General features: G+C 41.4%; 2 protein-coding genes and 1 non-coding gene across 3 annotated transcripts; all 3 read left to right on the top strand.

Annotated features, from left to right (window-relative positions):
• The first annotated feature begins 12629 nt into the window (after positions 1-12629).
• On the top strand, positions 12630-36125 carry cavin2b (caveolae associated protein 2b). Its single transcript, XM_052129730.1, has 2 exons — positions 12630-13463; positions 30977-36125. Exons 1-2 carry the CDS (start codon positions 12912-12914, stop codon positions 31850-31852), a joined length of 1428 nt encoding a protein of 475 aa, XP_051985690.1. The 5' UTR covers positions 12630-12911; the 3' UTR covers positions 31853-36125.
• A 4838-nt stretch (positions 36126-40963) lies between these two features.
• trnas-cga (transfer RNA serine (anticodon CGA)) lies at positions 40964-41045 on the top strand. The gene has a single exon. It is a non-coding gene; the product is annotated as a tRNA-Ser (tRNA).
• Positions 41046-41049: 4 nt separating this feature from the next.
• Positions 41050-43208, top strand: nabp1b (nucleic acid binding protein 1b). The gene is made up of 5 exons (XM_052129733.1): positions 41050-41845; positions 42112-42183; positions 42266-42353; positions 42443-42509; positions 42661-43208. The coding sequence occupies exons 1-5, from the start codon at positions 41655-41657 to the stop codon at positions 42849-42851; spliced, it is 609 nt and encodes a 202-aa protein (XP_051985693.1). The 5' UTR covers positions 41050-41654; the 3' UTR covers positions 42852-43208.
• The last annotated feature ends 16684 nt before the right edge of the window (positions 43209-59892 follow it).

The raw sequence follows: 59892 nt of genomic DNA, 5'->3' as shown, positions 1-59892 counted from the left end.
TCAGACTTATGTCCACCGCATTTGCAGGTGGCGTAAAGTCAGGGCAGCAATTCTTCCCTGGAAGCCGTGACCGGGTGGCGGTCACCTCCTGGCAGACTATGTCACTTTGGGTGAGGGACATTACTGCCCGGGCCTACGAGGCACGCGGTCAAGCTTCGCCAGTAGGTAATAGGGCTCACTCTACCAGAGGGCTCGCCTCCTCTAAAGCCTTGGCTAGAGGTCTCCCTCTGCAGCAAGAGTGTGATGCGGCTGGTTATCCCCTCCGCACACATTCATTACATTTTATACTCTGAGGTTTTCGCCACTCCGGGCTCAGTGCCACAGTGCGGCAGCGTGGGTATTCTCGTTCCCATAGCGCTTCTCAGTGCAGCATCCTAGTAAAGCTTTTTGTAAAGGGAACGTCTCGGGTTACGTATGTAACCCTTGTTCCCTGAAAAAAGCGGAATGAGATGCTGCGCTTCTTTGCCGCACTGGGATGCCCCAGGACTGCTCTTCAAAAAAGAAGTATCTGACGACACTCTGGTGACGCATCCATTTATAGCCTGGCTACAGGTGCATCTATCAGGTTTCATCAGCCGAGGCTATAAATTCTGGTCAATGTTCATTGACGTGTTACACACATATTCACAGCTCGGTCACAATAGGATTGTTCCCATAGCGCTTCTCAGCGCAGCATCTCGTTCCACTTTTTCAGGGAACAAGGGTTACATACGTAATCCGAGACGTTTTGTGGTCATGGTTTTACTACAAAAACATGTCCTATTAAGTGGCTCTATATGTTCCAATCCTGTATGTTATTATTTTGTAAAACACAATAGAAGATATTTCTATATTTTATTTCAGTCAACCACTCACTTTTATAGATAAGAAAGATGCAATGAAAGAAAATAGTGACTGGGAATGTCAGTCCCTAATGTTCTACCTTGTCTCCAAATAATCTCCAAACAACATTAGCAACATGGGTGTGTGTATGATGACACCATTAAAATTTTATGGATGAGCTAACTTTTAAAATCTGTCAAATTGACATTATAAATTAGCCTGTAATTTGTTATTATACATCCATTTGTGAATGCAACAGTGAGAAGGAAATTTTCTATAATTGGCTGGTAAGTATTAAGATGTATATAGCTACTGTAGAAAAAAAGTATTATGTATTTGTAAATGTATATATATATATATATATATATATATATATATATATATATATATATATATAATGATAATAAAAATAATAATAAAACAATGAGTAACTGAATGTGCTGTGTGCTTAATAAAGAGTACATACATAGGCTGACAAATTCATTTTTAGGTAATTGGGATTTGAAAAACAAAAGTAGAAAATATGTTGATTGTATAACGCTCTTTCACCCAACTGAAATCAACGTCGTTTTAATGTGAGGTAAGCAAACAAATTAGATTGATTATAAGCCTACATTGAAACTGTGTTGATTTTATGACATGGTTTCACCCAACTGAAATCATATTTTAAGGTTAGGTGAGCAAACCAGTAAGACGGATTTTATGTTAGTTTTACTCAAGTTACTTATGTTAGTGAACAACATAGATTCAACGTGACTTTGATGAGCAAAAAGATCGGAGAACCGTTTCGATGCCGCAATCTACATTGGTTTTCTGTTTGAACTCTGGGGACTCAGTGTTGCCAACTATTTTCAATGGAAAGTAGCTAAAGCCTGCTCGAAAAGTAGCTAAATGTCGCCAGATGACGTCATGCGTCATTAGCATATTAATGACGTCATCGCGTCGTATTTGCATTCTGCCTAATTTGTCGGTACTGTAGCCTACTTCAGTTTAAAATAACGGTTATCTCCCCTAAACCATGCTCATACTGTTTTTTATAAGTATATAGCCGAATGTCCAGTAAAACGGTTCTCAATTACATATTTTCTGTTAGACAACGGAACGGAACGGAACTTAGCTAACGTTACATGTTTATGAGTTTGAAGAAGGTTTATTGTTGTGTTTGGATAAGTAAAATGTATAGAGTCTGTAAATATACGATCTGAAGTCGGAGAGTTCAGAAACCGAACCAGAATGAACTGATTAGTAGTGAATATAAGCGCATGCCAAGAAAAAACGGTCAAATTAAATGTTTTGAATTAAAACAAAGGAGAAGGCAGCTGCTATGTGATTACTGATTGGTTCCTGCTAACACAGCGTGCACATGCGCAGCTCATTCATATCTATGTCCGCTGGCGTGCAGTCAACGGAATGTGCTGCTCCTCTCAGCCGCTCACTGAACAGAGCAGACGCAGCGGGGAAGTAAGACCTCACGCTTGCAGTACTGGCGATATTTGGAATTTGGAAAGTTGCTAAAGTTTGTCCAAAAAGTCGCTAGATTTGTCGCTAGTCGCTTTTTTTAAAAAATGTCGCTAAAGGGGTCTGAAAAGTCGCTAAAAATAGCGACAAAGTCGCTAAGTTGGCAACAATGTGGGGACTTGTCATTTTATCTTTAAATACTGGACGATCCCATATTTTATGGGATGGGTGGTAACCCTAAACAGATTCGTGAAATATGAGACGGTCACATTGGGTATTAATATAGTAATGATAATCGAATTTTTAACTTCCATAATCGATTCATCGAAATACCTTTGAAAGATTGATGCACCGCAATTAAAGGCAACTATATTATATTCTCTCGATTGTCTTCTGTAACACCAGTAACCTTGATGCATTTTCACACCCCTACGTCATAACATTGTCAAGTCACTGTGCCGCCATATTGCTATGCAAATTAATCTGTCACTTGTTACAATGGCTAGTAATACATTTTTTGTCTCAGTGTTTGTTCAGTATGTTAGTAAATTTAATATAATAAATCACACTTCTGTTGTTTGTATTTACAAAATGGTAAACTTCTGTGAGTTTGGTCATGTTAATAATTTTGCATATTGCTATGCACATGTATTTAAATGTAATTGTATTTCTTTAAAAAGTAGGATTTTACGTAGGAGATTTTTGTAGCTCGTGGTCGTTACTTGATGCACAAAACCAGTTGAGTCTATGGTCTAGTCCCAAGGCTCCAGTGTCTCCGATTTACATGACAATCATTGGCCACACGATGTCAGTGTTGATTCAAAGAAGCGTTTAATGGCTCATAAAAGTCTTCAATCAGAGGCATTTTGGCATGACCAGTGCTTTTTCCACCAGGTCCTAAGTTCGGCATGTGTAAAGTTTAAAGTAAATTCTCTGTCCTTTCTGTAAAACAAATATGTTCAAAATCACAGCCAATTAGAACAGATGTAGCCTACTTAACTGGGACAAACTGTGAGCCTTATTTAGCACTGTTTAAATTTTTTTTTTAATTATTTAGTATACATATATATAATTATGTTTTGTATTATATTACCCTGGAATTAGATTAATATACATTTTAAAATACTAGTTACCACACCTGCGAGTGATATAGTCTTGTAGAACATTTTTGTTTTTTTCCTTGGCAGCATATTCATTCTCGCAACCGATAACTAAACACACGGTTACGCGCGCGCGTAAACGTTCCTTCATAAGTAACTTGCAGTTTTATGTTTCAACTACAGATGTCACTAGAGAGCCCAAAATATTTTTGTGCGACATTTCTCATCAAAGCACAAAAACAGCTTAGGGCTTTTTCTGCTGATAAGAGTTCACCTGCCTATGTTATGTTTTGGATACTGGTTTCCCAGTCAGGCTATTAAACAATTTTAACCAGGTTCATCAGAAAGACCATGTTGGTCAAACAGCTTCAAAACAAATTTCATGTAATATTCACCTTTTTTGCCAATGTGTGAACGGCTTGTAACACAATTTAAAAAATGATCCCTTCCCGGACTTCCTAGGTTGCCTATTAAAGCCTGTAGACTGATTGTTCCTTTATATTTTTCCTTTTCAAGGACTTGTCCATGTTTTCTGTCCGTCTTAGTAGCGTGTTTACTTGTAAGGTTTAATTTTCATATTTTAATGATAAGACATTTAGCTTTTATTTTCATTCACAAATAATTAACAAAGCAATTACATAAGAAATGCAATTGCCAGGCAACCTCTTTTTAATGCTGCACTTTATACTCTGGGAGAGTTAAGTTAAAGAGAAACTTGTGGCTAAAATTATATCCTTTTCTATTTTGAATATTCAGTGTAACTGTGTAGGAAGCACCACCCACATAGAGGTCACTGGCAAACGTAATATTAGTCAAGGCATGGTGAATTTGCCGGTCAAAGTTCACCAAACTTGAACACGTGAAATCTGCGAGGGGAAATTCTTCTCCACTGGAAATTGAAATTAGCGATCGCACAAATTACTTTATTAATGTGACTGTGCCTTTAGGCAGAATGTTAGCCTTGTCAACATGGAAATTAGATGCAATGGAAGTGAATGGTGACTGAGGCCAACATTATGTCTAACATCTTATTTTGTGTTTCAGAAAGTCATACCTCCAGCTGTGTGAATGATGACCAAATTTTCACATTTAGATTAATTGTCGCTTAATTTAGATATTCTATATAAAAAGGTGTCTTCTTCATTACACATTATCAAGAATACATGAATGCTCATTGGCCACATTCACACAGTCAATGTTTGGGATTGACAACTGTATTTATTAACAGATGTGAGTCTAGAAATGTCCCGTTCATACAACCGCTTACAGTAGCGGCTTGAAAATTGGTCTGTATGAATGACTAACCGGAGTCACAACTGTATTATATTCTCCCGATTGTCTTCAGTAACACCAGTAACCATAGTGAAAGACTGAAGTAAATATCAAAGATGGCAAGGTCCATAACACCAGAAAGCATAATCACAATTGATGCCTCATTATTAAATAAAAATGTGCAATCAATGAGCAAGTTCATTCATCAGATCGCAATTAAAAGATTGAATCCTTTTTACCCAAGTGCAGAGCTCAGTATTTGTGTCATATAAAGGGGTGGTGGGTGTGGAGAGTAGTTTGCATATATTGACCTTATGTATCACTCCATTGTTGAGAGTTTCCAAGGAGGCACTAGTGGTATTCCAGAAAATTAGGTTTTGTTTCTAGGTTGTGCCTGTGTTATTCAATTGCAATTGCAGAATGTTTTCTCCGGGGGGCGTGCAATCATTTCATAAGGATATGTAATCTGAGCAGTGTGCCTTCAAGCTTTTGAGATATTCCCATGGAAAACAACAGACCAGGATATGCATTCTTCAGAATGAAAACAATGGTTATAAAACAATGGAGATAAAAGTGGATAAGGCAGGAAACCCCCTTAAAGGGTCATGGGGAATAACATTTTAATTGTAAATTCCAGAGACACGGAGAAGGACAAAAGGCCTACTGTCTGTGGTCTAACTACTCCTGAACACAAAATTTGACACATCTGGACTATTTTGAATCATTTTCGTGTACAATCATGTACTATACAGACATCTTTGACTGTTGTCATCTCTCTTCCTGCTGTGGCTCCTGTTGTTTTGTTGCATAAACTGCTCAACAAACTGTTATTTCATCCTAACAGTACTATTTTTAATCGTTGGTGTATGTAAACACGCATTTGATGGACGTCTTTGACCATTTTGATTTGTTTCCGGCGATGTGCGCCTCAGTGCAGGATGATAAAATGGATGTGTGAGTCATGTGAAGCATAAAATGAGTCTTTGCCAAGGAATTGTCACTGAAGGATGTGGGACAGTTAAGAACACTATTGGACACGATAAAAAAAAATATAAGTAAACAGTTCCATTGATTAATATTTCAAATGTCATGATTGTTTATGTTGCTGACACGCTGTCCACACCGGGCACGTCCATTGACGCAACGTGACACAAACTTTCTGAAACATTTATTTGTGTTGTCGACAGTAGCGCCAGCGCAAATGGAATGAGACACCAGTTTATTTACTGTTGGTGTGACGCGCCGCAACGGACGCTTTCAGACAGCATCATTGATTAGGCTATAGCGTCCAGTGTAGACTGGGTGTGAGTTTTAACAGTTGTGCTTGAGATGAATAGTGTAATATATTCAGATGCAATGTGTTGGATGTGCATTATGTGTAAACCGTGAAATGTAAATTTTTTATGTTTTAGTGCTTGTTTATTCTCTTCCCATTGAGTTTAAAAATGGCTGAATTTGAGGAGCTGCATGCTGTTAACCAATCATAACAGAGGGCGTTTTCATTGAAGTTTAAAGGAGGAGCTGAGGCAAAAATCTAGCTTTTCAGAGACAGGGTGGAAATGTATCATATATTACAAAATTATGACTGTTTTGGTGGGGGGAAAAAACCTTTACTAACTTTATCAGTGGACCTCAGGGAAGATAATGAAACTAAAAAAGAGCATTTCATGACCCTTTCAACATTATCCTAACAGCAGATGAACCTTCCAGGTCCATTTCTCTCTCTCTCTCTCTCTCTCTCTCTCTCTCTCTCTCTCTCTCTCTCTCTCTCTCTCTATCTATCTCTTTCTGTGTCTAATTCATCTCTCACTGTCATTTCACTGTAAATTCAGCTGATTTTCTTTAATTAAAGGAAAGTTAAAAATCATCATGCTATTTATTTCTGTGAGAGGGTGGAGCTATACAAGCACACACATGCTTGTGAACTGCTTTGCATTTAGAAAACCCACTATGGACTTGCCAAAATTCATGTGCTTGCGTGTTATAATAACGTGTTTACTCAAAGTAATTGTGTATTCGATTTGAACATGTGAAGTATCCCCAGAGTAGAGGTCAGAGATCAAGTGGACCGTAGATGGACTCTTTTCCGCTCTAAGAATTCCATGTTTCCACAGCATTCCATGTTTCCATTACCCTGCACTGGAAAAGGAGTGAAGATGACATAATGGAGGCGCACATAACAATGCAGAGGAAATGAGAGCAATTAAGACATTGAGTGTGTGTGTGTTTGCATTGATAAGAGGCGAAGAAACCAAAGAAAACAAGAGTAAGGCATAAGAGAGGGAGTTTAGCTAGTTAGGTAGATTTTTATTTAAAATGTCTATATACTTCAAAAATGTGTGAGTGATCCATTTTATTAAGATTTAGATATTAATTAAGATTTAATGTACCCCCATCACCACATCATTAAGGCTCAAGTAACCCTTCGTTGACCCCAAAATAGAAATGTGTTCTGTTCTTATTATACTAGGTTTCATTAAGCACCTAATTATGTTAAAGTGGCTATTATTGCAGTAATTCAGTTTTAAACGAACAACAATCAATACTGTGGCTCAAACATAGCCACAAAGCAGCTTTCCTTTAATGAGACACCTAGCTTGTTTGTCTTTCTAATAATATTTGTATGTGTGTGTGTGTGTGTGTGTGTGTGTGTGTGTGTGTGTGTGTGTGTGTGTGTGTGTAGCGTGTATTTATCACTTTGTGGGGACCAAATGTCCCCATAAGGATAGTAAAACCCGAAATTTTTGACCTTGTGGGGACATTTTGTCGGTCCCCATGAGGAAAACAGCTTATAAATCATACTAAATTATGTTTTTTGAAAATGTAAAAATGCAGATAGTTTTCTGTGAGGGTTAGGTTTAGGGGTAGGGTTAGGTTTAGGGGATAGAATATAAAGTTTGTACAGTATAAAAACCATTATGTCTATGGAAAGTCCCCATAAAACATGGAAACACAACATGTGTGTGTGTGTGTGTGTGTGTGTGTGTGTGTGGTTCAGCCAATAATATGGCAACAGTGCAATGCATACAATCATGCAGATACAGGTCAGGAGCTTCAGTTAATGTTCACATCAACCATCAGAATGGGGAAAAATGTGACCTCAGTGATTTCAACTGTGGCATGATTGTTTGCTGTAAAGCAGGGGTCGGGAACCTTTTTTCACGAAGGAGACCATTTTAAAATTTTTGGCTGATGCATTTTTTCAAAAGAATCATAGCTTTATAGATTTTGCTTTAAAATTTTATCAATTTATTGAAACACAAAAAACTTAAAATACATTTCTCAATAAAAAGCTATTAAAGTAACAAAGTGATTAAAATTTTTTATATATAACCATTTTCCCGAATCCAAGCGTTCACCGTCTCCAATTGCCCCATTTGCTATCACACAAGCATGCGTCAATGACGCCAGGTAAAATTACTAATAGCCTACAAATTAAGAACTAAAGACAATTAAAATGTAAATATAATTATAATAATCATCATAATAAATATGCTCAATGAATTCCCTTGTTTTCCCAAAATATTTGTTATTATCGAACGTGTTCGAATGAGTTCAAAAAAGTGAAATAAAGCAAACTAAACTCGCAGCACCTCACGAGATGATCTGAGATAATTTGCAGCATTCTCATAGACTATTTTATTCTTGCAAAAAGTTTTCAGTTGAATGAAGCAGAGAAAAATTAGTGATCACTCTTTCCATGCTCTCGTTCCACGAGACAGGGTCCCGTTCCAAGCCTGTGAACAAACAGTGAATCAGACACAGGCAGTGACTGCTTTTCTTTTATCTGTTCTTAAAAATATAATAAAGTGTGTTCTTCAAGCACGTCTTTGTGACTAACAGCATTTCTTGTCATGTGTCACTCCTATACATCTTACAGGTCGAAATAAACTCAGCAAAAAAGAAATGTCCCTTTTTCAGGACATTATATTTTAAAGATAATTTTGTAAAAATCCAAATAACTTCACAGATCTGCCCTAGTTACATCAAAAACGCACAATCCCACCATCAGTGCTTAGACTGCATGCAATAGGCTGAGAGAGGCTGGACTGAGGGCTTGAAGGCCTGTTGTAAGGCAGGTCCTTACCAGACATTACCGGCAACAATGTCACCTATGGGCACAAACCCACCTTCGCTGGACCAGACAGGACTGGCAAAAAGTGCTCTTCACTTATGAGCTGCGGTTTTGTCTCACCGGGTTGATGGTAGGACTCGTGTTTATCGTCGAAGGAATGAGCGTTACACTGAGTCCTGTACTCTGGAGCAGGATCGATCTGGAGGTGGAGGGTCCATCATGGTCTGGGGCGGTGTCTCACAGCATCATCGGACTGAGCTTGTTGTCACTGCAGGCAATCTCAATGCTGGGAAGACATCCTCCTCCCTCATGTGGTACCCTTCCTGCTGGCTCATCCTGACATGACCCTCCAGCATGACAATGCCACCAGCCATACTGCTCGTTCTGTATGTGATTTCCTGCAAGACAGGAATGTCAGTGTTCTGCCAAGGCCAGCGAAGAGCCCGGATCGCAATCCCATTGAGCGGAGGGTGAGGGCTAGGGCCATTCCCCCCAGAAATGTCTGGGGTAGCATCTCACAAAAATCTGGTGCAGTCCATGAGGAAGAAATGCACTGCAGTACCTAAAGCAGCTGCTGGCCACACCAGATACTTACTGTTACTTTTTATTTTGACCCCTCATTATTCCATTTCTGTTAGTCACATGTCTGTGAAACTTGTTCAGTTTATTTCTTAGTTGTTGAATCTTTTTATGTTCATTCAAATATTTATACATGATAATTTGCAGTTGAAAGTGAGAGGATGTTTCTTTTTTTGCTGAGTTTACATTTGGATGAGGAGCTTGTGAACAGGATTGAGTCTCGTTGCATGTGGCAGGTGCTATTTCACACCCTGGGTGCACAAAAAATAATGAACGTTCATAAAATCTCTCGGAGAAAATGCTCTTAACAGCTAAGAACAATGGTTATTGGGAAACGAGGCCCAGAACTCTATGCATGTGCATGTCTTGGAGAAGCTCTTTCATTGCAATCGTGAATAGCAGAGCTCATTGCGCACACATATCAAATCAGACACGCATCGGCGGCTTTTCTTTCATCTGTTCTTCAAAATATAATTATGTTTCATCAAATGCATGTCTTTGTGTCTAATTTCTTGTAAAAAAAAAAAAACAACTCTTGCGGGTCATCTTCCACAGTGGCTGGTACATCAGCAAAAACATCTCCATTTGGCGGGTGTTAATTTCAAACCTTGTTCACTAGGAGGATGATAAATTCGGGTGAAAGGAAATCAAAACATTGTGTCATTGACTTCAAGCTTTGCAATCGTACCCACATTTTCTGCAGGACAGTTATCTCTAGAATTTATTGGTGAATGGTGAGACACCAGGCGAGCCACTTGATTTTTAAGAAAGAGCCACTTGTGGCTCGCGAGCTATATGTTCCCGACCCCTACTGATAAGCCTACAGTAAGCTGTCTACTGCCGCCATAGATTTAAAGAGATGCGTAGATTTTGCTTTGGAGCATGTGGAGGGGCATTTGGGGGTTTGACAGGGGAACATGTCCCCCCAATGTTCACATGAACTCTCCATCACTAGTTTAATGGCAGGTTCCACTGTGACAGCTTACCTATATATTGTGACAAAATAGTAGGGCATGTTGTCACAAAAGGTCAATGTGTGTTCAATGAAACTCCTGGGCATGACCGGTGAAAATATGCAATATTTTTTTTTTTTCTGTAGATTTAAAAAAATTATATTACATTTTGTAGTCAAGACTTTAAGGTACTGTATGTGGCTAGTGTTGTCACGGTACCAAAATTTCAGTAGACACCAAGGAAATTTCACGGTTCTCAATACCAATTTCAATACCACAGCAAAAATATGATAATGTGCTATTGAGCACGTTTAGTTATTTTTAATAATTATTATTATGTTCCAGAACAAGTTTTCAATTTTGATTTAATCATCAAAATGGTTTCTAATCAATTAATTCTTAACTTTTAATAAGTGATAATAGAACTTCATAATATGTCATTGCATTTTTTGCCAAACTTTATCCAACATTCTTGCATGTGATATATTGATTCATTATTGTTATTATTATTACAATGAATATTACATTTTACTATACAGTTGTAATATATTTGTATTCAATACAATGTATTTAATTTCTTCAATTTCAAGCATCTAGCTTTTATTATGAAACATGCTTTTATTATGACATGTGTTTTTTGCCATAGCTTTCACTTGTCTGCATAAACAGTTCATGGCCCAGTATGATCATTGAAGACTTTAAGTCATGTCTGAAATCTCATCTGTTTACACTGGCATTTGAGTCTGACAAATTGATGTAGGACACTGCTAGTTTTGGAGTGTTTGTATTTTAGACTACTGGTGTTTGTGTATGTGGAAATGTTTAAATGTTATGTTTTAAATTGTATTACTGTGAAGCACATTGGTGAACTCTGTTGTTTTATATGCCATATAAATAAAGTTGAGATTAAAGCGCAAATTCTGTTATTTCATTATATACTGTTTATAGTTTGTATGTGCTGCGTGGTTCACAGTAGATTAGTGCTCTACTTTGTCATCTCAAACAACGTGAGTGATTATCAATGCCTGTGGAGTTTCCAGAGTATGAGTGGTCAGTTTTATACATTAATTTAATGTATGTAGCTCATCCACACTAAGATTGCAGCCTTCAGCAATTTAATAAATCACACAAGGCCATGCATGATTTTGATTTGATTTATTGTATATTTCAGTGCAAAAAGAAGTAACAGAGCATGCATTCAAAATAAGTCTGTGTGCATCTTAAACCAGTTGTGTGTTTGTCATAATGCACGCTGGTACCGGACAGAGATGGTGCTCAGTACTACCGGTACTGTAGAAAAACTGGTATCGTTACATCTTTTTTATTTCAGTACCGACTTGGTACCGAAATACCGATACTTATTATAATGCTATATGTGTCTATAAAATATTTATATATATATATATATATATATATATATATATATATATATATATATATATATATATATATATATATATATATATATATATATTCTATAAATGCATGTATATTTTAATACAAGTTTAATAAATATTAATAGCTGAACCCATCTCATACAAATTATTACTTTCCATAATGAGCACAGAACTGACCATGTGTTAACTACAAATAAATACATTAGTAGTGATTATTTATTGACAGCTCTGACAGTGAATTTTTACAGAGTAGTTTTTTTTATTTAATATTTACGAGTACCCCATGGAACTTGCTTAACTACCTCCAGGATGAGTCTACTAAGTTGGTGGATGCATCCTGACTTGTTTTTGTTGACCTATTAATTTCCTTGTATAGCAAGGTGTAATCGCAAGGTTTTCCCGATATGCTGTTGAGTTTCTCATTGCTGCTGCTACTGCTGTAGGCAGGAAAAATGACTCCACTCACAATGTTTGTGTAACTTTTTTCCCGGAATAAACTTACAACTGCCAAGACTGTAAACAAACATAAATACACTCACTCGTGCACGTTTAGCAACACGGACAACTCCAATAAGTTACTTAGCAAGTCTTTCTTCGTGGGAAAACACACACCTTTGTTCATGTCTTTCTACCGCTCTGTGTATCTATTTCACTCACTCCCTCTTTATTTCTCTGGCACAGATGAGGTCATTGTTCAAACATGATTCTCAATATACTATTTCTCTCTTCAAGATAAACAGAACAAGACCTAGAGAGACTGAGAGAAAGTTAGTTGGGGGGAGGCTCCACATGTGGAAAGAGTTGCTCATATCCCACCATACACACCCACGTACTCGCACTCGACACATGTAAACATATAACTCCCTCAGCAATGGGCTGAACTAGCTGCCATGGTAACCAAGCTCCACCCCTTTTGGGTGTGGATGGGCTTTTTAAGCTGCGTGGAAGCCTCTGTGCTGCTCTTCCAGTCGGGCCAGAGAGCAAGAGAGGGAGGGAGAAACAGAAAGAGAGAGAGGAAAAACTGAGAGTGTGGCTATCTTCAAGAGGAGGTGGGAACACTGAACCTGGAAGCTGAAAAGTTTGCAAAAGCCTGTAAACAAGAATCAAAGCTTGTAAGAGCGTTGAAGCATTAAAATCAAGAGGAGAAGAGGAGTCCGGTGCAGCACAACTGACTCACTTAAAGGTGAAAAGAAGGGAAAGATCAAGACCATTTTCCTGTTTAGAGTCATCTCTCAAGATCAAGAACAGCCTCAGAATGGGAGAAGATGCAGTACAGGCAGAGAGGAGCAGCATGATAAGTGCACATGAGAGCCAGGAGCTGGTGGTGCCCACACCTAGTCCCACACAATCTTCACCCACCCATAGCTTCTCCCAAATGGGCAATGCCACCATCATGGCCGCTAGTGAAGAACCTATTAGTACAGGAGCTGGGGCCAACACAGGCACTCTCACCAGAGATGGAGCTTCAACTACAGGCCCAGTGAATGCCATCACAGTGCTGACCCTTCTAGATAAGCTGGTGAACATGCTTGACACAGTGCAAGAGAACCAGCACAAGATGGAGATGAGGCAAGTCGAGATGGAGGGGGCCGTGAGGGGCATTCAGAACGATATGACCAAGCTGTCCAAGAGTCACACCTCCACCTCCAACACGGTCAGCAAGCTACTGGATAAGAGCCGTAAGGTCAGTGTCCACATGAAGGAGGTCAAGGACAAGATGGATAAGCAGGCCGTCCAGGTGAAGAAATTGGAGGTCAACCACACTCACCTACTTAGGAGGAACAACTTCAAAGTGCTCATCTTCCAGGTAAATGGAGAGTGTGTGCTTGTGTGTTAGTGGGACAGTTGGTGGTGTGGGGTATTTGAAGTTCTCAGGTAAAGACAGATGAATGATTGCATTGTGTGTGTTCATTGATGCATGTCTTTGTGGAACCAAGTTTAACTGTTTTCAACTCCAGCTCCAGACAATTAGGGATATTACTTTTTTACACAGCTGAGTAAAGTCAAATGAATCAGACCAAATTATTTCATAGTTGGAGATAACATCACATGCCTTTCTTAGGCAGGGTCCACTTCTGAAGCAGGGGAGAAGGGTTATAGTTCAGAGTGTAAAGATGAAAGCAATGGTGAGAGGGTATAATTTGGTGGGGCAGCATGGAAGCAAGAATTAGCTGGTCATGTTTTATCTACCTCTAAAGGCTGCACAATCCAAACTGCTGAGTGTGCTGTGATTGTCAAACCTAAAATAAATTGCTTAGAGCACCTAAATAACTATTTAATCAAGGATTCTTTTCTACTTTCTCACAAAGCATGTGCTTGACTCAAAGTATTAACCTCAAATATCCTGCTAGAGTGTCCCTGTGTTTCAGAAAGAAAAGCAATAGGGGCTTTGAAATAAGAGAGAATGAGAGAGCTCGAGAGAGAGCGAGATACTCAATAGGGAGGCTTGTTTTGAAGCTTAGCCCAAAGCTATTATGTAAAGCACAATAGTCTTGAATAGAAGGTGTGTCCAGAGATCAGCTACAGTGCAGCGTAATGTATATCCTGTTGTCAGAAGGCCCGTGCTGATCTGTGCTATGCTACACTGGCTAGCTGCTGTTTGCTGCAAGACCTGCAATCAGTCAAATGACTCAATGATTCCAAAGTAAGAGAGAGAGTTGACAGAGGCCTTCCATTTTCCCCTACCTTCTCCCAGCTGCATGGTTACTGCAAAAGAACACAATATACACACTAAGAGAAAGAGAGAGCATTGTGAAACACATTTTTCACAAAAAACTCAAGGTCAGTTCTTCCCCTCTGTGCAAAGAGTTGTTTAAACTAAGAGGGGAAGGTAAGTTTCCTTCGATGAGCTAGTGCAAAAACCCTCAGCTTTCCCTCTCAGCCTTAAACAGCTAGAGCACTCTTCTTGAGAATAGTTGTTTTGTTTGCTAATAGCTGTCAGAGACAGAGTTCTGTTTGATGCAGCTCCCCACAAATGTGCGTGTTGCTATGGCATCTACATTGTTTATTTGTAGGAGAATTTTCTGAGTCTGATAAAATAGGCTGTTAAATATAGATGAGGATGGAAGGCTTCCTGATGTGCTCTTTTTCACACTGTTCACTGTTCATTTCTCTTTCTCTAAATTGTTTTCCTCTCTTTACTTGCAGAAAGGGATTTAGTTTGCTGTTTTTAATTGTTTAAGCATTCACAAAGTAGTTCAGAAATGTCTGGTCTGGGTCTAAGGGAATATGTGTGTAATTGATCTCTGGGCTCTTTTGGTTCATTGATCTGCACTGCATTATAAGGATGGGTGGGACTGGGGTGGACAAAGGGGCAAAGTGTTCCTAGAACTTGGACATTTCCTAACCAGACATGCCAAAAAATCCCACACATGCTCTCTAACTATGCTCATCATTTTTACTTTAAATGGACCTTCACTGTACCCCATTGTCTCTTTGTGTTGCCTGGGTTTCTCTTGATATAATATGCAAATCACAGTAAGACCAGTACTGCAATTCTCCTCAGCTAGTTAAACAGACATTTTAAACTTCAGCAGGAGAACCAAGCAGACCTTTCCAGTTACTTTTGCCAAATTTTCTCACATTTATATACAAATGTTCACTATTTAACATAGTTCACATAGATTAAAAGAAACTTTTGAGTGAAACCACTTTTGTGGTTTTGTTAGTCAACAAGTAGTTCATCTCTTTAAACACTCTTAAATGTATTTCCTCATCACAAAAGCAACATTCAGGTTTTCACCACACCCTCTTTGCCTGTGTTTTTTGCTTTTATCTTGCCCTGTTGCTGTTGGATTGGGGGTGCTTGGCCTCTCCCCCTTAGGCGGACTACATGAGCGAGAGAACGCTGCTCTTGTATAAGCAGAAACTCTGGCTCAATCTCTCACATTCCAGAAGTGGAGTGAGTCTTTCCCTCTCTCTTTAAAAAATAAAAATTACCACAATCAAGTAGACCTCAATGAGACTTGGATCTAGCCTTTGGTGACCAGAGCCATAGAAGAGGCAAGCAGGTTATTTAGCTTATAAGGAGAGTTCCTGGGTGAGGCCAAACAATGTTGTCATTCCTTTTGCAATTTTTAAATATGAAGCAACTTTCAGCAAACACTTTGAATTCATTTTCCCTGGGTTTCCAAAAGTCAACATATGGATTGTGTTATGTATGCACAATATCTCCAAGTTCTCATTATGATCAGTGCACAATGCTTCGATTTTCATCACACTGGAAGCCAAATCTTAGAGTAGGAATGCATGAGATGGAATATTTTTACTACTACCCCTGCACTATCACCTAATAAGGCTATATGTGCCTCTCCAGGGAGAGTAGAGGAAAGAGAGGGAGAAATAAGGCCTGCAGGGAGAGAGAAGGGAGACAAGAGTGTTTGTTTTCCATTGTCCATCAAAAAGCCATTATCTCACTCCAAACCCAGTTTACTGTTTCAGTCCCCACTGGTGCACCATCAAATGAAAGTGACCAAAAGAGACTAGATGAGAAAAGGGCTTCAGTACGGTTGAGGATTTACAAAATACCTGTCGCTCAGTGCTAAAAGAGAGAAAAAAATATATAATTTTATTTGAGTCTCTTTTGGAGTGGCCCCTGCCTCAAGGTTCACCCTATGCCATTCCTCTGCACTGGGTTAAATACTGGACAAGCATGTGAAATGTTTGACATGATTGGGACTGGACATGTTCATGCACATGGGACTAGTCACAGTTATTCTACATACTAGGATATATCCAGATGATGACCACACACACATAGAATAACTGTAACAGACTTTTCAAATAAGTTCTCAATGTTTATTTAACAGCGCTCACTATGTACATTCATATCCACAACATGTTTGTAGTTATTCTGACAGGTATATAATTAACTGCCTCCAGGTGCTGATCACTCCCCTTTATTCAACTCTCACAATGAATCAAATTAAATGCAAACAAGTAATTCAAATCCATATGTGACAATCAAATCTAAAAGAAGACGAACAAACTGAGCACTTATACACTAATATTCCAACCAAATAAGGAGGTGAAGGCTGGTCTGACAGGGTTGTAAGTCTAACACACTATGCCTTCCTGAGTTGGACACATAATGCAATTATCTATAAAAACAGACATGATTATACACTAAGTTTATGAATGCTGACAGACCTCTGGCTCTTTGGCTCTGCCTAAATACACACACATACACTGGAGAGACAAAAGCTGTTATTGTGTGTGTCCTGTGACAGGGAGCAATGCTAGCACAGAGAGAAAACCATACACACTCACAATGCCATGGGATCTCATGTTTGGAGATACATGCTACATTATATAAACGCTAGGACATAGCATCCAAAAATCATGTACATGATTTTGCTCTTATGCAAAGAAATTGGTACTTTTATTAACCAAAGTGGCATTCAACTGATCACAATATATATTCAGGGCATTAATAATATGAAAAACTACTATTATACTACAAAAAAATATATTATTGAAATAATGTGTACAATTTACAAGTATTTCAATTGAGTTTACATTCATTTATATTCATACACGTCTATTTAAGAGTTCAATGAGCGTCTATAAGTGTTCCAGTGTCTTGCCCATTTCTGACTCCCTATATCTTTATGTTCAGGGATAGATGTAGGTGTGGGCTTTAGCGATATGGACCAATGACTCCCTATTATGGTTAGTGTTAAGAGTGCGTGTAAGGTTGGGCTTTAGGTATAAGGAACAATCAGGTAGTTGAGAGCAAGTATCTGGAAGGGAGTTAGATTTCGGCTCAACACTCGTTCAGCGAACATAACGAGTTTCTCGGTTTCTTTAGCGCATCTTTGCTATGTGTGATTAAAATGTATGTTTCTCTTTAATTTTTGATCAACATCTGACTGTAAAGAACAGAAAGGATTTTAAAAGACACATCATTCAATGAAAGTGGAGTGTGTGGATCTAATATTTATGGACACACATTACACAGAAGAAATGTTGTATTCTCAAGCACTTTTCAACAAACCAAGGGGATTTTCCAGGTATTCCATTACTTAAATTACAAAAAGATAACTTTTTGAGTTAACTTTAAACATTTCAACAACCTTGTGTGAACCCTGTGTACAGTGTAGAGGAAAGTGACTTTTGATGTTTCATTGTTAATTTAATTTATGATCACATGAACAGAAAACAATGTTGCAAATTCCAAAATATCTAGTTTTGCCTCGATGTGGTTCTTCTCTTATTTTGGTTTTTGATTTTTCGAAATTAAATATACATTCACTGAGCACTTTATTGGTAACACCTTCTTATTCATGCGATTATCTAATCAGCAGTGCATACAACCATGCAGATATGAGTATGGAGCTTCAGTTAATGTTCAACAAGTGGAATGTGGGACATTTTTTTATCTTGACCATGGCATGATTGTTAGTGCCAGATAGGCTAGTTTGAGTATTTCTGTAACTGCTGATCACCTGGGATTTTCTTGAGTTTACTCAGAAATGTGCCAAAAACAAAAAACATTCAGTGAGCGGCAATTCTGCGGACGGAAACACTTTAATGATAAGAGTGGTCAACAGAATGGCCAGACTGTTCGAGCTGACAGAAAGGCTACGGTAACTCAAATAACAATTTTTTACATTTGTAGTGAGCGGAATAGCATCTCAGAATGCACAACACATCGAACCTTGAGGCGGATATGCTACAACAGCAGAAGACTACATCTGGCACTTTATTAGGACTATAGTGTTTCTAATAAATTGCTCAGTGAGCATATTGTCCCATCTCTAATGTAAACACAGACATATACACTTGCGCACACACAGGTACGCAGTAGACACACACACATATAAACACACATCACCACCATTCCACCGTTCTCTTCTCTCTCTCTCTCTCTCTCTCTCTCTCTCTGTTTGTTGTAAAGGTTCCTGTGTATTAAGGAGCGAGAGAGAATTTACATGAGCACATGCACAAATAGAGCACATGGGCTAATGTTTTACTCAGTATGAGGTTAAACAGCTGCTTCCTGCAGATATGATGTTAATAGATGGCAGGAAAGGGAAATGCAAGTATGACGCTCCTGTTCTACCCTCTCCGTACAGGACTCGAACCGGCATCTCCGTCATGAGAGGTGGGTGCAATAACAAGGAGGCTAAAGGCTATAGCCCCTAGCGTCAGTCGCTAGTGCACCTCTTGAGGTCAGGAGAGTGAGATTTGTACACATTGTACAGCTATCGATCAGCTGGCTCCCGTTACACAACCTTTAAATGTTTTTTGTAAATCACATGGGCTGGAGGCCCCACTGCATCATTATAGATAAAAACATTACATGAACCTGCTAATAATCCCCCACCATCCACAAACCCTTCAAACATAGCCACTCACTCTCCAATAACATTCCACACCCCACCCCTGACCAAATATTTGCCACCAATCTTTCATAAGTAGGCCTTTAGGTGATGTGTTTGTCAAGTGTGTTTAGAACATGAAGCCTGAATTGATAAAACAACTGGATAGTTTTACTGATAACAGTTTAATTGACAGCAATGAGAGAGAGCATGGTAGAGAGAGGGGCCTGCATTTGTGTGTGTGTGTGTGTGTGTGTGTGTGTGTGTGTGTGTGTGTGTGTGTGTGTGTGTGTGTGTGTGTGTGTGTGTGTGTGTGTGTGTGAGCGTGTATTTATCACTTTGTGGGTGCCAAATGTCCCCATAAGCATAGTAAAACCCGAAATTTTTGACCTTGTGGGGACATTTTGTCGGTCTCCATGAGGAAAACAGCTTATAAATCATACTAAATTATGTTTTTTGAAAATGTAAAAATGCAGAATGTTTTCTGTGAGGGTTAGGTTTAGGGGTAGGGTTAGGTTTAGGGGATAGAATATAAAGTTTGTACAGTATAAAAACCATTATGTCTATGGAAAGTCCCCATAAAACATGGAAACACAACAAGTGTGTGTGTGTGTGTGTCTGTGTGTGTGTGTGTGTGTGTGTGTGTGTGTGTGTGTGTGTGTGTGTGTGTGTACATAATCTTCAAGTCAAACGTTTGGACACACCTACTCATTTGTTATTATTACTATTTTCAACATTTTAGAATAATAATTATTTACAAATATATAATTAAATAAATTATATAATCATAAAAACTATTAAATAATAGAATAAATGGATGTATGGGATGTGACTAAAAACGGTTCAAGAAACAAAAATGAATATCGAAAACAAACCAAATTTTCAGAATTACAAAAACGTTTGGTTAAGTATGTAACCTCCGTTCCCCGAGGGAGGGAACGACACGTTGTGTCGGAGCAGCGACACTAGGGGTCTCTCTTGAGCGCCGATATTCACCTCTGATCTTATTGAAAAGGGCCAATGGGAGTTGGCAGTCGGTATTTGCATATCCCGCCCCCGGACATACGGGTATTTAAGCGGCGCAAATACGGGAGTTCATTCAGGATTTTTCTGAGGAGCCGGAAATGGTCCGGCCACAACAGTGGCTCGGTTCAATGACATGGCGGAGGAAAGACACAACGTGTCGTTCCCTCCCTCGGGGAACGGAGGTTACATACGTAACCAAACGTTCCCCTTCTGTCGCTCTCTCCACGTTGTGTCGGAGAAGCGACACTAGGGGACCCATTCCAATCTTGCCATGCGCTGAACCTTGTACGTGGACCGCTGATACAGAGGCGGGCAGGGATTTCATCCAGTGCCACGCATCGTCTGTACCTGGCTGCACGTACCCTTCCCCAATGCCCCATAAGAACATCAGAGTCCTTCTAGTTACCCTGGGAGGGGAACAAGGCGATGTTTGCCAACATGGGATCTTTTTTCTCTATGTTTCTCGCTTAGAGCAATCACGGCCGGGGCTCTTACACGCATATAGGGAAGGGGGTCTTACCCAGACCCTGCGGAGACCACACCTGCCCTTTTTCTTAGGGAGGAAAAGTGGTAGACACGTCACACGGCCGTCTTAGGGCTCGTGTGGAAAGTATGGTGTGGTGGTAGATCCAGCCTTGAAAGGGGGGAGTTGCTACAGCATGGCGACCGAGGCAGCTGTAACTGCCTAAGGGAGACACGGGGGTCCGCTCGTAAGGGGACAGAACCGTGGAATTACACACAGGGGGAGTCCGAACAGGAGGCCTTCTTATTTTACCTGTGGAGCCCATATACCAGTACGGGGTGGCCATCAGGGTACCCGCAGTGGCTTGGGTCGGCGAGTTCCTCCGCTGAACCGCGGACCCAGAGGGCTGGGGAGGAATCGACCAGGGGCCCGACTCGGAGTGGGGCGCCCTGGGAAGAAGGCGCACTACTTTACCTTGACGTCAGGAAAAGGGTGCTGGGCGCAAGCGATCCACCCGGCCGGTCGGTCTACGTGTTACCGAGTTCTACGGGCTCGGACCTGAGAAAACACGAAACGCAACCGACTCAACGCGGAGGTTGTAAAACCTTGCGAAGGTGTTGGGTGTTGCCCAACCCACGGCTCTACAGATGTCTGCTAGGGAGGTGCCCTTGGCCAGTGCCCACGAGGACGCAACACCCCTTGTTGAGTGAGCTCGGACCCGTAAGGGTAGGGGCACAGCCTGGGTGTGATAAGCCAGTGTGATGGCATCGACAACCCAGTGGGCGAGCCTCTGTTTGGAGACGGCATTCCCTTTCTGCCGTCCCCCAAAGCAGACAAAGAGCTGCTCAGAGCGTCTGGTGCTCTGTGTGCGGTCCAGGTAAATGCGCAGGGCGCGCACTGGACACAGCAATGAAAGGGCTGGGTCTGCCTCCTCCCGGGGCAGCGCTTGCAGGTTCACTACCTGATCTTGGAATGGTGTGGTATGAACCTTGGGCACATAGCCCGGTCGCGGTCTTAGGATCACAGACGTATCTGCCGGACCGAACTCCAGGCAAGTGTCGCTGACAGAGAACGCTTGCAGGTCCCCGAGCCTCTTAATGGAGGCGAGCGCGATCAGCAGGGCCGTCTTAAGAGAGAGGGCCCTGAGTCCAACTGATTTGAGCGGCTCGAAGGGAGGTCTCTGGAGTCCTGCCAAGACTACCGAGAGATCCCAGGAGGGAACTAGGCCTGGCCGGGAGGGATTCAACCTCCGGGCACCTCTCAGGAACCTGAGGATCAGGTCGTGCTTACCCAAAGACTTGCCGTCTACAGGATCGTGGTGGGCGGCGATAGCGGCAACATACACCTTGAGGGTGGACGGGGACAGCCTCCTGTCCAGCCTCTCCTGTAGGAACAGAAGCACTGACCTAATCGCAGCATCTCTGCGGGTCTTAGGCTCGGGAAGAACACCAATCTGCGAACAAGTGCCACTTTAGGGCGTAAAGGTGCCTGGTAGAGGGGCTCTGGCTTGGTTGATGGTATTCACAACGGTCGCCGGTAAGCCGGCTAGCTTTTCCGCGTCCGGTCCAGGGACCAGGCGTGGAGGTTCCAGAGGTCTGGGCGCGGGTGCCAGAGCGTGCCCCGTCCCTGAGAGAGGAGGTCCTTTCTCAGGGGAATTCGCCAGGGAGGAGCTGTCGCGAGGAGCCTGAGTTCCGAGAACCAAGTCCGAGTGGGCCAGTAGGGGGCCACCAACGTGACTTGCTCCTCGTCCTCCCTGACCTTGCACAGCACCGGTGCAAGAAGGCTCACTGGGGGAAATGCGTATTTGCGCAACCCAGAGGGCCAGCTGTGTGCCAACGCGTCTGTCCCGAGGGGAGCCTCTGTTAGGGCGTACCAGAGCGGGCAGTGGGAGGTTTCCTGGGCGGCGAACAGGTCTACCTGGGCCTTGCCAAACCGTTCCCAAATCAGCTGGACCGACTGGGGGTGAAGGCTCCACTCCCCGCCGGGCAGGCGTTGTCGTGATAGCGCGTCCGCTACGACATTGAGCTTGCCGGGGATGTGAGTGGCACGCAGCGACTTGAGTCGCTGCTGGCTCCATAGGAGGAGACGGCGGGCGAGTTGTGACATGTGGCGGAGCGTCGCCGCCTTGGCGATTTATGTACGCCACCACCGTGGTGCTGTCCGATCTCACGAGGACATGTTTGTCCCGAACTAACGGGAGGAACTTCCTGAGAGCAAGAAGGACGGTCAGCAACTCCAGGCAATTGATGTGCCAACGCAGCGGGGCCCCTTTCCAACGGCCCGCTGCTGCGTGCCCGCTGCACACGGCACCCCACCCGAACCGGGAGGCGTCGATTGTGACCAGGATGCGTCGGGACACCTGCTGCAGGGGCACTCCTGCCCGTAAAAAGCAGTGGTCTGTCCAGGGTCGGAGTGTTTTGAGGCAGGTGGGGGTGATCCTTACCCGATGCGTGCCGCGGTGCCATGCTTGTCTCGGGACTCGAGTCTGGAGCTAGTGCCGGAGTGGTCTCATATGCATCAACCCCAGCGGCGCGACCGCCGCGGAGGACGCCATATGCCCCAGGAGCCTCTGGAAAAGTTTTAGAGGGACCACTGTGCCTGGCTTGAAGGAAGCGAGGCAGTCCAGCACCGACTGAGCACACTCGCTCGTGAGACGTGCTGTCATTGAGACTGAGTCTAACTCCAACCCGAGAAAAGAGATGCTCTGAACCGGAGTGAGCTTGCTCTTTTCCCAGTTGACCTGAAGCCCCAGCGGCTGAGGTGCCGGAGCACCTGGTCTCTGTGTGTGCATAGTAACTCTCGAGAGTGTGCTAGGATGAGCCAGTCGTCGAGGTAGTTGAGAATGCGGATGCCGGCTACTCGTAGCGGGGCAAGGGCGCCTCTGCGACTTTCGTGAAGACGCGAGGGACAGAGACAGGCGAAGGGGAGGACTTTGTACTGAAACGCCTGGCCGTCGAACACCGAACCGTAGGAAGGGTCGGTGTCGCGTGGCAAAATTGAGACGTGGAAGTACGTGTCCTTCAGGTCCACCGCTGCGAACCAATCTAGATGCTGAACACCAGCCAGAATATTTCTCTGCGTAAGCATTTTGAACGGGAGTTTTAACAAGGCCCGATTGAAAACTCGCAAGTCCAGGATTGGTCGTAAGCCGCCGCCTTTCTTGGGTACAATGAAGTAAGGGCTGTAGAAACCCTTCCTCATTTCGGTTGGAGGGACGGGCTCTACCGCGCCCTTGGCTAAGAAGGTCGCAATTTCTGTGTGCAGGGAACTGGCGTGCTCGCCGTGTACTGCGGAAAAGCGGACGCCCCTGAAGGGGGGCAGGAGCCGGGCAAACTGAATTGCATAACCGAGTCGAATGGTCCGGTGCAGCCAGCGTGATGCGTTGGGAAGCGAAAGCCACGCTTCCCAGCTCTGCGCTAGGGGCACCAAAGGGACGAGTATTTTGGACGTACCGGCGGGCCTCGCAGCGGGGCGGAACAGGTAATGCAGCGTCGGGCGGCTTCGTTGCGGCCTGAGGCTGAGGTGCTGAGAATAGACTCAAAGCACTTACCTTGCTCCGCGCGCCCGACAGGGGGCGGGTTCTTGACTGAGGAGGAGGTCTGATGTTGGTGTCCTCTGGACTCGTCTGAACCGGCCAGCCGGGGGACAGCCGTGGGCAGGCGGAAGGCGGGATCGCCGCGTCCGGTGTACTGGGACTGTTGTGATCTGAAAGCAGATCAGCAGCGAGCTCATCTGCTTCGGACTCGGGAGGATAGACAGCCGGGCCGTGAGGCGAGCCGCTATCGCCGCGAGCGTGGACGGAGACCAGCGAGCGTGTCGGGGAACGGGAGGTTCGCGGGGGGCTACCCGGCGAAACTGCACCCGCTGCCGCCCCAAATCGCCCCCAGCGCCAACCGCACCGTCCTTAATCCCGTGGGAAGAAGGAGCAATGCGGGGTGCAGCTGGGGTGGCTTGCTTTCTGTTGAAGGTGAGCCTCGACCGCAACGTGGTCATGGTCATGTTCTCGCAGTGAGAACATGAACCATCCACAAACGCCGCCTCGGTGTGATCGCGGCCCAAACACACGAGACAGCGCCTGTGGCCGTCTCAAGCAGAGAGCACTGTACCGCATCCAGGAACGACACAGGGGCGGAAAGGAATCTTGAAAAAGACGCGTCCTTAAAATGACGTTCAATGCCGCTGTGTTTGCTCTTTTAGAGAAAATTACTCTTTTAGTAAAAAACTCTTTTAATACACAGTGTGTGTGTGTGTACGTGTCTGCGCTGTCGAAGCGCTCAGGGGCAACTGAGAAGGAGAAAGCCGCTGTTGTGCGCCGTCAAGATCCAACAGCATGCAGATCGTCAGAGGAAAACAGGAACGTTTAAGTGGCGTGTAACTCGCAGCAAACTGCAGACAGACCATCGGCTCGAAGAAATTTTCTGAATGAACTCCCGTGATTTGCGCCGCTTAAATACCCGTATGTCCGGGGGCCGGATATGCAAATACCGACTGCCAACTCCCATTGGCCCTTTTCAATAAGATCAGAGGTGAATATCGGCGCTCAAGAGAGACCCCTAGTGTCGCTTCTCCAACACAACGTGGAGAGAGCGACAGAAGGGGAACTTCCTGTTACTCGAAGAAAATTAGGTTTCTCTCTTTTTATTAGAACATACTGTAAGCATGTGCTTTCCTATATTCTGAATATCTCAATACTCAAACCAGCCCATCTGGCACCAACAATCATGCCATGGTTGAAATCACTGAGATAAAAAATATTCCTGTATGCTTTTATGCATTGCACTGCTGCCACACAATTGGCTGATTAGATAATCTCAAGAATAAGTAGGTGTACGTGTGTCCCTAATAAAGTGTTCAGTGACTGTATCATTATTACACATAAATACATGGTTAAGAAAAGTGTACACTAAGTTTTTTTTTTGTTTTTTTATAATAATTCATCCCATATAAGGTGACATTTAGTCAAAAGGATGTTTAATGCAGGAGTGAGATTTAGAATTAGGTTATATTGATTTTAGATGGCCAGATGTATATTTGAAATACTTGTTTTGGGGGATATATTAAAAATAAGAATACTTTTATTGTTAAGGCTATTATTATATAATACAAATATATACTGTAGGCTACAGTATACTATGCATGTAATAATTTCGAATAAAAATAAAACAAATAAAAAATGTGTCCCTGGTATGGGAATTATGCGGTGACAACAAAATGATAAACAAATCAAAACTCTAATCTAATATTTTAAATTCTGCAAAGCCACACTTTACCTACATTACAGCCAGGGCTGGATTGAGAAGAGAAATCGGTCCGGATTTTACATAGCAACTGGCCCAAAATTTGAAGGGGGTGGGGGGGGTTCTTCGCTGTCCTTTTCTGCATATCTCAGCACCGTTCTGTGGTCCATTCATCATATCGCGGTGGCTAATTTTAGCTTATCACCACCCAACCGGCCCTCTCGTTTCTCCTGATGGCCAGTCCGCCACTAACCGGCCCACCAGGAAAATGCCCAGTATGCCAGATTACCAGTCCAGCCCTGATTACAGCTCTGCACTGGACATTTTATCAACTAGCTTCCTAAGATATCCACCTGGGATCCTTTTTAAACAGTTTAGAAGGGGAATGCTGGCCACATGTTGGCTTCTTTTCCATCACTATACAGTCTAATTAATAAATTAAAAAAGAAGAAAATATAATATATTCACATCTTTAAGCACAATTTATATTTGTCTACAAAACTAATTTCAAGCATTTAAGCTTAAGGGTAACCCTATAGACTTTAGAACAAAAAGTTTTCACAAGAAACATACAGTATATTCAGTCAGGTGTGACCAGATTTTTGACTGGTGTGTGGTATGTGTGACTGAAATGAGTGAAGCTCTGATTTACCTAATAACAGACACCAAAACATATGTATATTAGCACTACATCTGGCCAAAGCTAAAATAAAACCAGTTTTTTTGTTTTGCATTCTGAGGTCTTTGTATATTTATCTCCTGCACATAAGAAAGCATGTATCAACTTATCACAAGCGCCCACGTTGCCAAAGGCAAGAAGGACTGGTTTAGTACACAAATGAATCAAACGTAGAGTATTATTTGACAGGCTGCTCAGAACGAGACAATCATTGTCTTTCTCAGTGTTGGGTACTATAAAAATTTAATTAATTACTAACTACTAATTACACCTTCTACAGTGTAATTAGATTACTGTACTAATTACTCTGTCTGAAAAGTAATTGCACAATAATAATTACTTTTTATAACCCATATCATCCTCGACCAGATGAACAAAAACAATGTTTTATTTAGAATCGTTCTATAGTCTACACAGTATTTAATGCAATTACATTAAATGTAATAGTAATTACTGAAAAATAAAGAGTAAAACTTTAACTTTTTTCTAGGAAAAAGTAATTTAATTACAGTAATTAATTTCACCCAACATTGGTCTTTATAGACAAAAACATATTGCGAAAGAGATCCAAAAATTCCAACAAAACTAAATATGAAAAAAGTGAGGAGGATGTAGTCATTTACATGTGATTTTCAGATCTCATACCTTATGGACAGAATGCATAAAATGTACTGTTTGTTTCACCACTGAGGAAAGGAGAGGATCTTGTGTCCTAAGGAAGCTGTAATGCATAGGAGGAATGTTTAAATCTGCGTGATGTTGCTCTATTCTATTTGCTGCTTAATTTGAACAGAGTATGTAACTTTGTATATGCTAATCATCTAAAGGACTGAAATTAACAATGCATTAGTTCCGGGAACAAGTTGAACCTTGTAAAGTCAAGAAAAACAGTTCACTTAAAACTGAGCCAAGTCATGAGCAAACCGTTGTTAAACTCAAACATATATCAAAATGTCAACATTCCACTCTCATTCTTAGAGGCTTTCCTGCATGATGAAGGTTTGTGAGTCATGGCATTGCTGTACAATCTCCAGTTTAGACAGAAAGTGACTTAATAACTGTTGATAGACATTCTTCCTGCCACACAGGCTTGTCCAGTGGCTCAACTCATCTTATTTGTACCTTTTCATAGACTCTATACATTTTAGATTTAAATTGCTTCCTTGATCCCTGAGGACAAAAAGAGAAAACATGTAAATAGAAACAAGCAACACACACTCATGACGAAACAATCCTGTGGAGACTTTCTGCCTGCTCTACTAAAATGTTGCATTTGGTACCAGGGCTGGACTGGTAATCTGGCATACCGGGCATTTTCCCGGTGGGCCGACGCACTTTGGGGCCGATCAGGGGTGGACTGGCCATCGGGAGAACTGAGCGGGCCAAAGTTGAATTGTCTTTGCTTTCGCACTAAAATGTTGTATTTGTATAAGTGAATTGTTCAAAATGGTAATTTGGCGTGTGTATCCTGGATGCTTCAATCTTCAGAAACCCCAAAGGAAATGTTAACTTTTCATCGATTGCCTATACATGATCATGAGTGATTGAAGCTCTGGCTTATCGCGCTGAACCTGGATATCAGTACACCCCTACATTCTCTCATATATTGGAGGGTGTGCAGTGAATATTTTACCCCTGAGGATTTCAGACCATCGAAAGAAACAAAGGGTTGATATCTGAATTCATCGGCTGTGCCCGTGCTGTTTTTCCAGTGAACTCATGTATGTGTGAAAAATGTTGTCATTGTCACGCCTCCCTCGGGCTCTGCACCTTCCTCAGCACTCGGCTCCTTATCATCCGATTTCTAATTCACCGCACCTGCACTCAATTCACTTGCTCATCACTGCCTGCATAAATAACTCATCTTCATGCCACTTCACTGTCAAGTCTCACACAAAGGACACTTGGTTCCACTAACTACAACTTGTGTGGCTTGAATTCCAGACAGTCATATAGCCTATATGTTTCTGCTAAAGAAAAAGCACAAGTAGATAACGCAAAATAAATTATGGTTATTTACTGCAGTAATGTTTTTTTAATGCTTTTTTATTTTATATAGTTTTGAAATTGTTTTGGACTGATTTGGTTTGTGAACGGCGCTTGGTCTGTGCAAGTTTCTCTAGTAAACAATGACTCCTCCTCCATATGACATGGGACGTTACCAACGAGCTTACGTCAACCCTCTCATGAGCGTGCGTCACAGAGATGTGACGAAATTTCATGAAAATAAGTCGCAATGGAAAACATTAAATTGTCCTTAAAATAGGCTTAATCTTCTTTATGAGAAGTAGATTTTATTTTTTATTTTATTAATTAATGAGTTCATTTATTTTTCTTGGATTAAGGGGTGAAATGTGATCTTGGAAATGTTTTGGTGAGATTCACCCCCTTATGTTTTCTTGTGAAAGAAAAAAAACAGTTTATGTAAAAGCTTTAGATGCTGAAAGAATAAACAGAATAAACCCCTGAAGGACGAGTACTTGTGTTTATTTGTTCTTGCTATGGTAACAAGTGTAACTTGGTGCTATCAATAAGTGGCATTCATTGTTGTCTAATTTATAATCTGTTGGAACTGCAACAGCAAATGTGTATCACAGATATTAACAATGTAATACAACACTATGTATATCTTATACACATTACACTAGTTCTTTTATTTTTTCAGGCTGATTTTGTCCAAAAGTTTCACTACTGAAATGCAGAAAATTACAAATAATAATAATAATAATAATAATAATTAGGATTTTCATAGGTTTATCAGAGGTGCATAAAGGTACCACGAGGGTCCCTTCAGCCCGTGTAACCCCATGCATTAATGCACCCATGCTCACCACAGCCAAAAAGTGGAAAGACTATGACAACTTCCCTATATTAAATCCATATGTAACATTACAGTAAATATTATGTCACACTTTGTTTTCTACAGCTGAGTATTTATGTCTAAGTGTTAAATTAACTCAGACTAATTGTTCTAGTAACTCCAGTCAGTGTTTGGTGGAACATAAAAAATGGAAACTCCATGTTAAAATTTGCAGGGAGTTGGCCAGATGTATTCTCCAACAATGCCAACAATATCATACCAATACCTTTGATCCATATTTGCCTTTCAAAGTAAAGTTTTGTGGTCGGTTGGACAGATTTGCCAAATCCCAAAAGCGATATTTCACCCCTGATTTAGTGTATCACAAATATCCACAGGGATTACCGTCAGTCATTATGTATCCTCTCTGTTCTGTTAGGTTGAATCTTTCCCCACAGTTCGACAGGCCAAACTACCATTCCCTCACACAAACAGAGTTTGTGAGGCCAGATTTTTGACGAGGGGTTCAAGGGAGAACATAACCTTTCTATCATCTTAGAAGAGCAGTTGTAAGTTAGTTTGTGTTTGCATTTATGTGTACATTTGTGTGTGTGCTTTGCTTATGTTTACAGCTGTTCAAAATAAGAGTTCAAGCGATTAACTGGGAAGTTTCCTGTGTGAAGTGACCACACCCGGATGAGAATTTAGAGTCTTATCGCTAAGAAAGAGGACTCTGACTATCCTGCGCATTTCTGTCATGCTATGGAACATTCTGATGGGTGGGGGACCAAACAGGGCTGCTGTCCAGGTGTCCCTATTGCTGCGCTCCACCCCAACTGCTTCCTGGCCTGAATCCTACTCCCTTTCAAAGCCCTAAACCACACTTCCCTGCTTTATCTTTTTTTTATTATTATTATTATTTGCCTGCCTCCCTCTCTTTCTGTCTTGGCCATTCTCCAAAACTCATTGGAAACTCTGATATAAGAAGTGTAGGGTCATGCCTGGACTTCCTTCCCCAGTCTCACTATTCTTGAGGCTTTATGATTGTCTCCATGTGGGAAAAGAGGGGAGGTACACAGTATTTTTCACACTAAATGTTCTTGTCCCCTTGGCATTACTAAATAGTGCATCTTATGTGTAGTCACTCAATATTTATACTTTTTTGCTACTTCATAGTAGAAGAATGACCCTGAAGACATGATGTATCGTCAAACACTGTAACATAACACTGTATTGTGTTATGATATTCTGATACAAGGTGTTTTTTCCGCAGTTTCTTAGCTCTCTCATTAGGGTTTTCAGAGAAGTTTAAGAAATAACTAAATGTAAAATTGTTTAGAGTAAGAAATAAATCAGGCAAGTCAGACTTGTCAGATTCAGTGCATTTCAATTATTTTAAGACTGAAAGAAATTCATTTGTTTTAATAAAATCAGGTTATGACTTTTGAAACTATTAAAGATAATGTATCTCCTACAAAGACCTGTCTGTCCTATGCATCATCTGAATTTTTACACTCCAGTTTTCCAGGCAAATACTGTACAAGAACAAATACAAACCTTGTTAGCAGTACTTTGGGCACTGACTTGGATTTCTTTGTGGTATTAGAAAGTTGGCAAATCAGTGCCTATTGCCAAGTGTCTTTTGCAATCCAAAAAACACCAAACTAGGCAGAACTGTAAAGTAAGGACAATCCTATGTGGATTTAAGAGGGTGACAATATGTAAGTAGGTGTAAGAGCAAACTTAAAAATGTACTTGATCCTCACTTGCTGTTGTACATTTCTGTTGTGCAGGAGGAAAATGAGATCCCATCAAGTGTCTTTGTGAAGGAACCTGCACCGTTACCTGAAGTGGAGGAGGAGACTTTGGCCATTGATGCCAACCGTTCTCAAGAGGAGGGCCTTCAGACCATTGACCTCTCTTCGGATGAAGAGCAGGGACCAGAGGAGGATGAAGATGAGATTTTGGCCATTTTGGACCTTGAAGCAGAGTCCAAAGTTCAAAAATCTCGAGCTGAGAAGTTCAAGCGGTCCAGTCTGAAGAAAGTGGACAGCCTGAAGAAAGCTTTCTCTAGGCAGAATATTGAGAAGAAGATGAACAATATCAGCACCAGGATTGTATCAACAGAAAACCGTGAAAAAATCAAGAAAAGTCTGACACCAAACCACCAGAAGAACCCTAGTGCCAAGAGCTCTTCCTTCAAGGTCTCTCCTCTCACCTTCAACATCAAGAAGGTTCGTAGCGGAGAGAGTGAAGCAGAGGCTGTAGATTCATCTCAACCTGAAAGCTCACCAAGTGCTGTCGCCTCCATCGAACTGGCTCCAATTGAGAGCCCAGCTGAAGACCTGACCTTCGAGGAGGTTCACTGCCAACTTGCACCAGGACAGGAGGAAGTTAAGGTGGCTGTTGAGGCAATAGAGAAGGAGTTGCCCAGCATCCTGAACGGCACAGCTATGATTGAGCCTGAGTTGTCGATCACAGAAGATGTTAGTGAGGAGTATGCCCTTTCTGCGACACTGCTCCAGGATGCCTCCCAGATAGATTTACAGGGAGAGAACGAAGAGGAAGGAGAGGAGGAAAAGGGAAAGGAAGACATGCAGGATGAAAAGAGCCTTGTAGCAGAAGCTGCAGGCCAAGTAGAAGGTGTTGATGTAGTGCAAGCATCCTAATGTCCTGACCCTCCATTCCAGCTGTGACACCCTCCTTTGCTGAGAAAACACTCTCTCCCTTATCAGAGCCAGCCATCCCCCCAAGTACCCAGACATCTGCCCAGTCCTGGCAGAGTACAGTCCTTGCAGAGACTTCTGTGTCGTATCACAAAACAGTCTATTCAAAGGCAAAATTCAAGTACTATGTGACTTTTGCTAAGTAGGCCCCTTAATCTTGTTATTAGTTGTTAGTCCTTTAACAATTTAGTGTTTATTTTAAAAAGTCCACATGAAAGCAGTCTTTTGTTTTGATTATCTGTCAGATATGAAAGTGGGAAAATAAAAATAAAATGCTTAAAGCTATAAGAGTCAGCAGGTGCTGAGTTCAATCCATCTACCCTAAGGGAGTGTTTTAACCATGGCCTGGATCTCAGCCCCCAATTCATTTTCTTCTGGAACAGCTTGTGCACAATCAAGATAATTTGCAGCCTTTATGCCCTTTCTTCTGATTAAACAACAAAAATACTTCCAATGGCAATGTCTCTGTCAGTGTTGTAGTCAAGACCACCTAAACCAAGACCAGAGTGTATTGAGACTGAGACAAGACCAAGACTTTGAGGAGTTGAGACCGAGTCAAGACCAAGACCAGACCAGTGCGAGTCCCACACTGCATGATACAGGATAAAATGTGGAACATGCAAACCATAGGCACTCCCTAAATTGATCTGAAAGATCCACATTCCCATAAAAACACCCACAGAAAACAAATGAAGATTCCTCTTCATTCACCACTTTGTGTGTGTGCGTGTGTGAGTGTGAGAGCGTGTATTTATCACATTGTGGGGACCAAATGTCCCCATAAGGATAGTAAAACCCAACATTTTTGACCTTGTGGGGACATTTTGTCGGTCCCCATGAGGAAAACAGCTTATAAATCAGACTAAATGATGGTTTTTGAAAATGTAAAAATGCAGAAAGTTTTCTCTGAGGGTTAGGTTTAGGAGTAGGGTTAGGGTTAGGGGATAGAATATATAGTTTGTACAGTATAAAAACCATTATGTCTATGGTAAGTCCCCATAAAACATGGAAACACAACGCGCGTGTGTTTGTGTGTGTGTGTGTGTGTCTGTGTGTGCCATGAGAAAAGTCTTAATAAAATAATCAAAAGGCATTGCAGAGGTGAATTATATGTGTGAATTTTCCTTTGTTTTCTGTGAGCAAACAAATACAAACAAACAAACACTAAGGAGCTGAAATCAACTTAACCGTCTTTATTCAACACTCCTTTTCCAAGTTTTACCATCCACCTAAAACAATACAATTTTTGTTTTAATTTATCAATATTATTTAATAAAAGTGAATGTTTATCAAGTATTTTGTACATCTTCCTGGGTGCCGACAAGATTGTGTGACGTCACGCACCTACATCTCAGCGAAATCATAGTTTTCATAGTCATAGTACAATTTCCACACGACTTTCCAAGTTGTAATTACGACTTCAAAAGTTCCACTGCACTTTTCCCAGAAGGAAGTTGGAAAATCCGACTTTCTGAGTTGAATGAAATGCAGCAAGAGGCAGATTGCTAATGTTAGCTAGCTAGCTTTGCTAGCATCACTTACACTTAGCTTGCCTTTCTTTATGCTTCCTTTCTAAGTGCTGATAAAATGTTTATGTGATCCCAGCCGTCTCTGTAAGCATTGCAAAATGTACTGCTGTGTGTTTTCTTTTGGATGCTTTTTTTGCAGATTAACTCTTTGTGGTTTTAGTCAGTGTTTCCTAACCTTTTTTCTGCCACGGCACACTTTTTACGATTAAAAAAATCCCATGGAAAACCACTATCCCACATAAACATTGTCAATAATTTTCCTTTTAAAGAATTTGTCCATGATTTCTGTCTGTCTTAGTAGCATGAACCCGTGATGAAAACCAACAAATTAGTGTCTTTTCCAATTTGTAGAATTGTTCTTGCAAATTAATTATCGCAATGGCACAGCAAATAATGTTTTTATTTATTTACTGTATTTTCCGGAAATAAAGTCGCATCTATAAGTCGCACTGGGTCAAAATCGCGTTTTTGAGAGAAAAAACACATAAGTCACACTGACAGAGTTTGGATCCGGCAGGAACTAGTATCCGTGAGCAGCCGCCCGGCCTCCATTCACTGGTTCAGATGTCAAACGCGCTCCTTGAAGATTACAGTACCTCAGAATCTACACCTCAAATCACAGTGTTTTTTGACTTTTTTAAAACAGGAGAATTTGCTTTTAGTTATAGTATGTAATCGTTTTTCATATTCTTTTTATCTTTCATGAGAGAAAGGTAATCCACATCTGTTCATAACATCTGTAAATCTATGCTGTGCACAAATAAACAGCCTTTGTCTTTGAGTAAAATAATATACCTCTTGTTTTCTATTCATTCATTTGGTTCACTTACTGAATGTTTTTCCTAAAAGTGTGACGATGATGCATCATTTTGTGGGCTTGTGAGGAGTTGCGTTTGACAGCGGACTAGAGTTTGCTAGAACAGTAATGTTATGATGGACAAAATATTTAAACTGGTTGCATAAAATACTATGTAATGGAAATTATACTGAATTGGCAACTTTAAAACACTTCTACCATCTCAATGCCTTCATTAAAATAATGGGAATCATTTTTTATTTTGAGGAATTTTCCATGGCACAGCTCACAATCTTTCATGGCACACTAGTGGGCACAGTGGTTGGGAAACACTGGTTTAGGTAGCCAAATTGTATTACAGAAGATTTGGCTGACATCGCTCAGACAGCCACAGTTTCTTCTCCTGTATCCCGCATTTACTTTCTTGGAGTGCGTGTGAGGGGGGTGGGGAGGGGTGACAACCTTAACAGTAACAAAAATCAAGTTATTGCTTGCATTTGAAGCAGAAAGTTTTGCATCTGTAGAGTATTGATGATAACAAATAAATCAGACAGTGCACCGGCAATTTAGTGATATCTCGGTCTTGAAATAAAATCCTGAGTCCTCTCTGTCTGAGACAAGACCGAGTAAAAATGTGGTCAATTCCGTGACGAGGCCGAGAGCTTTAAAAAGTGGTCTCGAGACCGGTCTTGAATACTACAACACTGGTCTCTGTTTATCAGAAATATATACAGGGTCCAAGAGAAGCTGGAAATCCAGCTTGGAAGAGTATTTACATTTCCAGATTTACATTTTGTAGTGAAGAATAAACAATTAGATTACCCTTGTTTGTCCCGAGCACACATCATAAAATATCAGTTCTGTGTTTGGCTTGCTTCAAATCTGAAATGCATCTTACATGGGGATCCTTGTCTTCCCTGAGTTCCACACATGTCTTGGACATTACTAAGAAAACATTCCTGCTTTTGATATATGGCTCTTTCAGAGACTATTTCTCAAGCTCCTGTTGGCATGGTGTTGGCTGAGGAAGGCCTTAAACATGCACTGTGGGGCCAGTCTAGATTACTGGCATATTTCTGGAAGTGATGAAGCAAACTTTCAGCCTAGTTGGATGCAAATTATTTCTAGTGTGGAAAGTGATGAGATCAGAAAAAGTTAGAAAAATTCAAATTAATTTTGATTGTTGAATTGAATCCAAGTTTTAAAATATAAATGAGGATGCAGAATACCCCCTTCCACATCCATCATTTTAGTATATACAAACAATTGATATTTGTGCACACTATGCCGCTCTCTACAATACACACCCTATAGTAAAATGATGCTGTTAGCTGATATATTTGAAAATAAAGCAAAGCATTTCTTTCAGAATCTGACAGTACTGACCAAACAAATGTGTCTGACATTTTTTGGGGGGGACATTATATAACACTATAGCAAATAAATGATCATCTCTTTTTGTGTTTGTCATGTAAATTGAGCTTTCTGCACAATGTGAGTAATTTGAGCATATTTTCAGTTCAATATTCTAATGCCGAACAAAAATATAAAAGTGTGTATTTTTGCTTTGGGTGGATGTCTCTTTCAGAAGTGAAAAAGGATTAGGTTTTACGACTTTTAAAATGTTAACTAATTTTTACTGATTCTTATAATTCCTAATCTATATTTGCATTTTCTTTAAAAAGGTAATTTTATCAATGACTTCATAATATATAAGAGAGCTATATGTAGTCTTAGTTATCGTATTTTAGAAGGCTCATGCCAAAGAAAAGGCTCAGTTACAGCAGACACCTTATAATGTTTCTGTAACACCTGTTTACCAACTTGTTATTAAACCACGCTCTGTTAAAACTGTACTTATAGTGCAAATAAATAAAGATTTTGAACCTGGCCTTTCATGTCTGTCTGGTTTATTAGTACTATGAGTTTCACACTCCTGTATTCTGTAGTACTGGCTAAAATATGACTCTAGCCTGATATGGCTGTGTAAAAGAATCATGTTCATGGTGTGAGAAAGGAGGAATCTGGAACGAAGAACTTCAACTCAAATAGTATGTTTATTTACTAATCAAAATAAAAACACTCCCTTGCAACACTCTCATGCCACACAGGCTCAGCGGTATGTGTTCGGGTCTCTCTCCTCCTTAACTGGCTTTTAACTCTGTCTCCACTCTCAATGCAATAGCAAATAGTTGTTAGAGACAATCATTGACAGGTGATGATCCTTGTTCTCTGTTCTCATCTCCCGGTCTCGCTCGACCACACCCCCACCGCCTGACTCAGGCCAGGGAGCCCTCCGGCCTGCCCAGTACTCCACCACCCCCTCTTGAAGAGCCAGCTTCTGACTGATGTACAGCACCTGGCACTCCTCCCCCTCGACCCGCTAGGACAACACAGCTCCCATCTCTCCGTCCAATTGCGTCAGTCTGTAAAACAAAAGGGTGAGAGAAATCAGGAGTGTTTTGCAGGCTGCAATCCCTGTGGTCTTATCAATTTGGGGATGCACCTGCCCTTGACCCAAGTGGAACCCCAGATACCATACCTCCACCCGTCCATTTGCGCACTTCTTGGGATCTGCCATAAGTCCCGCCCTCTGCAGTGACCTCAGAACCACCCTCAGATGCTGCACGTGCCGCTGCCAATTATATAACCATATAACTCTGTTATATAACCAGGACTGACGTTCTTGAGCATGTAGCAAATTTTCCTGTGTTAATTGCCTCAATGTGTGGAGTTTTGCTCTCAGGTCAAGAACATATTGAATATCATTTTTGCTAATGAAAGACCCAATTTTCCTTCATAATATATAAGACACTGCAAGGCTTACTCCCATACAATAATTCAAATGGGGAGGCACTTATCCTAATATCGCATTGCGTAGTCCACCAAAACCAACACAAAGCGATGTCTGTGTGCCATCCACTCTAATGGCCTGACGAGGTCCATTCCAATTCTCTCAAAGGGAGCGGGCACAATGATGCTCTTTGGATGGCCGATGGACTCACCAGCATGTCGTACACCACTTGCAAACATCCCTGTGAATGCGCAATCAATAAAAATGGGCCATTAGACGGTTTAGTGTTTTTCTCACCCTAAGTGACCTGTCATCAGATTATGATGAGCCATCTGGAATAACATTTCCGCCGGTTCTTTGGAATCCTCTTTTTCTGAGCGTCCTGCAACACTCGATACAAGCAATCATTTATATTAGCGATATATGGATATGAGAGTGCGATGTCTGCGGTATGCAGTACATCCTAGCTTGATCAGGGGTGGCATGTGGCATGTTGGGGAGCCAGATCATGGTCCCCACCTCCATCAGCGGGCATTGGTCCTGGAAATGCCCAGGCTTCCCGCAGCACCAAAAAAACAGCACAGGCTCCACGGCCACATACGCGGTGGTGGATCTGTCGACCTGAGAGTGAAGGTGGAAAGGCAGGGAGTGGAACAGGGTGAACTGGCAGGCTGTGCAGACTCTGCAGTGGGGGACCGGTTTAGGATGGGGAACTCCCGGGGAGGAGGGACTGGATGGGAGGAAATAGAAAGGGTAGAAGGAGGGGGCAGAGTAAGAAAGAGAGATAAAGAGGAGGGCTCAACGGCCCCCCGAAATGGTCCTCCGCCAGCTGGACGGCATCATCCAGCAATCCCGGGCAATGACACTGGACACACTCCGCAGTTCTCCTCGGCAAACGGGCGGTGAGTTGCTCCAGTACCATCTGATCTGTCACACCCCTGATGTCGCGACCCTCCTGGGCCAGGATTCACCTCTGGCAGACATCGCGGAACAGCTGAGCAAACACAAATGGGCAGCCGAGCTCCTCTAGTCTGACGAAAAGGAACCGCTGGTGGTGTTGTTCCGGTGTTTGCCTGAACCACTGAAGGATAGCCTTCTTCTGGTCCTCATAGACCAGGCGAGTTTCTGCTAGAAGCTGATCAGTTGCTAGTTGTGACACGCCAGAGAGCAGAGCCAGCAAACGAAGTTCCCATTGAGCCTTTGGCCAGCCTGAGGTAGTAGCTGCTTGTTCAAATAGACTGATGAACACCTCCACCTGATCTTGGGGTCCCATCTTCATAAGCTGTAGATGAGACATGGTTGCTGCCTCCGGGTCCGTGGCTGAAGATCAATCCTGGATCACCAAGCTCCGCCACTTGGACCTGGGGGAGTTCCTGGAGCGCATCTCAGAATAAATACAGGTCCTTCTCAAAAAATTAGCATATTGTGATAAAGTTCATTATTTTCCATAATGTAATGATAAAATTTAACTTTCATATATTTTAGATTCATTGCACACCAACTGAAATATTTCAGGTCTTTTATTGTTTTAATACTGATGATTTTGGCATACAGCTCATGAAAACCCAAAATTCCTATCTCAAAAAATTTGCATATCATGAAAAGGGTCTCTAAACGAGCTATTAACCTAATCATCTGAATCAACTTATTAACTCTAAACACCTGCAAAAGATTCCTGAGGCTTTTAAAAACGCCCAGCCTGTTTCATTACTCAAAACCGCAATCATGGGTAAGACTGCCGACCTGACTGCTGTCCAGAAGGCCATCATTGACACCCTCAAGCAAGAGGGTAAGACACAGAAAGAAATTTCTGAACAAATAGGCTGTTCCCAGAGTGCTGTATCAAGGCACCTCTGTGGGAAGTCTGTGGGAAGGAAAAAGTGTGGCAAAAAACGCTGCAAAACAAGAAGAGGTGACCGGACCCTGAGGAAGATTGTGGAGAAGGACCGATTCCAGACCTTGGGGGACCTGCGGAAGCAGTGGACTGAGTCTGGAGTAGAAACATCCAGAGCCACTGTGCACAGGCGTGTGCAGGAAATGGGCTACAGAGAAGCAGCACTGGACTGTTGCTCAGTGGTCCAAAGTACTTTTTTCGGATGAAAGTAAAATTTGCATGTCATTCAGAAATCAAGGTGCCAGAGTCTGGAGGAAGACTGGGGAGAAGGAAATGCCAAAATGCCTGAAGTCCAGTGTCAAGTACCCACAGTCAGTGATGGTCTGGGGTGCCATGTCAGCTGCTGGTGTTGGTCCACTGTGTTTTATCAAGGGCAGGGTCAATGCAGCTAGCTATCAGGAGATTTTGGAGCACTTCATGCTTCCATCTGCTGAAAAGCTTTATGGATATGAAGATTTCATTTTTCAGCACGACCTGGCACCTGCTCACAGTGCCAAAACCACTGGTAAATGGTTTACTGACCATGGTATTACTGTGCTCAATTGGCCTGCCAACTCTCCTGACCTGAACCCCATAGAGAATCTGTGGGATATTGTGAAGAGAAAGTTGAGAGACATAAGACCCAACACTCTGGATGAGCTTAAGGCAGCTATCGAAGCATCCTGGGCCTCCATAACACCTCAGCAGTGCCACAGGCTGATTGCCTCCATGCCACGCCGCATTGAAGCAGTCATTTCTGCAAAAGGATTCCCGACCAAGTATTGAGTGCATAACTGAACATAATTATTTGAAGGTTGACTTTTTTGTATTAAAAACACTTCTTTTATTGGTCGGATGAAATATGCTAATTTTTTGAGATAGGAATTTTGGGTTTTCATGAGCTGTATGCCAAAATCATCAGTATTAAAACAATAAAAGACCTGAAATATTTCAGTTGGTGTGCAATGAATCTAAAATATATGAAAGTTTAATTTTTATCATTACGTTATGGAAAATAATGAACTTTATCACAATATGCTAATTTTTTGAGAAGGACCTGTATTCTTCTCATCACAATTGTACAGAGCGGTTATCTGAGTTTCTGTAGACATTGTCTGTTTTTTTACTTTTTTAGTATTTCTGTAACTGTTGATCTTCTGTGATTTTCACATACAACATTCTTTAGAATTTCCTCAGAATGGTGCCAAAAACAAAACATCCAGTGAGCGGCAGTTCTGTGGATGGAAATGCCTTGTTGATGGTCAACAGAGATGGTCAATCGCCAGACTGGTTAGAACTGACAAAGTCTACGGTAACTCTAATAACCGCCCTGTACAATTGTGGTGAGAAGCATCTCAGAATGCTATTCTGAGATGCAGGTTGGCACTGTTTTGGCGGTGAAAGGGGGACCTACACAATATAGGCAGGTGGTTTTAATGTTGTGGCTGATTGATGTATGATAAATGTGCCTTATCTGCTGTTTCTAACATTTAATTGTTAAACCCCAAGGATAGGGATATTTATGTAATGTAAAGATTCCCAAGATTTTCAATCAGTCTTGAATTTAATATTATGAATTTCTTTATAAATGTTATGTGATATTTACAACTTTGTGAAATATCACTCACCCTGTTTCAAAACTTTCGAATGTTCATATTGGAACAACAAACTGTTTCGCGTTTTATGATGAGATAAAATACGCCCTCTCTCTTACAATCTAATCGTTAGGTTCTAGCGACTCCTAGCGTTGTGACGACAGCAGATAACAAAATAACCAAATATAAATCTTTATATGAAACCCGGCCTTACTGAACAATAATATCTTGGTAATTCTGTCTATTTGGCACGCATACCAGGTTACTCTATCCATTCCATCCATCCATCTACCCAATCAATCAATCTATCTATCTATCTATCTAATCTATCTATCTATCTATCTATCTATCTATCTATCTATCTATCTATCTATCTATCTATCTATCTATCTATCTATCTATCTATCTATCTATCTATCTATCTATCTATCTATCTATCTGTCTACCTACCTACTTTATTTTCTGTAGTCACGGTGGCCGAGAGGTTAAGGCGTTGGACTCGAAATCCAATGGGGTTTCCCCGCACAGGTTCGAATCCTGTTCGTGACGGTATTTACTTTTGCATTTCAAAAACTCACAACATTACATTTATGTGTGAACCCGAGGTGGTTTGGTGCATGTAAAAAAAAAAAGTGTGTTCGTCTAGAATATAGGTTATTTCACCATCCATCCACCTCTACACTACTCCACAAATTTTGGGGGGAAATTGTCCTCAAGTACGTAAGACCCGTTCAGAATACGGCAAAAGCAGATCACATGGGAATGGAGATAGCCTATATAGAGGCCTGGTGAAACAGTTACCTGAAAACAAGAGGCTTATGAGTTGCTCGCCAGTTTCCCCTCTTCTTAAGAGTGAATCGGAAAGCTTTTCTTTACCGTTTATTTACAATGGCAAACGCACTCATCGAGAATATGTATCTAATTAAAGACCTCAAAGCTGGAGTAAAAAATATTAATTTAGTTTTTATAGTACTGGAAACTGGTAAGTCAATCTTCAATGGAAAACGTTTGCTTTTGACGACCAAACAGGGGCTGTTTGTTGCAGCATTGCATGATGTCTAGAGACTCTTAACTACAGATTACACAGTTTGTGGCAAACAAGATTGCAATGGTTAACACATCGAAAAGACAGACTACTGTTTGTTTTGCAAAATACGCATGCATATACTTTTAAGTGTGTTCTCCATTTCTGTGGTTCTTTATGTATCAGGTCGAGTGTCTAAGACGAAAGATGGTCACGAAGTGCGTTCATGTAAAGTGGCTGACAGGACCGGAAGCATTACCATATCCGTGTGGGACGAGGTGGGCAGCCTCATACAACCAGGAGATATTATCCGACTCAGTCGCGGGTAGGAAAGAAGTTTTTAGTTTTTATCTTTTTAATTATCATATTAATTCTTCTTTAAATTTTTTCCCCCACTCACTTTCATTTGTTGTGCCCATCCTTGTTTAAAATGCATTCTCTAAATAGCTATTAATAAATGTATAATCTGATTTGATTTAACATATTTTCCTCGTCCTCCATCGTAAATGGGAGCAAGGGAGTTTTTAACATACATTTTGTTGAATATTTTGATTTGCTTTATTTTTTGTCTTATTGGATCTACAATTTCAGATATGCATCACTCTTCAAAGGCTGTCTTACGCTGTATATTGGGAGAACAGGGGACCTCCAGAAGATTGGGGAGTAAGGCCTGAACTGTGCATTACATTGCATGTGACAGAGACTGTGATGACAGTAACCAGTCCATTCTTGCTTCTCTTGTAAGGTTCTGTATGGTCTTCTCAGAGGTACCAAATTTCAGTGAACCCAACCAAGAGGTGCTGGCAAAAATCAACCAAATAAACAACACACATGTGAGTGCAAAAGGAATGCTCAGAAACAGAATACAAAGAAAAGAACACTGTGAGAACAAAAGTACAGAATGGGTTTCTTTGTTTAACAGGTCAAATCAGAAGCTCAGAGCAACACACCTGGTATTCAAAATCCTGGAACACCTGCTGGACCTACAGGTTTTTGAACGCTTTAACATTTATTTGACAAATGCACTTTATTTATTACTGGTTGCTATTTCCTATGGCTGTCACTTTAATAGTAACAAAAAATTTCTAAACCTGTTGAATTAGTAGCCTACTTGTCTTTAATGCCCTTTGCTTTTCGCAGCAAAGGACTCCACTGTGTTTTTTCCTTCTTCTGTCACTCGAGAGAACTCATATGGTGCAAGTGCTCATCAACTGAATCATATCCATTGGAAAAGTGGCAGTCATTCTCCAGTTTCAGGTGGAGGACAGGGACCAAAACCCAACATTACCATCACTAATGGAAGGGATCCTCGTCGAGTCCTAAAGAGTTGAGCATGATATCTCACATAACTTTCACAGCATTTTGGGTCTGTTTCATTTTCTATGCCTGAGTTAATGCTGTTTCTTTCTCAATTTCTTTTTCATTTTTCCCCCTCGCTAAAGAAACTGTTATTTGTTTAATTAAGCTTTACTTTTTCTCTGGAGAAGAGGATATTTTGCAGATCAAAAAAATAAAATGAGTAAAAAATATAAAAAACTTAATTATATAAAAAAAAACTTAATATAATATTGTGCTTTTCCAAATAAAGTCACATAAAATCATGAATTTATGCTTTCATAATAAGTTTAGTCTATTTATAGATCTTTTTGTAAACTTAGTATTTTTTGTTTCTGAACATGCTATCCAGAGTTAGAGGGTTCTCTCTACTTAGAATAATTTTTTTTGGGCTCTTGAAGACTTTGCTGAAATATTGATAAAAATATATATTGAATGATATCTTGTATATAATTATATTTAAAACAATATAATTTTATTATCGCCACTTAACCCACATATTTAAAATATGTTTTTACTATATTTATACTATATATCTTTACGACAATAATCAAAACGATTTTGGGATACTTAATTAAGTCTTTTTTAATTTTTTTTATTGAGAACCATTTTGGGATCCAGGGATATGCATCATCAGACAGTGATTGAAATAAACTCATTTACAATGCAAGATGTTGCAAACACTTCAGTTGTGTTCGAACATGGCTGGATATACAGGTAAACTGAAAAAAACTGACAGATAATCAATAATCATCAAACAGTTCATAATTTTAGCAGTGAGTATATGGAGCTGCCACCATGCTGTAGGGTTAACTATTTCATAGATAATGAATAAAATATTTGTTAAATATTTAACCACAATTAAATATTTTGGTTGAAAGTGATCCTCCCTCTCTTTATAATTATTTTCCCCCTTAACTTTATTTGTACTTTCACCAGAAACAATATGTAGTATATTAAAACAGAGAGAGCAAGCACTTTATGTACTTAATGTAACACAGTTTACATACACCTTAGCCAAATACATTTAAACTCAGTTTTTCACAATTCCTGACATTTAATCATAGAAAACATTCCTGGTCTAAGGTCAGTTAGGATCACTACTTTACTTTATTTTAAGAATGTGAAATGTCAGAATAATAGTAGAGATAACTATCTATTTCAGCTTTTGTTACTTTCATCACATTCCCTGAGAGTCAGAAGTTTACATAGACCTTGTTCTTATTTGGTATCATTGCCTTTAAATTGTTTAACTTGGGTCAAACCTTTTGGGTAGACTTCCACAAGCTTCTCAAAATAAGTTGCTGGAATTTGCCCCATTCCTCCAAAAAGAACTGGAGTCAGGTTTCTAGGCCTCCTTGCTCTGACACGCTTTTTCAGTTCTGCCCTCAAATTTTCTGTCGGATTGAGGTCAAGGCTTTGTGGTGGCCACTCCAATGCCTTGACTTTGCTATTTTGCCACATCTTTGGAGGTATGTTTGGGTCAGTGTTCAATTGGAAGACCCATTTGCAACCAAGCTTTAACTTCCTGGCTGATGTCTTCATCAATATATCCACATAATTTTCTTTCCTCATGATGCCATCTATTTTGTGAAGTGCACCAGTCCCTCCTGCAGCAAAGCACCCCCACAACATGATGCTGCCACCCCCAAGCTTCACCCTTTTTCCTCCAAACATAATGGTGGTCATTATGGCCTAACCGTTACATTTTTGTTTCATCAGACCAGAAGACATTTCTCCAAAAAGTAATATCTTTATCACCATGTGCACTTGCAAACTGTAGTCTGGCTTTTTTATGGCTGTTTTGAAGTAGTGGCTTCTTCCTTGCTGAGCAGCCTTTCAGGTTATGTTGAGATAGGACTAATTTTTACTGTGGATATAGATACTTGTCTACCTGTTTCCTCCAGCATCTTCACATCATCATATCCAGCATCTTTGCTGCTGTTCTGGGATTAATTTGCACTTTTTGCACCAAACTACATTCATCTCTAGGAGACAGAATGCGTCTCCTTCCTGAGTGATACGATGGCTGCGTTGTCCCATGGTGTTTATACTTGCACACAATTGTTTGTACAGATGAACGTGGTACCTTCAGGCATTTGGAAATTGCCAAGGATGAACCAGAATTGTGGAGGTCCACAATTGTTTTTTGGAGGTCTTGGCTGATTTCTGTAGATTTTCCCATGATGTCAAGCAAAGAGGCACTGAGTTTGAAGGTAGGCCTTAAAATACATCCACAGGTACACATCCGATTCAATACACCTCCTATCAGAAGCTAATTGTCTAAAGGCTTGACATAATTTTCTGGAATTTTCTAAGCTGCTTAAAGGCACAGTTAATTTAGTGTAAACTCTGGCCCACTAGAATTGTGATATAGTCAATTAAAAGTGTAACAATCTGTTTTTAAACAATTGTTGGAAGAATGAATAGTGTCATGCACAAAGTAGATGTCCTAAATTACTTGCAAGTACATTAACTAACATTTTCAATAAGTAAAATGTATTAAAAAAAATAGTGGAAGTGCACATGATTAAAACATTTCAACGATTGCTATGTGGCAAAAATGGTGCATAATCTTTGTTGCCACATATCCTTTTTTTTTTTATATACTTTTAAATAAAATAAAAAAAGTCTGTTTTAGAGAAGTATCAGAAATCTTAAACATAATCAAGCAATTTTAAAAAAAAAATAAGGTAAAAAAATAACTCTTCCTGCCCGTAACTGAACGACAAAAAAAATAAACAAAAAATGAAATGGGAAAACAATTATTGTTATCTCATGGAAAGACATTTTTTTGGGACAGGTATTGTGCCTCATTAAACTACATAAGTGCTTAAAAGACTGTCGCTTAGTCTTTCTAATTGCAAATGCTAATATTCTCACATACCACTGCAATGAATTCTCACTTCAGACCAGAAGTTACCTGCTTTGCATTTCAGAATACATATATTTTACATTAAGTTATGACCTCTCTATGTTTAATATTTTAGCAGCTCCAACGTCTCACCACCAGAGGTCACTCCTCATCTCAGTTTTGATCTGGAATATCTGGCCAGCGTGACCATAATAAAGACAGTGCCTCCAACCTCTGGAAAATGCCAATCGCCTCTCCATTCTTGATAACATTTTTGATAAGAGTTTCATAAATTCCTATAAGTAGGCTCCAAGCCTACTTGTAAAACAAAGTAGTTGTCTTTTTTATAATGGAAATAAAATAAACAATAAAAATGACACTATTACCATAAACATGTTATTTCTAATAAAATTCAGTAATTAATTTACAAAATCACTCATATTCTATCCAGAAAATTCGACCAGTAGATATATCCACATGAGATAAGTGTGCTTTTTGCAAAACATTAACAGAAGACACTAAACATTTGTTTGACTTTTTGGATTGACTTTGAAATATGACATCAAAACAAAAATATAGCAACACTATATTTAGAACCAAATTTTTACTTTGTTGAGAAAACCCACGTATATCAGAATATAAACAGTATACATATACAGGTGAAACTCGAAAAATTAGAATATCGTGCAAAAGTTCATTAATTTCAGTAATTCAACTTAAAAGTTGAAACTAATATATTATATAGACTCATTACAAGCAAAGTAAGATATTTCAAGCCTTTATTTGATATAATTTTGATGATTATGGCTTACAGCTTATGAAAACCCCAAATTCAGAATCTCAGAAAATTAGAATATTGTGAAAAGGTTCAGTATTGTAGGCTCAAAGTGTCACACTCTCATCAGCTAATTAATCCAAAACGCCTGCAAAGGGTTCCTGAGCCTTTAAATGGTCTCTCAGTCTGGTTCAGTTGAATTCACAATCATGGGGAAGACTGCTGACCTGACAGTTGTGCAGAAAACCATCATTGACACCCTCCACAAGGAGGGAAAGCCTCAAAAGGTTTACATTAAGTAAAAAGAAGTTGGATGTTCTCAAAGTGCTGTATCAAAGCACATTAATAGAAAGTTAAGAGGAAGGGAAAAGTGTGGAAGAAAAAGGAGCACAAGCAGCAGGGATGACCGTAGCCTGGAGAGGATTGTCAGGAAAAGGCCATTCAAATGTGTGGGGGAGCTTCACAAGGAGTGGACTGAGGCTGGAGTTACTGCATCAAGAGCCACCACACACAGACGGGTCCTGGACATGGGCTTCAAATGTCAAACGTCTTACCTGTGCTAAAGAAAAAAGAACTGGTCTGTTGCTCAGTGGTCCAAAGTCCTCTTTTCTGATGAGAGCAAATTTTGCATCTCATTTGGAAACCAAGGTCCCAGAGTCTGGAGGAAGAATGGAGAGGCACACAATCCAAGATGCTTGAAGTCCAGTGTGAAGTTTCCACAGTCTGTGTTGGTTTGGGGAGCCATGTCATCGGCTGGTGTTGGTCCACTGTGCTTTATTAAGTCCAGAGTCAACGCAGCCGTCTACCGGGACATTTTAGAGCACTTCATGCTTCCTTCAGCAGACAAGCTTTATGGAGATGCTGACTTCATTTTCCAGCAGGACTTGGCACCTGCCCACACTGCCAAAAGTACCAAAACCTGGTTCAATGACCATGGTATTACTGTGCTTGATTGGCCAGCAAACTTGCCTGACCTGAACCCCATAGAGAATCTATGGGGCATTGCCAAGAGAAAGATGAGAGACATGAGACCAAACAATGCAGAAGAGCTGAAGGCCGCTATTGAAGCATCTTGGTCTTCCATAACACCTCAGCAGTGCCACAGGCTGATAGCATCCATGCCACGCCGCATTGAGGCAGTAATTAATGCAAAAGGGGCCCAAACCAAGTACTGAGTACATATGCATGATTATACTTTTCAGAGGGCCGACATTTCTGTATTTAAAATCCTTTTATTTTATTGATTTCATGTAATATTCTAATTTTCTGAGATTCTGAATTTGGGGTTTTCATAAGCTGTAAGCCATAATCATCAAAATTATATCAAATAAAGGCTTGAAATATCTTACTTTGCTTGTATGAGTCTATATAATATATTAGTTTCACCTTTTAAGTTGAATTACTGAAATTAATGAACTTTTCATTAATAAAGGGGAGGGGGGGGGGGGGGGGACAGTGCCCGGTTGCATAAAGCACCTTAAGTGTAATTTTCCCTTAAGTTCACCCTTATGTTTCCCTTAAACCTAAGGGTGTTGCAGAAAAAACCCTTAAGTGTTACTTAAGTTTTTTTTTACTGAAACATCATACACCCTTAGAATTACCCTTAGGTGTCTCTTTTACTTAAGTAATCCCTTAAAAACCATTAAGTGTTGCATAAAGCCCCTTAACTGTCATTTTCCTAAGTACAGTTTAAGGTTAGGAAAACTTTACCTTTAGAGTAACGCTAGGGTGACCACCTCCAGTCAGACAAAATGTGGGACAAGTAGCATGGTAAAGTGGGACAATGTAGGACAGACGTAATAACTTTAAACTTAAGATAAACTGTCTATCTAATTTACCCAGAAAATTTTTTTAAACCCACTTTAAACTAAAAGATTAAGACACTACCTGACCCAAAATATCACCCAAAGTTTCTACAGCTTAAGGCATAGGCCTATAAAAGACAAAACACTAATTTCCATCCATCTCTCTTTATTGGGACTATCAAATTAATCAACTGTTTCAAAAGGACCAGGCATTACGGAACTAAAAAAAATGCTCTCAGTGAATAAAATTCACCTGAACTTTCCATAATTTACACTAGCGTTATCAGCAGTGTAAGCAGAGATCATTTCCAGTCTAAGGCCATTCTCTTTCAGTTTGTTAGTAATCTGGCGGTGAATTGATTCTGACGTCTCTGCGCTATCCTCGTAAAAATCAACAACTCTATTCTTTAACCCAAGCTCTGGGGTCCAGTATCTCACTGCCAGGGGGAAAAGCTTGGTGCTGCCGTGGTTAGAAGCATCTGACGCCACTGAAAAAAACGGTGTGTGCGTTCCACCCGCAAGCATAGGTGATGTCAGTTCTTGAATACATTTTTCCACTGAGACCGGAGCGAGGACATCTGTTACAACAGATGTTGCTTTGGTGCGGCCACACGACATTTTCTTCGCTATTTCAGAATCTGGAAAAATTACTGGGGCTAACTTATTGCTGCAGTCAGTAGAGCGATATGAATGTGTGTGATGTACGGCATGATAAATGCTCGTCACTTCTGCTGCCGAAACTTTGTCAGCCTGTGGGTCATTTGGTTTGTTGAAAAACGATTGCACTGATTTGCATGTTTCTTGATGATGTGCTTTTTTCTGTGGTACTCACTTGCACCATGTCGCTTCACATCGTACTCTCCACCATGTCCCACAGAAAAACTGCTTTTGCATAAAATACAAAAAGCTCTCTCTGCTTCACCATCTACGGGTCTTAACCAAGAGTATCTTGTGGTCCATTCGCTATTAAAAGTGCATCTTCTCTTTTTCGTGGCCGCAGCACTGGCCATGGCTGCTTAACCGACCGAACAGCGCGCCCTCCAATTTGAGATTGTTGACAATGTTGAGGAGGCGTTCGTGCACCAGTCAACAGTTTGATTGACACACGACGATAGCCTATCGACTGCCGCATTTATTGCTCTCCTCTGCAGTATTGGACATAAATTAACAGTACGCCTATGGACGCACCCGTGTATTTAGGCAGGGTCCAATGAAAAAGCGGGACAGATGCTCAATTTGCGTGAGGCGGGACAAAGGGTAAAATTGCTGTACAGTACAACGTAAAGCGGGACAGGTGGTCACCCTAAGTAACGCAGACAAAAATAAGACGACATGGCTGAATTTATGGAACCAGCTGAAGATCAGTATGTGCCAAGAAGAATTTTTAGGGATAGGGAGAACCCTTTGGACCATCTTAGGCTAATATTTAAAAAATATATATATATATTAGCAGCAGTAGTAATATTAATATTAAATGTTAGCTGGGATAGGCTCCAGCCCCCCGCGACCCTGTACACAGGATAAGCGGTTGACGATGGATGGATGGATGGATGTATTATTAGCCTATTACAATAATTATTATTAATGTAAATGATACAATATGTATAGTAGGCTAGCAGTTGCAATTTAAAGTAATGTCCATAAATAAATACAAATCTTTTCAGATCTGTCATAAAATGTATTTCACTTTGTAGCTGCAAAAGTTTGTTATTAAGAATGATGTTGTAAAGGTCTTGATTTTCGATCTCTAACTGCAGTTTTGTCTTTTGTAGGACGCCTCTCTGCAGTTCCAGCACTTCTTCTCTTGTAGAGGCTGGAGAGGGTATTTGCGTCTTTCTGCAATTCACAAGTGTTTTGGAGGAATTATGAAATATAATATAATAAATAATATTGGGGCTGTTCTAAGTCAAATTAACAAAACTAAAATAATTGTTAACAAATAAGCAATAACTCACTTTGCTGCCTGGTTTGGCGTAGGCTACTGCTGGCGCTCTGTCGGTGTTGAAGCTGCTTTGATTGCTGGAAAGGTCTAACGCGTGATACAAAGAAATACCAGTCAAAATGTATTTGATTTAAGACAATAATGTTCTCTCACTCCGTGTTATATTCCTCTGGTTGAGTCGCTTCACTCTCTAAGCCGCCAGGGATGCCAGCCAGGACAGGTGAGTCCGCCCCAAGGATGTCTTGGACCAGTTTAGTAGTGTCTGACAATTCTGTTGGCGGTGGTCCGCCACCTGCAGTTTTGTTATCGTTAGTTCTCTGTGATATGGTAACAAAATGCACTCGGTGCGTGCGAAGAAAATAGGGAAAAAACTAAGCGTTTTAAAATTTCTTTTCTTTTCCCATATTCATCAAGAAGAATACTCTTCTCATCCTCTGTCCAATTTGGCTTTCCTTTTTTGTTTTCCTTATCCATTTCTTTATCTATTGTAGGCTATTCGTTGTTTTAAAGCTCCTAGCTCCTAGGTTAATGTGTATAGTAGCGTATCTATGGCAACAATAGATTTTTATAACGGCAAACCTGGATCGCTGCCGTGAAACACTTAACGGTTTCCCTTACCTAAGAGAACTGTTTAAGGGATTATATGCAACACCCTTAAATCATTCACTTAGTTAAGGGGAAATCACCCCTTAAGTCCCACACTTAACGGAAAAACTTAAGGTGCTTTATGCAACCGGGCACAGGACCCCCCCTGTCTGAGGGTTGTCCCCCTTGGTGTCCCCTTCAAAAATTGCTCTTGAGAATTGTTATGTTTATTGTCCCCCCCAACATTTTGATGAAATTTTCGCCCCTGACCATAGGCTTCTATGGACCTCTTCTTCACTACTTTAGTCTCTGCGTTGTGTTAGGGTGTGATTGAGAAAGGAGAGGGGGCACCAGGCATTGCTGTTTGAAGCAGGGCAGCTCTCTTTTATTATTTTCCCTCTCTCTACATCAGGCATAAGGGGAACAGCAGGCTTCCCAGAGGGAACACAAATCTGTTTAGTTCACATATTAATTGTAACAGCACAAATAAACAGTTTTTCCACCATAAAACAATTTAAATAAAAGCGGTAATATGTCATTTGGATATGATATACAATTAAATATGGTTCACAAAACTATTAAAACACATAAAAGTAAACCAAACAAAGATAAATAGTCTGACATACAAAAATAAAGACAGATGTAAATTGTTAAATGAGTCTCAGAAACAAGATTAGATATACTGAATCGCAATCAGCCACATGGAATTACTCAAAAGTACAAAAAATGAATTAGAACACCAATTTGCCACAAATAACAACATCTACTTTTCTACAAACATTTTAACCTGTGAATAATTGTACTGTAGAACATGGATGGGCAATATTGATAAAGAAATTATGTAGGTTTCCACTGAATGAAGCCTTAGCTTGACGCTTTATCCACTCCCTTCGTCCACATCCACTTGAATAAATCCACAGGACAACTCGTAAAAAATATATCAGTTTACTTGGTTATTCACAAAAATAGCAGCACAGTAATATTACGAAAAATAAAAATTATTATTAACAACACAAAAGTAGAGAAAGGTAAAGTAATGTAAAGGTCAAAAAACTGTGTGGCTCCACTCTCTGCTTGCCTGACTGTTCACACAGATAACTTCACTAAATCTCCTCACTAACTCTCGTCACTAACTCTCGTGAGAGTATTCCTAAAATACAACCAAAGTAATATAAATACACTCTAAATTATCCACACACATTTTAGAGAATAACACAATTAACTCCTTGCATTACTGTAAATATTAACTGCATCGAACTGTAAATATTTTCTCCACATAAAATGAATCATGCAAATTACTGAATAACGCATAAATTAAATTATTTATCAATTAACTGCATTTAGGCTCCTACATTACCGCCCCTAATTGTTATCAATGTCCTTGAAACAATTACTCAAAACTTAAATTAAAGGAGCCTATATGCTAACTAATAAACTATCTAAAGAAATATTCTTGGTCTTTGCCCTATCCGAAATAGGGTCTTTCCTTTTGAACAGCTTATACATTGTCCTCAGATCCTTGAAGAAGACAAAGCTTTGTTATAGGGCGAAAAAGCTCGTTGCTCTTAGTCTTGACTTTCACCTGACGAACGAAACCTTTCTTGTCAGGAAAAATCTCCACAATTCTTCCAAGCGGCCATGAATTTCTGGGCTGATGTATCATCCACAATCAGCACTACATCACCAACACTGAAGTTTCTTCCAGGTGTGAACCATCGTTGACGTTCTTGGAGCTGCATAAGATATTCTTTACACCAGCGTTTCCAGAAGACATCCGCGAGGTACTGAACTTGCCTCCATCTGCGGTTAGCATACTGGTCATCCTTACTAAACACTCCTGGGGGTAACTCAGGCTTGACCTTGAGTAACAACAGGTGGTTGGGCGTTAAGGCCTCTAAATCATTAAGATCTGAAGATGCCTGAGTGATTGGCCTACTGTTTATGATGGCCTCAGCTTCACACAGCAAGGTATGGAGACCTTCTTCATCCAAAAGTTGTTCCTTCACTGTGACGTTCAGAATTTTCCTTACCGAACGAATCAGCCGTTCCCAGCTTCCTCCATGGTGAGAACCTGCTGGCGGATTAAAGTGCCACTGGACTCCCTTCTCTTGCAAATTCTTTGCTATCTTGCTGGTGTTCCATTCTTTTATTGATATTTTCAACTCCCTGTCTGCCGACCTAAAGTTGGTTCCATTATCAGAATACATCTCTTTGACTTGTCCTCTTCTTGCAAGAAATCTTCTAATTGCATTAAGACATGCATCAGTGTCAAGTGAAGATGCTACTTCTAGATGCACAGCTCGTATGGCAAGACATGTAAAGATGACACCATATCTCTTTACTTGCGCTCTTCCTCTTTTCACCAGAAATGGACCAAAGTAGTCAACGCCGACTCTTGTGAATGGAGGACTGTCAGGCAGGACCCTGCATCTTGGTAGATCAGCCATGAGTTGCTTACCAGCCGTTCCGTGTAGTTTTTTACAGCTGATGCATCTGGACAATAACTTTCTAATAGCGCCGTTTGCTCCGGGGACCCAGAATCTTTGACGTAGTTGTGCCAACATATGATTTCTCCCGGCATGAGCTGTAACATCGTGAATGTGTTTTAGCACAAGCATTGTGATGTGTGAATCTTTTGACAAGATGGCTTGCTGCTTGGAATCCTCTGGCATTGCTGCGCGGCTCATCCTTCCACCAACTCTGATGACTCCGTTTTGAAGTACAGGGTTCAGCTTGTAAAGCGAACTACTTTTCTTTACCCTTTGATGTGCCTTTAGCATAGTCAAGTCTTCTTTGAAATATTGTTTTTGACAGTATTTCACAATTTCTCTTTCTGCTTCAGTCAAACCTTCATAGGTTAGGTGTGTTCCTTTGAAAACTTTCTTGAATTGATTAATTCGGTTTTCTCCATGTGAGATAAGTTCCTTTCTTTTTACTGTCAGTTCCTTCAGCAAATCTTTAAACTTCAGAAACCACGCCACCGCGCGTTTTAGTTTTGTCCAGGATGAGTAGTAGTTCATCAACTGTTCCGTAGCATTTTTGGGCTCTTGCGTCTGAATAACATGCATTTGAACTACCTTTTTAACTTCCAAGTCATCAATGTCCAGCATTCCAGGATCTGGATTTTTGGGCCACTGGTCTTGTGCACAGAGCAGAAAACTTGGTCCTGAAAGCCAGCTTTCGTTGTTCAAGAACGCTTCAACAGTCTGTCCTCTCGAGACATGATCAGCAGGATTCAGATTGGTATTAATGTATCTCCACTGTGAAGTCTGAGAGTGCTCCAGGATTGTTGTGATCCTATTGGCAACGAAAGTCTTGAATCTTGTGCCTTCACTGTTCAAGTACTTCAGCACAGCCGTGCTGTCTGTCCAAAAAACTGATTCGTTAAGTTCCAGTTCAAGCTCTTTCATCAGAAGCTTGTCCATCTTGACGGCAACTGTTGCTGCAGTCAATTCCATTCTTGGTATGGTTGGAGACTTTAAAGGCGCAACCCTTGCCTTTGCCATAATCAGAGTGGATTGAGCTTCACCGCTTGCAGTGCGTAGCAGTAGGTAGCTGGTTGTTCCGTATGCGTCTTCACTAGCATCAGCAAAATGATTTAACTGTGCAATGAATGGCGCACCAAACTGCTTTGACTTAACACATCTGTCAACTCCAAAGGTCTCAAGCTGTTGCAATCCAGACATCCACTTTTTCCAGCTCTTAATGACATTATCAGGCAGTTCTTCATCCCAGCTATACTTCTGCCGGCATAAGTCTTGCAAGATTCTTTTGGCAGGCAGTATCACTGGAGCAAGAAAACCCAACGGATCAAAAATGGAACAGACAAGGGAAAGTAGGCCTCTCCTAGTGTGTGGTTGAACTTTGAGGTTGATTTTGAACTTGAACTGATCCGTTTCGGCACACCAATGGATTCCCAATGCTCTCTCCATTGGCAAGTTATCCTCATCCAAGTCCAAATCCTGAAAACCCTGGGCCTTTTCCTCTTCAGGAATGGAGTTGAGCAACCTTCGACTGTTACTCGACCATTTCGTTAGTCGAAATCCACCTTCTGCCAACATATTCCTCAAGTCAGTGCAAAGAGTGATTGCTGTGTCTTCATCTGTAACTGACTTAAGACAATCGTCTACATAAAATTTTTTCTTCACTGTTTTGGCGGCTTCTTGACCAAATTTATGCTCAAAATCTGTAGCACATTTTTGAAGTGCAAAAGTTGCAACACTTGGCTAAGACGCTATGCCGAAGATGTGGACCAACATCTTGTGTTCGACAAGTGCCTGCTCGTAGTTCCCATCAGGCCACCAAAGAAACCTGAAGAGATCAGTGTCTTCATTGCTGACTCTGATCTGGTGGAACATAGCCTCCACGTCAGCCATGACCGCCACGGTCTCTTGTCTGAACCTTAAGAGGACCCCTACCAGCGAGCTTGTTAGGTCCGGTCCCTGCAGGAGCTGTTGGTTGAGCGATGTTCCTTGAAAACTCGCTCCACAATCAAAAACGACACGCAGTTTTTGCTTAACTGGATGTCTAACTCCGTGATGAGGTAAATACCATGTTCGTCCCTCATTTGGCTGACGTAAAACGATATCCAGCTTCACTGCATAGCCTTTCTTGAGAATGTCATCCATAACTGCAACGTATTCTGCGTGAAACTTAACATCTCTGGAGAATCTTTTCCGTAGGTTCAGCGCACGTTGCTCTGCAACTGATCTGTTGTTTGGCATATACAATGACTTGTTCTTCACCGGCAGGCAAACACTGTAATGACCATCCACAAGTTTTGAGGACCGAGACACCATGTCAATAAACTGGTGATCATCTTTGGACATTTCAATGTCTTCATTTTGTCCAGCATCAGGAAAGTCCTGCTTGAACTGCAGTTGCCAGAGCTCTTCTAGCTTGGCTACTGAAATACGATTGGTGGTGACTCCTGTCAATGTGTTTGTCTCCCTCATATCGCTTCCACCTCTGAGTGGCCCATTTACAGTCCATCCTAATATCGTTCTCACGGCGTATGGGCCGTCATCCACGCTGTTAACCACCTGCAGTGGCTCCATCGCCTTGGGAACATTTGCTCCTATGAGTAATCCAACCTCTGCTTGGATAGTGGGGAGTTTCACCTCCTTTAAATGAGGCCAACTGTCAACATCCTCTTGACGGGGAATATTGTCTTTGGTTACAGGTATGTTTTTCTGTGAAAACACCTCTGAAAGTTCAATAAAGTGGTTGCCATCCAAGCTACTGATTTCCAGTCCATTCACAATGCAAGTGTTAACAATAGATTCATTCCCCATTGTTTGCAACAAGATGCTTGTATTGCATCCGTTCATACTCAGTTGGTTTATTAATGACTCCGTAGCAAAAGTAGCTGAGCTACCTGGATCCAAAAATGCGTACGTTGTCACTGCCTTGGTTCCCTTTTGTGCCTTGACACGCACTGGAATGATCGAAAGAACACAGTTTTCCTTACCGGCCCCGGTGACAGCATAAGTTTCCTTCATGTGTACAAGAGCACTTGAAAGAGATTGCTGTCCACAACGCTCGCTTGTTGTCTCTTCTCGTGAGCCTTTAGTGTTCATGTGCAGCAGTGTGGGATGCAGTCGAGAGCATTCATGACATTGAGCTTTATCTTTACAACTGATGCTCATGTGACCATGTTTCAAGCATGCAAAACACAGACCTTTGCTTCGCAGGAAGTCAATCTTTTCTTTGTGCGGCTTGCACTTGAGTTTTCTGCAGACTGTTAAACTGTGTTGCTCTCCCTTGCAATAAACACAGGGCTTGCTGTTTGCATCCACTGAGACATTTTGTGTTTTTGGCACTGGTTGTTTGTCATTTTCAGTCTTGAATTTGTTTTCAGTCTGGGAGGAGACAATGGCTGCTGTGAATACTTTCTTTGGTCTGAATGTCTCTGCGTATTGTAGGTTTGGTTTCTGTTGTACTGGTTGTTTTGGCCTGGTGGTGGTTTCTTGTATGTTTCCATAGAGTGGGTTTAGTATATATCTGACTTGCTTGTTGACAAATTCGACAAAATCCTTGAACTTCACCCTTTTCTTTGTTTTTTCTTGTAGGTCGCATGCAGATTTTCTCCAAGCTTCTTTGAGTTTGTATGGCAGCTTGTTAGCCAGTGCCTTTATGTTAGCTGTGTTGTCCAAGTCTTCCATGTAGTTTATATCAGTCATTGTGTTGCAGCAGCCTGTAAGAAACAGTGTGAAAGACTGCAGTGCAACGCCATCTTCTGGCCTAATTGTCTGCCAATCCAAAGCCTCCTTTATGTAAGCTTCTGCTATCTTGTAGTCATCACCAAAAAACTCCTTCAGCATTTCCTTCGCTTTAGCATAGCCTGCTGAGGGTTCCATGTGAATGCAGCTTTTTACCAACTCATGTGGTTGTCCACTTGTGTACTGCAACAAAAACTGTAGGCGATCACGACTGTCACCAGTGCGGCCTTCAACTCCATGTTCAATAGATCTGATAAAGGATTTAATACTCAAGCGGGTCACCCTTGAATGTTAGAATGGTGAGCTCAGGGAGTAAGGTGGCTTTGTGATTCTTCACGAGGTACTCAGTGACGTCAACTTGCTGAGAGATAGCCTTACATAAACTATCAAGCACTGGTCCATTGTTAAGATCCATGTTCGATGCAGGCGGGGCTACTTGTGGCCTTGCTAGCTGAACCTTGTTTTCAAGCTTGGGCGTAGGCGAGGTGTGCTGGGTTGGTGGTTGATAGGTGATGTTCACCTTTGTTTCAGCGATCTGTTCATTAGTTTCTATATTGCTCTCGGCTGTTTGTGTGCATTCATATTTTTGCAAAACTTCCATTTTTGCATCTGACTCACGAAGAGCAGTCTGCATTGCATGCATCTCCTTTCTAGCCTTTATTGCAGCTTCTATTCTCTTTTGCTCAGCATCAAACTCCGCCTCTGCCGCTTTTCTTCTGCTTGCAGCTGAGCTTCTCTGCATCTTTTTTCTGCATGCCAATCTGCTTCTTCCTTTTCTATGGCTAACTTCTCTCTTAAAGCTGCCGCCTTTGCCTTTAATGAAGCACGCTCCATTTCTGCCTTTATTCTGACTGAAGATGATGATGACACACTTCCACATTGTGAACTGGTTCTACTTGAGCGTTTCATGGTGGTTTTTGATGATGTAGACCTACTATCTGTGGGCATTACTGCGTTTATCACACTCTTCAGCCTGCTCAGAGCGTTTCATGACCTCTTTCATCCATTCCTCACATTTCCAGAAGAAATCATTTATTGACTTATTTTTAAGATCAAACCAATTCCTTTGATCATCCAAGAATTCTTCATCAGACATAAATCTTCTCAAAACTGAATTTAAGTCGGCCAATTCTTGTTGCAAACCACTGAAGTCCACACGCAATTTATTTTTAACGATGTCAGCATTTGCATCATCTTCCATTAATTGCTCAATTTGCTTTATCATGCTCGTTAGCTGGGATAGCTTATACCTGCGTGCATGAAGTTGTCTGGACTTGTGTTCTTCCACAGCTTTCTCAGTCATTTTTACCGTCCGTTTTTCACTGTCTTGTTCATCCATAACGAGCGAATGTTTACACACTTTATTAGTGCAAATATCAAAAACCGTAGGGTGAGCTTAACACACACACACGCGTTCCACCTCGTCGTTCAGCCGCACAGCGTCCTTTTATTTATTTATTTCTCTCTATCACCGCGGCGCGCGCCCGCGAACACAGTCCTCTCGGTTTCGATTAACGATCCACAGCAGAGCAAGGAAAGATACGTCTTGCCGCTTTCCCCGTGAAAGTTTCCTCCTTCCGTCTTTTATCTCCTCAGGCAGTTCCAAAGTCCAATAATCCGTGCAGAGCTAGTTTTTTGACTAAAATGTAGGTTCTCTTATGAGAGGTTCTCTCGTATTGCGTAAGCTAGCTTACGCTACGGGAAAGATTCATCTTTTCTGAGATATTGAAGCCAAAAAATTATCCTTAATTTTTGTATCCATTGTCAATGCAGTGCGGCAGCTGCAGACCTTGAGCGAGCTAGCTAGCGAGCTCATAGGTTGCTCTGCGGCAACTGCTGCAGCCTATAGACGAGCTTGGGCGAACTCGCATCCAATGAGAGGCGTCCGCGCGCTCACTGCATCAAAGCCCGCCAAAATGGGCGTGACTAGAGTGCATATAAGCGTAGTTCGTAGGCTGGGACCCTGATTTTCATCTCTTCAGCGAAGCTCTCCGCATCGCTGACCTGGAAGCCGCGTCGCCGTTTGAGGGGCATCTAGCAAGCGTGGGCAGTGCTAGAAGAAGCTGGCCGTCTCAGCCACCTTCAGCCATCCTGCGAGCTACGCCATCCAACGACGTATCCTTTTATTCAGCAAGCTAGTTCTCACGAACTATTCACAAAAGAGTACGAGCGTCTTTTTCAAGATGCCTCGCTCCACTTGCGCCTCATGTCGCGCCCTTCTCAGCACAGGAGACCGCCACATCATCTGCGCTCTCTGCCTGGGACTGGGGCACGCAGAGCTCGCCCTCACTGAGGGCGGATCGCGATTCTGCGAGGAGCTACCGATGTCGACCCTGCGGGCTCGACTCGAGCGATCAAAGCAGAAACCGCCCGCCGCTTTACCCTCAGCCGCGCAGGAAGAAGCGCCGCTCACATAGGCTGCCGGAAACTGTGGTTGAAGCGACTGCCTCCCGGAGCCTCTCCCTCGAGCATCGTTTTCACCCTCCCGCCCCTCGGGGCCAGCGCAGTTGCCGCCGGCGGCCGCGACTGCTGCCATCTCGGATGACGAAGCGGAGGATAAGGGCCGCTGTTCCATCATGGCTTCGGACAGCGAGGAGTGGACAGGCTCCCAAGCCTCCTCCTCAGCCCAGGAATCCAGCAGGACCCGCGCCGAGTCGAAGGGGAGTTAACACGCCTCCTCACACAGGCCGTCGACCGCCTCGGGCTCGAGTGGTCACCGCCCCTGAGCAGGCACCCAACAGACTCGACAGCTGCTTTCTTCAAAGCCATCGCCGCTCTACACCCGCGGCCGGGCGCTCCCTTCCTGCTGGAATTACATACGGAGCTTGAAAAGTCGGTGGAACGCTCCTTTTTCA

Source organism: Xyrauchen texanus, chromosome 7 (assembly GCF_025860055.1).
Source record: "Xyrauchen texanus isolate HMW12.3.18 chromosome 7, RBS_HiC_50CHRs, whole genome shotgun sequence".
NCBI classification, from domain to species: Eukaryota; Metazoa; Chordata; class Actinopteri; order Cypriniformes; family Catostomidae; genus Xyrauchen; species Xyrauchen texanus.
The sequence above is the reverse complement of the archived record's forward strand: the minus strand, read 5'-3'. Positions and strand labels throughout refer to the sequence as shown.

What these genes read in the sequence shown, in the direction of transcription:
- cavin2b (XM_052129730.1), top strand. Translation starts at nt 12,912, where the DNA reads ATGGGAGAAGATGCAGTACAGGCAGAGAGGAGCAGCATGATAAGTGCA. An exon ending in TCAAAGTGCTCATCTTCCAG is followed by an intron (nt 13,464 to 30,976) that starts GTAAATGGAGAG and finishes TCTGTTGTGCAG; the next exon opens with GAGGAAAATGAGATCCCATC.
- nabp1b (XM_052129733.1), top strand. Translation starts at nt 41,655, where the DNA reads ATGCATATACTTTTAAGTGTGTTCTCCATTTCTGTGGTTCTTTATGTA. An exon ending in GACCTCCAGAAGATTGGGGA is followed by an intron (nt 42,184 to 42,265) that starts GTAAGGCCTGAA and finishes TTCTCTTGTAAG; the next exon opens with GTTCTGTATGGTCTTCTCAG. An exon ending in AACACCTGCTGGACCTACAG is followed by an intron (nt 42,510 to 42,660) that starts GTTTTTGAACGC and finishes TGCTTTTCGCAG; the next exon opens with CAAAGGACTCCACTGTGTTT.